The 65,033-nt window shown below is 39.0% G+C and overlaps 1 protein-coding gene across 6 annotated transcripts; it reads right to left on the reverse strand.

Moving 5' to 3' along the window:
* LOC109714487 (kinesin-like protein KIN-UA) lies at nucleotides 19,130-48,658 on the reverse strand. Of its 6 annotated transcripts, none has more exons than XM_020239134.1 (20): nucleotides 48,481-48,658; nucleotides 42,331-42,431; nucleotides 42,035-42,157; nucleotides 41,291-41,476; nucleotides 39,905-40,126; nucleotides 39,639-39,792; nucleotides 35,190-35,339; nucleotides 34,751-34,839; nucleotides 28,139-28,351; nucleotides 27,689-27,823; nucleotides 25,483-25,662; nucleotides 24,941-25,048; nucleotides 24,720-24,848; nucleotides 24,482-24,617; nucleotides 24,288-24,380; nucleotides 21,681-21,806; nucleotides 21,064-21,189; nucleotides 20,457-20,600; nucleotides 19,939-20,067; nucleotides 19,130-19,496 (listed from the first exon to the last, which is right to left on the reverse strand). In XM_020239134.1, exons 4-20 carry the CDS (start codon nucleotides 41,444-41,446, stop codon nucleotides 19,354-19,356), a joined length of 2,433 nt encoding a protein of 810 aa, XP_020094723.1. In that variant the 5' UTR covers nucleotides 41,447-41,476; nucleotides 42,035-42,157; nucleotides 42,331-42,431; nucleotides 48,481-48,658; the 3' UTR covers nucleotides 19,130-19,353. The 6 variants fall into 6 exon arrangements, 5 of the variants coding, with proteins under 5 accessions (XP_020094723.1, XP_020094722.1, XP_020094721.1 ...); XM_020239133.1 differs by having other exon boundaries at nucleotides 24,941-25,054; nucleotides 25,483-25,659; nucleotides 48,481-48,657; XM_020239132.1 differs by having other exon boundaries at nucleotides 24,941-25,054; nucleotides 48,481-48,657.

The following is a 65,033-nucleotide window of genomic DNA, read 5'->3' on the forward strand; positions in this document are numbered from 1 at the left end:
ATTGCTTATCATATACATATTGAGCCTTGCACCCGTATTATTCCCGTATTTACTCTACTTGGTTGTTTCCATGTTTAGTATCTTATGTAGGAGTAGAGTAGATTTCATCAGCATATGATATCTGCGACCTGGTTGGTCGATTCTCCTGTGTTGTATCTAGGACCTTGTTGGTCGATTTTCCTATCCTATACTTGTGACCTTGTTGGTCGAGTTTCATATCCTGTACTTGTGACCTGTTTGGTCGGGTTGTTACATTTAGTATCTAGCAAGACAAGTATCACATCACCTGGTGTGGGAGTATATAAGTTTGATTGGATTAGACATAATAACTGGGCTTAGGCATTTTGGGCCAGTGGTTGGGCCTAACGAGTTATTGTTACTAGTGGGCTGGGTCATTACATTTGGTATCAGAGCCGGTTCACCGGCTGGACATGTGTGGCGAGTCTCGGCTGAGCCAGGGTTTGGATAACGGGCTAGCGAGACGAGTTTCACATTGCCTGATGATCTTAGGCTGTGTGTATGATTGGACTGACGAGGATGTCAGGGCCTTAACGGGGAGAGTCTGTGACACCCCAATAATCCCACATCGGATGGGAATGGGGTTGTCATTGGGTTTATAAGAGACTTAAACACTAGTAATAATAACTGGGCTTAAGCATTTTGGGCTGGTGGTTGGGCCCAACGAGTTATTGTTTTTAGTGGGCTAGGTCGTTACACTTATCAAATTATTTATAGTTAGATAATTTATTAATTAACAGTACTCATGATTAATTGATTAATGATTAATTAATCTCGTAATTAATTTATTAATTAACATTTATGATTATCTAATAATATTCATGATAAATTAGTTAATTAATTTATTAAATATCATTCACTTAATATTTTGATATTAATTAATTATATAAAATATTATTATTTAACTACTATAATCAGTTTTATTCTTATTATTCCTATCTAACTATCCAAACACTATTTTTCTTATTCTTGAAAATAACCTACTTTTCATCCAAATGTAAAATTGACTTTATTCCTGCTTATCCCCAAAGTTGTACCTATCCCAGGAATAACCAAAAAAAATTTATTCTCGAACCAAACGATGCCTTGGAGTTTAAGCACTTTGAGTATTTTCTTCTTTTTATTTATATATAACTCTCCCTTAATTATGCAATCTCTTATTTGAAAGAAAATTTGACAAGCTTTAGTCTATTAGCAAATTTTCATTCATCAAATTCAACACGCACAACCGAGATAGGTTAAGTGCCTAAAGATTACACATGATTACTCAAATTTGATGAGTAAAAGAATTAAGATATCCTATAATAAATTATCTTCATAAATAATAAATATGAAGTAAAATCGATAATTAGTATGAAATTAATTCGAAATGAATGTATGTAAATTATCGATGTTCAATGCACTATTTAATGTTTAATCATCGAATGATTCTCAAAAAAAATTCGAAGCACATATAATGCAATGATCAAAAGATATGCAATAAAACCGAGTATAGCAAAAACATAAAGTCAAACACAAATAGGCTTAAGACAGGGAAAGATATCACCTTTTCGAATCCAAACTTGTCGAATTATTGGTTGTCTTGATTTTTTGATGTTAGGTACCGCTTGTTTTGACTTCCGATCAACCTTTGGTCTCCACGTTGCATTCGGTTTAGTGTGAACTACTTGTTGTGGCTTTGGCTTCCGGTTGATTCGAGGTACTCGACTTAATTGATGTTGTTGTTGAATCCGAGGGGGTTGTCGAGTATTGGAAGGTGCCAATAGACGTTTAGAAGATGTCGGTTGATATTTCTTTTCCTTTTTATGGCATGTCTTCTTGATGTGTCATTTGATTCCACATCTATTGCAAACCTTCTCCTTTAAAGATGTTGAGACTTTAAATGTTGACTTTTAATCCTTCTCAACGTATGTCATTTCATATCCAAGTCCAAACTTGTTCGTTTGACCCAATCCGAGCATATGGTCCAACTTCTTCGATCCGGAAGAAAATTTTTGAATGTCAGATTTGAGTTGACGAACTTGATTGGTCAAGACTTGGTTGGATGCATGAGTTTCTTTGAATTGTTGCTCAAAAAAACCAACCTTGTCGTTAATTCCAATTCGACGAGCTTCTCTTGGAGGACCGAATTGTTCATCAAAATCGATTCCCTTTCCTCCTCAAGAGCTTTGCTTGAAGTCTTCAAAATCTTGTTCTTATCTTCAAGTTCCAACAATCTCTTCCTCGACTTCTTATTATGCTTAGCCATCTTCTTTGATTCAATAAGAAGTTGATGGTAAGCCTTGGTGAGATCTTCTTCATTCGATGTTTCATGCAAAACCAAAGAAGCAGAGTCAGATAAAACAGAAAATAAACAAATAACAGATGACGGAGGTAAAGAAGTATTTGTAAACAAAACAACAGTGTCATTCTTTTCTTCGTTACTTGAGCTCGATTCATCAGAGGTAGAATCGTCCCAAGTTCTTGCTTGCAAAGCCTTCTTTTTGTATAATTTTTTTAGTGGGACAATTCGTGGAAATATGGCCGTAACCTTTACATTTGAAACATTGGATTTTCCTTTCAAAAATATCTTTTTCTTTAGAAAGTTTTGCAAGTTTCTTTTCTTTTAATTTTGAACTTGAAGAATCTTTAGAAGAAGATTTTTGTTTCGAAGATGAAGCTTTGTTGGACTTGTTCTTCCGGAAGTTCCGACGAAACTTCTTCGTTAGGAGCGCTATTTGATGTTCGAAGTCGGCAATAGAAATGTCTCCATCAGAATTCGAGTCCACGTCTTCCTCCTTTGTCAATTTGAGTGCAATATCTGAAACTTTGGAAGACAAGTTGGAAGAAGATTGATTAGTAGGAAAAGCCATTTCATATGTTTGCAAAGTGCCTACTAATTCTTCTACTTTCATTTCGTCCGAATGTTTGATAGTTTCTATTGCCGCAACCTTCGGACGAAATCTTTTGAGAAGAGTTCGAAGGATTTTTCTTACAACCTTAGATTTCGGGATTTTTTTCTCCCAAGTTCACACATGTATTAACTACATCTTGAAGTCGAGTATAGTACTCGGTAAAGGTCTTATTTTCCTCCATAAAAATTGAATCATATTTGCTCATTAACATTTGTAATTTTTGGACATTTATCAAGCTAGTTCCTTCATGCGTAACTTGAAGAGTATCCCAAATTTCTTTCACGGTTTCACATGCCGAAACTCATGAAAATTCAGTTTGAGATAAAGCATTAATTCCCTTTCCGTTGTAAGAGGATAAATCTTTCTCTTCCTTACTCCATTTATCCCGTGATTTTGGCTTTTCAACATTTTCGACCTTTTCGGTAGGATGTTTCCATCCAAGTTCAACGGATTGCCAAACCCGCTCGTCAATGGATATTAGAAAAGCTCTCATACGAACTTTCCAATAGGCATAACTTGTGCCATCAAAAAGCGGAGGTGGGTTAATGTTACTACCTTCACCCATGATTGTCACGCCCCGAGCCCGATACTTTGGCCGGTTCGTGAGCGTCGAACAGACGCCGAACGGACAGAGCCTCCCCCGTCCGTCCAAGGCTTAACAACAAGTATCAATAGATTATAAAGTTTGCATAAGCGGAAGCATGCACAATGGCTTGCACGAGGGCAAGCAATAGCCAATAGTGAAAATAAATAACTACACTTACGAAATCAATTACAATTTTACATCATTTCTTCTTTTACATCGCATTCCTCCAAAATATAACATTGATATTAAATAAACTCTTTTCCATCATTCATTTCCTTTCATTTAACAACTATAATCATTGAAATATAAAAGATGATATACCAAAAGGGTATGGAACTAAGAAATAAAACATCTCGGGCAGTCTCTACCTAGTGCACGATGCCCTTACCACGGTCGTCTGCCGGCTCGCTCGGTCTCGGCTTTGTGGAAATAGGGGTGTGAAAACTACAACAAAGTTTCCAGTGGGTTCGGCAACCAACCACGCCGACTATCCCACTAGGTCTAATCAGGCATAATAGAATAGAAGAAAGAAAGTAACCAATTAACAAATGCAACTAATATGCCTGAACAATATAAAATGCGATGCTCGATATAATGCTCATGATGAATGCAGGATCACAATTTCTTTACCAAATCTCTTGGCTAATCCGTAGGTTTCGCCCCCAACAAACTCACCAACCCAAAATCCTATTAACCGGGGAGATACCCGTTACAATCCGATAGGACCGTCCTCTGGGGAGATACCCGCTACGACCCAGTGATGCCGACTCCGGAGCACATCGCCCGAGGGAGAGCTACCACCCTTGAGCAAGGACTAAAGGTGAGTACGATCAATCCTACATTGAGGATTCCAAGTTCAATCCATTTCTTAACTTTAAGGAAGACCATGCTCAATGACCCTTAACTCTAAGATTGAAATGTCATAATATCTCAATCATTCTTTTATTTGCATTCTTTACCATCACTTGTATCATATACACTACTAAGTTCTTGTACTCATGTCACACTTATTTTCTAAGTGCTATATTTTTATTCTCATGCCAGATGCCACACTTGTTTTCTAAGTGTTCTAGACTCATCAACGTCACTTACTATATCTATGTCCATGTGTCACTTTTGTTCACTAACCCATCTAGGTTCTTGTCACTTGTCATGCATAAATAGGGTTTACAATCCTCACATTCTTACAAGTATTTCATACGAAATTAAATTCACAATCATGCCATAAAAGCTCACAATTAACCCTACTATGCAACATGCTCAATATATACATATATGTTCAAACATGACACTTTAGACATAAAGAGATTTTCGAGGTCCTTGGAATGCACCACCCACCTCGAGTGGTCGTGTAGGTGTAGAATATGATGACTCCCAAACTTTACGAAAGCCGATTTCGCGTCCTGTAACCAAAATAGTGTCGTATTAGGCCTTTTGTACATGAACCATACTTAAACATTTTCGTAACGTGGAACGGAGTTGTCCAACGCGTCAAGGACACTCCCAATTAGGTTTCTACGAGGTCAATTCGCCCTCGAGAAATCCTAGGACAAAAACCCCAAATTTGGTGCTCTAACCAAACCTATTGCTAAACCCTAGGTTTTGATCTCTATAACAAGTAAAAGAGAGCTTGTCTAACCTCTAGAAGCTCATTTAGAACCATCCCAACCATCTCTAGGGCTTAGAATGCAAACCCTAGAAATTCCCCATTAGAGCACCATGAAGAAAACTAGAGTTCAACGGTGTTCAAGGCTCTACTACTCTTCTAAAGCCTCTAAAGAGACCAAAACTCTAAAACCTAAGGTTAAAATTCAAACCCTAGAGCTCTATATGCTAAAAACTTACCCTGACCCAAGTTCTAGCAAGCTCCTTCTTGTTGGAGAGCTTCTAGAACCACCAAACCTCCAAAATCGACCTTCTCCAAGCTTTTCCCCACCTTCTCCTTGCCTTGGAGCTTGGGTTCTAGAGAGAGAAAGAAGGGGAGTGAGTTGGGGAGGTGAAAATGGCTGTGGGAGTGAAGGGTGTAGGGTTATATCATGTTGTAATAATTACAACAAGGCCCCTCCACTTTATTTCCAATGCACTGCCCATACTGGGCATTTTTCGCAATGAGGGACCGGTCTCCCCGACCTGGGACCGGTCCCCGAGAGCTTCTCCCGCGGACTGCACAGGCTGTGCGCGATGCAATCGGTCTCCCTCAATGGGACCGGTCTCTGAGGGACCGGTCTCTCTTCGCAAGGACCGGTTCCCGATAGCTGATTTTGCAGGACTTAGCCGATTTCTCAGCCATCTCGTTGCCTACGCGTTCCGGGACCGGTCTCTCCCACCAGGGACCGGTCCCCGAGAGCACAAAACCTGCAGTTTGCATATTTTGATTTCCAAAGATCTCGAAGATCCCCTGTAATGCATTTTTGCATTATTAGACGCCTTCGGCCTCTCCAAAGTGTACCAACCTCACACTTTGGCCAATTTAACCAAGGTTCGAATTTAATTATCGAGGTTTCGGTATGTTACATTCTCCACCCCTTAAATTTAGTTTCGTCCGCGAAACTTACTTAATTTAGACTTAAACTCATACCTCAATTCAGCTCGTTAAAGAGGTGAGGATGATGCTCCCGCATTGCTCTCTCGACTTCCCAAGTAGCTTCCCGATCATCGTGATTGCACCAATGAATCTTAACATACGGGATCTCTCGTTTTCGTAGTCTTCTTACTTCTCGGTCGATGATGTATGCCGGGAACTCTTCATAGGTCATGTCCTCTTGGATCTTGGACGGTTCAAACGACAGGATATGCTCGGGGTCATGAACGTACTTGCGGAGATTCGATACATGGAACACGTCGTGTACTCCCGCAAGCCTCGGTGGTAATGCTATCTTATATGCCACCGCGCCGACTCGCTCCAATACCTCAAACGGTCCAAGGTACCGGGGACTTAGCTTTCCACGGAGCCCAAACCATCTAATTCCCTGCATCGGCGATACTTTTAGAAAGACATGGTCGCCAACTGCGAACTCTATGTCTTTTCTCCGTTTGTCGGCATAGCTCTTTTGCCGGGATTGCGTTGTAGCCAGCCGTTGGTGGGCGAGGCAAACCTTCTCCTCCGCCTCCCGCACTACATCGGGGTCGAGAGCCGCTCTCTCGCCCACATCGCTCAAATGGATTGGAGAGCGACACTTCTTTCCATAAAGGGCCTCGAATAGCGCCATCGCGATACTTTCTTGATAACTATTATTGTACGCGAACTCCGCCATCAGTAGATGATCGTGCCAACCGCCCTTGTAGTCCAATACACACGCTTGGAGCATATCCTCAAGTATTTGTATCGTCCTTTCCGATTGACCATCACTTTGAGGATGAAATGCCGTGCTAAAGTCGAGCCATGTGCCTAAGGCCTCCTGTAGGCTCCTCCAAAAGTAAGATGTGAACCTCGGGTCCCGATCTGATACAATAGACACCGGTACCCCGTGAAGTCTCACAACCTCGTCGATATACAGTTGAGCCAACTTGCCCCCCGACCAAGTAATATGAATCGGTAGGAAATGTGCCGACTTCATCAACCGGTCTACTATCACCCAAATTGTATCATGTCCACCTTGAGATCGAGGCAACCCAGTCACGAAGTCAATTGCGATATTTTCCTATTTCCAAACAGGTATAGGTAAACTTTGCAACTTTCCGACCGAAAACCGCTGCTCCGCTTTTACTTGTTGGCAAGTAAGACATTGCGCAACAAACTCCCCAATGTCTTTCTTCATGCCCGGTCACCAATAATGCAATTTTAAATCTTGGTACATTTTGGTGCCGCCCGGGTGTATACTATAAGGAGATTGATGCGCTTCTTGCATAATCGCCCTACGGATGTCCTTGTTCTTAGGCACACACCAACGGTTTCTAAACCGAAGTGCGCCGTCGATCCCAATGCCAAAATCATCGGCACTACCACTCTCAACTTCTCTGTGCACCTTTTGGAGATACTCATCGGAAGCTTGCAACTCCTTGATCCTCTCCAACAAGGTCGGTTGTACCACCAACGCGGCAAGTGTAGCCGGCACTCCCGGCGCTACTACTTCCAATCCAAGCCGTTGCATCTCCTTTTGTAACAACGGTTAGGGTGTAATTGCCGAAGCCAAATTTTCTCCCGATGTTTTACTAAGTGCATCGGCCACGACATTGGCTTTTCCCGGGTGGTAAAGTATAGTGATGTCATAATCTTTCAACAACTCTAACCACCGCCGTTGTCGCATATTTAATTCCTTCTGGGTGAACAAGTATTTAAGGCTCTTGTGATCCGTGTAGATCTCACAATGTTTCCCGCATAGGTAATACATTCATAATTTTAGGGCGAAAATAACCGCCGCTAGCTCCAGATCGTGGATCAGGTAGTTCTTCTCATAAGTCTTCAATTGGCGTGAAGCATAAGCTATAACCCGCCCATTTTGCATCAAGACACACCCGAGTCCAATGTAGGAAGCATCACTATAAACCACAAAGGTCTCCCTCGGCGTCGGTAGAGCAAGCACCGGGGTCGTGGTCAATCTTTCTTTTAATTCCTCGAAGCTCCGCTCGCATTCGGGGCTCCAAACATACTTCACCCCTCTGTGCGTAAGGCGCGTTAGTGGAGTAGTTATTTTAGCAAATCTCTCAACGAACCGCCGGTAATAACCCGCTAGCCCAAGGAAACTGCGGACCTCCGATACGCTTATCGGGCGAGGCCAATCTCTAATTGCCTCAACTTTCTTCGGGTCCACCGAGATATACCATCGCACGAAATTACATGACCAAGGAAAGTGACCTCCGATAGCCAAAAGTCACATTTCTTCAACTTGGCATACAACTTCTCTTTTCGGAGTATTTCCAACATGGTCCTCAAGTGCTCCTCGTGTTCTTCCTCGGTCCGAGAATATACCAATACGTCGTCAATGAATACCACGACGCACCGGTCCAATAGCGGATGGAATACCCTATTCATTAAGTCCATGAATGCTGCCGGGGCGTTAATGAGCCCAAACGGCATCACCGTGAATTCGTAATGGCCATACCGCGTACGGTACGCCGTCTTATGCACATCCTCGGGCCGTATCTTCAACTGATGATACCCCGATTGAAGATCAATCTTTGAATATACCCTTGACCCCTGCAACTAATCGAATAAGTCGTCAATCCTCGGCAACGGGTACTTATTCTTTATCGTCACTTTGTTCAACTCGCGATAACCTACGCAGAGTCGAAGTGTGCCTTCCTTTTTCTTAACGAATAGCACCGGAGCTCCCCAGGGTGATGCGCTGGGCCTCACAAAGCCTTTGTCGAGTAAGTCTTGCAACTGTGCCTTGAGCTCCTTTAGCTCCGCCGGTGCCATTCTATACAGAGCCTTCGAAATTGGAGCCGCCCCGAGTACCAAGTCAATAACAAACTCGATCTCCCGGTTCGGTGGCAAACCCGGTAACTCCGCCGAAAATACATCCGGAAACTCACACGCCACCCGAATACCACTAAGTTTCGAGTGCTCCTTCGGGGCTTCTACCACTGTCGCCAAATAGGCTTCACAACCACCCTTTATCATCTTCCTCGCCCGTGTCGCCAACACGGTCGCCGCGAAGAGCGAGCTTTTAGACGCCTGATACACTAGCTTCTCTCGATTAGGCTCACGAAATGTGATCACCATACTTTCGCAATCTATCACGGCATAATACTTGAAGAGCCAGTTGGTCCCCAAGATCACGTCGAAACCCTACATTCAATTCAACACCAACAGATCGATCGGCATGACCCATTCACCTATCTGCACTAGGCACGCTACACACTCTTCGTGAACATGGAAAGTATGCTCGACCGAATTCACCGTCCAATAATCATAATGATGTACAATCTTAATGCCATGAGTCCTAGCGAATGATGCATCTATGAATGAATACGATACACCAGTGTCGAATAAAGCTCTAGCTCTAGTGCCTCTGATCGAGATAATACCTGCCACGATATCGTCGGGGACAAAAATTGGCTCCTCCTCCACCTGAGTGGCAAAAACCCGTCCACTCGGTGCTCTCGATGCCTCCGGCTGACGCGATGAAGATGAGCGTCCAGCCGACATAGCCGGCGGTAACCCCGCCTGCTATCTCGGGGTATAAGGAACTAATGTCGAGGTCGGTGCAGATTGACCCCAGCTAGGGCACTCTCGTGACACATGCCCAGGTTGGCCACACTTGAAGCATTTTCCCTCCTGCTGCAGGCATGACGGCGGTTGATAGTTACTGCCGCAAATAACACAACGGGATGGCCTCCAACCCCTCGACTGCTGTCGGGGATACCGAAGGGGTTTCTTAGCATTTGGCCGGCCCCCGGTACCACCCGCTATCCGCTTCTTGCTCTTCTCTTTTGCCTCCGCTGCGGACTCGCGCTCCTCGCGCTCGTGGGCATAACCATGCTCCGCCCACAAAGCCCTAGCAAAGACCTCCGCAAAGGTCGTGAGCTTAAGGGTTTGCACGGCCCTATGAATCCCCGGCCGCAATCCTCGTAGGAACCAGTTCGCTCGGTCCCGGTCATCCCTGACAACATCCGGGACGCAGTCAATGAGGTGGGAGAACTCCTGCTCGTAGTCCGCCACGGAGCGATCCCCTTGCCTCAGCTTGCGGAATTTCTCTTGCAACTTTTGCTTCACCGTGTCGGGAAAGTAATTGGCGAACACTGCCCTTCGGAACTCCTCCCACAACATAGGCGGATGATCGGGTCATCGATCCCGCCTAACACGCTTCCACCACACTTTCGCCGCCTTCTCAAGGCAATGTATGGCGAGGTACATCTTGTCCTTCTCCAAGGTGTTAAGATCTTCAAAAAGTGTTTCCATGGAGTCAATCCAAGACTCCACCACCGCCGGTTCCACCACTCCCCCTTCGAAGGTAGGTGGGTTGAACTTCTGGAACTGAATGAGAGCTGCCAACGCGCGCTCCCGCTCCGTCTCCTCCGCCGCACTATCGGGGTTTGAGGTCCCCGATCCTGCCGGCACCATCGTAACTGGCACGGCCGCCGCGGCCACAGCCTCGGCTGCACTCGGCACCACTGCAGGAGGCGCAGGGTACACAGCCTCCAGGGGTGCCGCCGCCACCGCCGCCTGCTGCCGCTCCAAGGCCTCTTGGAGCCTCTGGATTTGCTCCCCTTGGCACTGAACGGATTCTGCTGGGGTTGAACGGATTTCGCCTGCTGCCGCACTACGCGAATAAGCGCGGCCATCTGCTCCCGAAGCTCCCAGTCGCCACCTGCTCCGGGTTGCACGGGAGCCGTACTTGACTCCTCGGCCATAGACCTCGTCCGCAGTCGACCACGAGGCAACTTAGGTCGTCCACGAGGTGTCATTGCTTCATGAAACGAAGCAACTCACGTTAGTTACTTAGACAACATACTCGATTACACCCAATCCGGCGAAAGCATATAAGTGTATTCATTTTCATTCCAAAGCGTCATGTCGTCGGCCGCCGATCACAACACAAGGAAAAGAAAATAAATAACAACTTAAGTTTAGTCTCTAACCACATTAGAGACATAATTACATCGACCCAATCCATGCCTTCGCTATAACTTATTAAGTGTCACTCACGTTTCCTAGATCCTTAAGGTTTTCCATTCCTAACGGTCTCTAGGTCCATCCTATGCTTTCATTTTTTGGCTCTTTATGCTCTGATACCATCTTATCTGTCACGCCCCGAGCCCGATCCTTTTGGCCGGTTTGAGAGCGTCGAACAGACGCCGAAAGGACAGAGCCTCCCCCGTCCGCCCAAGGCTTAACAACAAATATCAATAGAGTATAAAGTTTGCATAAGCGGAAGCATACACAATGACTTGCACGAGGTCAAGCAATAGCCAATAGTAAAATTAAATAACTACACTTAGGAAATCAATTACAATTTTGCATCATTTCTTTTTTTACATCTCATTCCTCCAAAATATAACATTGATATTAAATTAACTCTTTTACATCATTCATGTCCTTTCATTTAACAACTATAATCATCGAAATATAAAAGATGATATATCAAAAGGGTATGCAACTAAGAAATAAAACATCTCGGGCGGTCTCTACCTAGGGCGCGATGCCCTTACCGCGGTCGTCTGCCGGCTCGCTCGGTCCCGGCTCTGTGGAAATAGAGGTGTGAGAACTACAACAAAGTTTTCAGTGGGTTCGGCAACCAACCACGCCGACTATCCCACTAGGTCTAATCAGGCATAATAGGATAAACGAAAGAAAGTAACCAACTAACGAATGCAACTAATATGGCTGAACAATATAAAATGCGATGCTCGATATAATGCTCATGATGAATGCAGGATCACAATTTCTTTATCGAATCTCTTGGCTAACCCGTAGGTTTCGCCCTCAACAAACTCACCAACCCAAAATTCTATTAACCGGAGAGATACTCGCTACAACCCGATAGGACTGTCCTCTGAGGAGATACCCGCTACGACCCAGTAATGTCAACTCCGGAGCACATCGCCCGAGGGGAAGCTACCACCCTCGAGCAAGGACTAAAGGTGAGTACGATCAATCCTACATTGAGGATTCCAAGTTTAATCCATTCCTTAACTTTAAGAAAGACCATGCTCAATAACCCTTAACTCTAAGGTTGAAATGTCATAATATCTCAATCATTCTTTTCTTTGCATTCTTTACCATCACTTGTGTCACATACACTACTAAGTTCTTGTAGTCATGCCACACTTTTTTTCTAAGTGCTATGTTCTTGTTCTCATACCAGATGCCACACTTATTTTCTAAGTGTTCTAGACTCATCAATGTCACTCACTAGATCTATGTCCATGTGTCACTTTTGTTCACTAACCTATCTATAAATAGGGTTTACAATCCGCACATTCTTACAAGTATTTCATACGAAATTAAATTCACAATCATGCCATAAAAGCTCATAATTAACCCTACTATGCAATATGCTCAATATATACATATATGTTCAAACATGACACTTTAGACATAAAGGAATTTTCGAGGTCCTTGGAATGCATCACCCACCTCAAGTGGTTGTGTAGGTGTAGAATATGACGACTCCCGAACTTTACGAAGCCGATTCCGCGTCCTATAACCAAAATAATGCCGTATTAGACCTTTTGTACATGAACCATACTTAAACATTTTCGTAATGTCGAACGGAGTTGTCCAACGCGTCGAGGACACCCCCAATTAGGTTTCTACGAGATCAATTCGCCCTCGAAAACTCCTAGGGCAAAAGCCCCAAATTTGGTGCCCTAACCAAACCCATTGCTAAACCCTAGGTTTTGATCTCTACAACAAGCAAAAGAAGAGCTTGTCTAACCTCTAGAAGTTCATTTAGAACCATCCCTGTCATCTCTAGGACTTAGAATGCAAACCCTAGAAATCCCCCATTAGAGCACCATGAAGAAAACTAGAGTTTCATGGTGTTCAAGGCTCTACTACTCTTCTAAAGCCTCTAAAGAGACCAAAACTCCAAAACCTAAGGTTACAATCCAAACCCTAGAGCTCTATATGCTAAAAACTTACCTTGGCCCAAGTTCTAGCAAGCTCATTCTTGTTGGAGAGCTTCCAGAACCACCAAACCTCCAAAATCGACCTTCTCCAAGCTTTTCCCCACCTTCTCCTTGCCTTGGAGCTTGGGTTCTAGAGAGAGAAAGAAAGGGAGTGAATTGGGAAGGTGAAAATGGCTGTGGGAGTGAAGGGTGTAGGGTTATATCATGTTGTAACAATTACAACAAGGCCCCTCCACTTTATTTCCAGTGCACTGTCCAGACTGGGCATTTTTCGCAGTGAGGGACCGGTCTCCCCGACCTGGGACCAGTCCCCGAGAGCTTCTCCCACGGACTGCACAGGCTGCGCGCGATGCAACCGGTCTCCCTCTGGGGGACCGGTCTCTGGGGGACCGGTCTCTCTTCGCAGGGACCGATTCCCGAGAGCTGATTTTTCAGGACTTAGCCGATTTCTCAGCCATCTCGCTGCCTACGCGTTCGGGAACCAGTCTCTCCCACTAGGGACCGGTCCCCGAGAGCACAAAACCTGCAGTTTGCAGATTTTGATTTCCAAAGCTCTTGAAGATCCCCTGTAATGCATTTTTGCATTATTAGATGCCTTCGGCCTCTCCAAAGTGTACCAACCTCGCACTTTGGCCAATTTGACCAAGGTTCGAATTTTATTACCGAGGTTTCGGTATGTTACAATAATCAAAGTTAAAAATGTAGATCCTGCTCTGATACCACTTGTTGGTTATGGAAACCCTAGAATCTATCTAGATACTATCAAACACCTAGAGGGGGGTGAATAGGTGTATAGCCCAAAATAGCAAATCTCAATGCGATAAAAAATAAGTGCAAAAAATAAAATAGCACATTGAGATTTATGTGGAAAAACTCCAATTTGGAGAAAAACCCACGGGACTAACACGTGATAACAACCCACTAAGAAATAAAAGATTACAAGGTGATTACCGAATCCACGGACCCAAACCTCTCTTTTATCTTCTTCAGATCTCGCGCACGCTGTCGGGTTGTCCACGCCCCACGTCTGACTCCACGAACGCTACGTCCCAAATCCACGAAAGGTCCACACTTCGAATCCACAAAGCTTCGACTCGTCGAATCCACGACGCTGACTAGAATCCACGGGCACACTCCGTCCAGAGCAAGAACAATACGGTCAATAATGATTTATTGTTTAGAATATCATTAAAGATCTGTGGGAATAATCTCTAAGCAATTCTCAAATTGATTCTAGAAAACATCACGAATTAAGGCATCAAGAATCAATTTGCGAGAAACTTGTTGTAGACGATGAGGAAAACGGCTAAGTACAAGCTTCTAGGGTTTTGAATAGATAATGTAGGCTTCACATATTTTAGAGACACCTCCACATCTTATTTATAAGTTTAGAAGACATTAGAAATAGATTAGGATTGAAAAACTATATTTGGAAGCCATTAGAAATAAATTATGATTGAAAAAAAAAATCATATTTGGAAACCGTAAAACCATATTTGGAAAACGCACGTCGGGTTTAGGGTCCGAACCTTCCAGTAGGGTCCAGATCTTGAAGGTCCGAATCCTCCTTGCATAACAGGAAAACCGACGTACGGGATCCGGACCCTGGAGCCAAGGTCCGGACCTTCGCTCCATATCAACCAGAGAGGCTTACGAGATCCGGACCTTTCTTTTAGGGTCCGGATCCTGGAACTTGAAAATTTCAGTTTTGAATTTTTATCAATTTATACCTATTCTAATATCTTCCATGTAGTGTCCCTAGGGTTTAGTTGACGGAATGACTATAGTATCAGCGATTGGTCGACACATCTAAAGAGTGTCGGACTGAGTCGAAGTTGTTTCTGCACGAAATGGATGCAGAAATGGAATTGGCACTCAAATAAGCAAAACTGGAGTTTTGCCAATTTAGGGTGCTCAGAAATGGGTTTAGGGCGCCTAGATCTTGAGTGCTGTTTTATATTAGATGTTGCAGCCATTTCGAACCCTATTTAGGCCACCCGAAAATTGGATCCGAAAATTTACATCGTGAATATCGATTATGTTGACACGTGGGTGTGGTAGGTGAGATCCGCCGGAACCGAGTAGCGGAGTAGCAGACCGTCGGACGGAGGAACCGAGATACTGTTTGTGCAGGCTGGAAGTTCTGGGCGCCCAGATCTTGAGTTTTTCTGCAACAGTGTAGGTTAGCAGTTTTTGTTCCTGGGGTTTATTGGACCATTCTAACTCCCTATAAATAGATTGTATTCGACCCCAGTAAGCTATTTTCAACCCCTCTTCACAGTGAACCCTTAATTTGCATTTCAACCCCTCTAAACTTCCCAAATTACTCAAATTCCACAATTTGAAGCTAGAGGACTGCAGTTTCAGCAGATTTCCAGCAGCGAGCTTCGGCGTTTTGGCTCGTGTGCGACGTAGGAGACTCCGTTTGCCACGAAATTTGGTTTGTTGGTTAGAAGACTTCCCAAAGATTTTGTGGCACCCTATTTGACAAAAATTGATTGAGATTTGCATAGTCAATTTCGTGTTTTACTGAGCTGCTGGTGTTTTGGTCCTGAAATTGAGTTTTCTTTGATTATTTATGAACCAATTCTTGGAGAAAGCTGGATTTTCGACCAGAGAAAGTTGCTCCACCTTTTCCTACTAGTTTTGAGGGTATTCTTCACCAGAATTGTGGATTTGAAAATTTATAGGTAAGTTTTGACATTATAGTTGGTGGATTTAAACTTAAGTGCTGAAATTGCGAGGGTGTTGATGCAATTTTGATGTTTTTGTGTTTTGATCTTTGGAGGATGTTGGGTTGTGGACCAGAGGGTGATACTCCATCATAGTTCACTGGTTTTGGACCTTTTCTTACCTGATTTGGAGATCAGAAGTTGAAGTCGACATTGAGATTGATGTGAATTTGAGCTTTTGTGCTGAATTTTGGGTTATTGATGGATTTTGATGTTTAAATCCTTAGAGAGGCTTGTTGCTGGTTGTGGCTGAGCTTGGCAGGGATTTCGGCGACTCCTCACTACCGTGAATTAGCGTTTGAGGTGGGTCAAAGTGATACTTATCGAATTTTCGCAGATTTCCTCCTAAGTACTATTGCTAGCATGTATTAGTGGACTTTTGCATATCATGTTTCATTGCTCAATTCATTAATTGATTGTATTTCTAAAATCTGAATTGGAGCTTAGAATATTACTTAAATAATACATGTTGAACTTAAATTTGACTTAGGAGAATATCAATTTTAACAAAGTAAAGACACCCCACCTATATTTAATTTGAAATAATTTCTCCGATTTTAAATTTTAGTTAAAAATTAATTTATAAAATAACTATCAAAACTTTTAAGTTTGATTGAATTTTAAACAAAATTATTAAAATAATTTAACTGTATAAATACTAAAAGTTAAAAAAAATTAATAAAAAAGGTTATTCTTTATAATATACGTGTATATATATAAGACTACTTTATAAATTTTTGTTTATATTTCTTTAATTATAAGTTTTTTTAATTTTAAAATTAAATAATTATATATATTTTAATCGACTATAGTGGAGTGCGTATATATTATTTTATGCATTAATGCGGTGTGTCGCGACGCTCCAACGGATCCTACGTTTAGCATTTTCTTCGTGAAATGACACTTATCAACGTTACCTAGGGCTTGGATTTGACACCTAAAGCTTCGAGATATGTTGTAGCTAAAGTCATCTTGTATGCATATTTTATTCATCATAAAAAGATAATTTGGAATTTTTTTAAGAGCGAGAAATATAGTATACTGTATACTATTTATTTTCGTTTATTTTTTTAAAATATAAAGTTAACTATAAATGTGTAGCAACTAAGTTTAGAATATCCAATATATTTAACAATATCAAGTTGCGCAATTGTGAAGTAGGAAACTCTACTGCAGATTCAAATTTATTCTAAACTTAAAATTTATATTTTTCTCCAAGGTTTAGGTTTATTTCTTCTAGATTTACTAGATTGAGTTTAAAACATACTCTACTATACAGATTCATTCAATATGTTTCATAAAACCCCACAGCCCAAATTTATTCTCACATAGTCTAGATTTATTCGATGATCCAGATTTACTCTCTCAACTTCACGGTCCAAAGTCATACTTTGCGGTATTCTGTCCAAGCTTTTTGAACTTATTCTACTGAAACTCTATACTTCATATTTACTTTAAATTCGAAATTTAAATTGCACGGTCCATAGCTGTAATTTTCACAAGGTTTAAAGTACAGATTTATCTTGTTTAGATGTATTCAATTTATTCAATTAAATTACACAGTCCTGCAGGATTATTGTAAAAGTAATGTTAGATGTGACTCGAAATTGATAATCAACTTCAATTCGGAACTTCAACTCGCTGATAGTTTCGCGGTGCGACATTTAAAAATAAATTTGTGAAGAAAAAACAAATTAAATAATTAAATTTTTAACAAATTAAATAATTAAATTTTTAATAAGCTATTTAACCATAAATAATTAATTAATTAATTAACTATTTAAATAATAGATAATGACTTAAATATATGTTTTTATATTTAACACACCCTAATACTGCCCCTCACATCCAGACTCGAGACTTTTCGCCAGATCTATGATGTGGGCTTGAATTAAATGAAAAAAAATTAATAATGCTAGGAGTCTGATGATCTCTCTTGTTCTAATATTATATTAAATAATACGAAACAACCGTACGTTGTATTATAAAAGATTAAGCTACTAGAGAACTGTGTTTAAATTTTTTTTATATTAACATGCAATGCACTAGGCATATGCTTTGCTTACGCAGAATACTAAATTAAAATCATAATTCATTGGAACAAAAAAAGAAAAAACCAAAAAAAAAGTACTATTCAAAACTGAGAATCTAACAAACGTCCTTATCGGCCATCACTATTGTTTTTAGTAAGAACAATTTTACTTTAGGTTGCGAACTTTGATTTCCGCACATTTCATACAGTGTTAAGTCACTTGTAATTGTATACGTACTGATGTTTATTTTTGACAAGGAAAGATGAACTAACAATTATCCCTCCCCGGTTGGTGCGTCCAAACTCGCGCTCGCGAAGGAATCTTTTTTAATAGATAACCAAAGAATAAGACGCCTAGCTCCTGTGATAAGGATGGGTCCAACTAAATTAGCCATTTACAGGAAAAACATTAAAGTCGCCACCTTCGGGAAGTACCTGTTTCATCGCATGCATTGACTCGACGGATTAGAAAACGACTCGAGTGCCTGAAATTTCTCGTCAAAAGAAGTTTGGTAGATTGATTGCCAAGTAGGAAAAGGAACAAATGGCGAGGTGTGCTGTTGTTGCTGCTTATTTCTTAATTAATAATTAACTAGGACTCCAAAGCGGGGTGGTCCCTCTTTGACGCTGAAATGAAAGAGGCATTTAGCAAACGACATGTGTGGAGTTAGTTGTTTGTATTAATTGCGTAAAGAAATCTTGGAGCGATCCGAACCGAAGTTCATTGAATTGACCGGGTAGGAAAAAAAGGGGACTATTTTTTTTTATCCATGATTTTTGTATGGCGCGCGCAATGATTCTGCGCGGATTAACGGCGGTTTTAGCTGCCATCACAATCTTGCTGGTTGGTAGATTTGCGAGCTGCCTGCTAATAAGCATCACAAAATCTGGAGACTTGCATCATTAATCACAGCTGCAGGTGGTCAAGTTTTGGTTGGTTGAACCCGATAGAGTGCGGTGATGGATTTGGGCTCAGATCAATTTAAATTGTTGTACCCTTTTTGTGTTGGAAACTTTCAAGTTTCTAATCTGATTCCAAGGTTTTCTGCTTGAAAAGTAAACATTAACAAATCTGTGCTTTTTGCAGAGGTGCATTCGATTCATTGGATACGATCAAATAGAGTCTGTAAATAGTGGACAGATTTAATAAACCTATGTGTTAGTATCAAAATCAGATTTGTTAATAGCATCCACCTTTCCGCTTCGCGCTTATCAAAGGACGATTAGGTCAACCAACCATGTTTTAACAGTAAACTCAAAAGAAGTTTTTATCCTCTCATGTTTCACCAAGATTCAGACGTGGAACAATAAATCACATAGATAAGCCGCCAAAGTAGTGTGAGCAATAGAGGAGAGCAAAAAAGAATTGATTTCATGTTTGTATATATTTGTATTAGTTCTTTCTCTTCATTCAAATACATCATGCGCTATAGGCCATGCTATAAGTTTCGAATGGTCATCAATCCTTTCCCCACAGTTAATGCAAAAGATGGGGTTTTTTTTTTTTTTTTCGAATGGAAAAAATATGGATGATATACTACATGGATATATTAGAAGGTAAAATAACTCAAAAGCTCATTGGATCCCTGACAAGAATAATGGATTTGAATTTAAGGCCTTTTTGGCGAGGTTGCGGATATCTTCTCGTGAAGATTCCTGCAATATTCGAACTAGTTCCTTGATCCCTCCAGTTGATATGATTTCGCGTGCATTTTCTTCTGCACAAATGGAGAACAACTGGAACATTAGCATAGTATGATGTGGAAATATGGAAGTGTGTGGAGAGAAGAATACTTTAGAAAATGTGCCAAAATAATAAAAGATATCTTGAATTCAGTCAGTAAAAATGGAGTGATTAAGAAGATAGTGGAACCAGAGTTTACAAAAGTAAATGGAGTTCCATAGTAAAGAAAAAACAGTGGAAATCAACTTTTGATCCAACAGGAAAATTGAGGCAAGTAGCATATCAAATGACAAGGATATGAATAGGTAAGAAAATGTTATGACTATCCAACTGGGCTACATGTGTAACCTTTTTGCTGCATTAGAAGCTATAATGACCATCTACTTTTCAAGATGAGACAGTGAAACAAGATCTATATCTTTCTAATGCAACGAACAAAGATCAGTAGTCATTAAGTTCAGAAAGAGGGGATTTACCATTTTGAGCTAAATGACAAAAAGCGAGCTCAATGTGCCGCCTAGTCGAAGCTGAAAATGTCGTAGAGTTAGCAACCATCCAGTTAAGAGCATTTTCTTCGATAAGAAGAGACCTCCCTTTTCTGTGCCCTGTAGAATCATGTATTTGCACTGTTATAAGCTTAGTGTGAAGTAAACAGATGAGAAAACAGGAATATATTATCAATATGCAATATCACGAACTTTTCAATGGAATCTTACTCGAAAAGGAATCATCTTATAACAATTAAGAGCAGTTTCTCAAAAAAAAAAAAAAAAAAAAAAAAAGAAAGAAAGAAATTGTTGTTCTCATAGCAATCACTACAAGATGTGCTTCAATAATTGAAGTTACGAACTCGAACATTTAATTTATATAATACATTCAGAATTTGTAGTTTAGCACAGACTGAATATTCATTATTCAACAGTTAGAGTAATACAGACTGAACAGTTATTAAAAAGTAGAAGTAAACAGAAAAACTAAAGCAAAATGATTGAACCTTGGCTGATTGCTCGTGATTCACATTTTGCGAAGTTTGCTATCCCTCTAGCTATTTGAGCTATGACATCATTATGCCCACTTCTGACCATTCCTAGAAGTGCTTTGATGCCGCCATCCTCTTTCAGCATCACATGTAACTTTTCTACAAGAATACAATATTTAGTATATTAGAAGATACAGATGTATTGCAATATTAAATAATCTTCTGATTAATATACAACTTTTCAGAAGAATAGGCTGGTGTTTGAAATAATTAAATAGGCAGACAAACATGCAGAGAGGTGCACACCCAGAGAGAGAGAGAGAGAGATTAGAGAGAGAGAGAGAGAGAGAGAGCAAGATGAAAGATAAGCTAGTACATTTATCACATCTGACAGCTATAAAATTTGGAGGAAAAAAAAGTACTTGTTGCATTTTATTACGAATGTGATTATTTAACTATATAGAGAAAATAAAAACTGAACAAATTCCTATAGAAAGATCCACTAGACTCCCTTCTACCAGAAAAAAAAGATAAAATGATGAAAAGCGAGCAAGAGCGGTCTAAACATAAATATCTGTGAAAAAGAGCAGTAAATAAAGAAACAAAATGGAGATAGGATTACCATTTCCACATAAATTAGCAATTGCTCCAGCAACCATCCGAAGAGTCTGAGGATCATCAGTTTTAGATGCTACATTTGCTAAAAGGCGAGCACCTCCTCTGTTCATTATCAGTCCTTGATTCGACCCTAGAAGATCAAAAGCGTAATTTCAAAATACAATGCAGAAAAAGCATATGATGGGTAGAATGTACAATCTCAAATGAACCATCATACCTTCTATGTCTAATTCTGAAGATTAAAGTTCCTTTGTTCAATGATTAAATATTTAAACCAGTAAAATAATAATGACATAACAGTATTGGCAATTTCAACTCTTATGTAATATATTAAAATAATCGATGTAACTGCTAGAATCTAACAAAAGTTGCTGCAGTATTTGGATATAAAAAGACAAAACAACTCAATGAAGTCAGTGATGGTTATGCGCAGTAATCTTTACTAAATAGAATCATGATACGAATTTCCCAATTAACACCTTTCAATATTAAATATTACAAGTTCATTTACTGAATTAATATGAGTTTCCAAGATTTCCCAAGTGCTACAAAATGTACATCGAATCCTCTGGTATAATTTGCACAAAATGTATATTGAATCCTCTGTTATAATTTGCATACCATTCATTGCCAAGTTAGCTATAGCGCCTGCAGTCACTCGGTGGATTGTAGTATTTTCTGATGTTTCTAGAAGCAAAAGAAGTGCATCAAGACCTCCTTCCTCGACAATCCTTTCCTGATTTATATCTGCAAGAAAGAAGAATGCCATAAACCCAAAAAGCGACACTTTACAAAGAACTTTCTGCTAGTTAACTACAGTACAAAAAACATATGTTGTTATTTAGGGTCCTTCCATCCTCATGGTTTAAGTCTGTTGTTTGAATGTCAGAGGGTTAAATGACCCCTAAAAAGAAGTTCGGTTGAATTTGTAGTGTCAAAATTTCGTAATGTCATACTCTGTCTTCAAAAAACTATAGTTACATCGGTTTCGCGCTCCTTCACAATTTTTGTAGCCCTTGGTTTGACAAATGCCATTCTCTCTTGGTAAATGGGGCCTCAAGAAGGATCGTTACTTGCTAGAGTTCTCGTATATTCTCTTGTAGTCAACTGATAACTCGAACCTCCTCTCTCACGCTCCTCTTGGCCAACAACACAACCAAGAACCACTTCTTAGAAATGTCTACGGGCCTTCTTCCTGGGACGGCAAGGAGGAATTCTGTCTAGTCGCTCATAGATATTTGCAAGGGCAGATAGATTATATGCGGAGATTTCAATGCCACAAGGAACCAAGAAGAAAGAACAGAAAAGAAAACAATTGGTGCTCAAAAGCTATGGAAATATTTGCCAACCTCATAAATGACCTTGAAATGATAGATCAGTCGATGACAAACCAAGCCTACACCTAGACAAACATGCAGCACTACCCTACACTTGCAAAGTTGGATAGAATCCTCATGTCAACTAAATGGGAACTAAACTACCCCCTCACTAAAGTACCGCCAAGCCGCAAATCACGTCTAACCACTCCCCTATCATTCTATCAACTGGAAACAAAGCCAGGCTCCATATTTTCCAATTTGCAAAAGTTTGGTCACCAGGGAGGATTTTATACAAAGTGTACCAAACTGGCGGCAAGAAGTTCAACCTAAAGACTCAACTATATATTAAACTTTATCACAAAGCTAAGACATTGTCAGAGCAGAATAAAAGAATAATGTAAGACCAAGTTCTATAGCATCTCGAAAACCAAAAAGAATATGGCTGACGAAATTCAGAAAATTGATGTCCGAGAAGAACAATAATATGACACAAAGTAACGACCAGAAAGGTCATTCTCAAACAGAAAGTAAATGCTATTATCAAAGAAAAGAAGATTCTATAGAATGTTAGAGTGAAGCAACGGTGGCTACTTTCATGTGATGGCAACACAAAGTACTTTCATTCGATGGTGAATGCTAGAAATAGGAACAATGCAACTGACACGATTGAGGAGAACGGTAGATGACTAACCAACAAGGAAGATAAGCAGGATTACTTCTTCCAAAATTTAAGCACATCTTCGCAAAACAAGAGCAAGAAACAACTACTCATGGAGACCGGAGTAGACTCTTTCTAAACCAAAAAAGTAACTACTCTTGACCAACTGACACTGCCCTTCTCGCTAGCAGAAATCAAGAAAGCAACCTTTCAGCTCAGCGTAAACAAGGCAACGGGGCTCATGATTAAGGACAGCTGGGGAAAGAGGGGCTGGAGATGACACTGTTCTCAGAGGGTATGAAATTTGCAACCCGAAGAAAAGGGAAAGGATTCAGGAGCTTAAGGACCTTCTCTCCAGCAAACAACTGTCTAACAGCCTAGACACAATCGTGGACAGCTAAACAACAATTCATCGTAAGCTTGCTTTAGAACTTCCTCTCTAATAGAGGGATAAGAGATCTCACAACTAAATAAATCTGTATTTTTTATAATCCTAGTCAAGGTCAAAATCTTCCAATGGCTAACACTGAAAAGGAGTCTAACCGCCAACTATTTGCAAAAGCAAGGATAGGCTGGCGAACAACTTTGTGTTCTTTGCGCAAACAATTCAGAGACTTGTGGCCATCTCTTCTCTTCCTACATTTACTTCAACTACATACTTTTCCATCTAAATGACACTTTGCCCATAACCTAGCACTTGGTAGGAGTCTGAGAGCTATGGGAAAATATATCTACTCAAGAAAACTAAGACAAAGAAGAGAATGACCGCATTATGCTTGCTGCTATAACCTCTAGCCTCCTCTTTTTTCTTGTTTTCTTTCTTTTCTTCGTTCTCTACATCTTGTCTTTATTTTGTTCTGTTGTTTCTTTTGTTGTTGTTGTCTTCTTTTCGAGGTCCTAGTAGCCTCCCTTTTGCAGCCAAGTTCAATTTCTAAATGAAGAAGCGAGTAGCGAACCATCTAAAAAAAAAAAAACTATGATACAAAACAGTATCTGTGAAATTAGAGTACAAAGTGAAACATTCTAAAAAGTTTGGAGACATGTAATTTACCCAAAAAGAAAACAGAATAAATCACTAAAAGTGTCGGCTGTACCACCATGCAAATATCTTCATCACAATAAATAGTTAAATATAAAATGAAAAAAAATAGAAGACTTAAAGGACAAATCTATCAATATTCACTACGGCATAAAATGATAGTTATGTATGTCGCACAAGAAAGAGAGAAATAGGCTATGCAATTTTCATACCTTCAGCAGCAAGATTAGCAACCACTTTCACAGCATGGATTTGGACGTCCAAGTCTTCAGATCTTAACAATGCTAAAATATTTGAAAGCCCAACTGAAAGCAAATTACCAAATAAAAATGTATATCAGAAAAAATAGAACCCGCAATGAAGAACTAAAAAAGGAATATAAATCAAGCATAAAGAGGCAAAAGACCTTCTTCAAATATCTTTGATATAGTATCCCTTTGACCAGATATTGTCTCCCTTGTTTTGATTGGCCTAGGCATATAGACTGCATCACCACCACCTAAACTTGATGCAGATCTGATCATACCGTATGTCCCTCTAGACTGTCAAAGTTGTAAATATTTAGAAAACCAGCCTTGCTAAAAGAAAACAAAATACATGAACAAGGTCACAAAAAATATGATTATTCAAAAAAAGCCAAGAACCTCAAGATCGGCATTGTTTTCACTAAGAGCTTTTTTCAACTTGAGAACTTCATCTTCAAGACTCTTCCGGTATCGTGCTTCATAAAGCACTTTCTCTTGCACAGATTTAAGCTCTTCATATATCAACGCCTGATAACCTCAAAGGGGAGGAATGACAAAATGTTAAATCCAAGCAACTTCATTTAGAATACATTTGACTGTGTGGGAGTTCCATTTTGCACCTTTTCTGATAATAGTTCATCATTTGTTTGTTGTAACAACTTGATTTGGCTTGTTGATTCTTCCTTCAATCTTGACAGTTCCTTTTTTATATCTTTGGCTATATTTTCCTGCATCTGAAGTAGCTTTATCTCTGAAAATTATTTTTTTCGGGGAAATATAATGTAATTTATGATTTGTTAAAGGAGAATCAATTTAACAATATTTTTGTGGTTTTTCTCTAATTAGATGAAATGCAGCAGGATTTGTGATGACAAGGGTCCATTAGTAGGATGAGGAATGATATAACTCTGAGAAAAGAATAAACCAAGAAAGATTTTAGAGATACAAGGACAGGAAGTTCCCAAGATCAAGCAACAAGAAACATATGAGTTATTTTTACATAGAAATTAAATAACCAAGGAATGCTAGATGCCATGGGACAGCACAGGAGCATAAAAAAAGAAACAAAGATATTCCAATATGGACTTCAGATGCATGAAATATCTGCTAGTGGCGGCCAAAAAAATAACAAATAACATGCGCTTATCCATTAGTGCTATACCTGAAGCAACCTTTGAGCCTCACTGAGGTGCTGCTTTGTTTCATTTAGTTGCTTCTCTAAACTTGCAGAACGAGATTGCTCATCTTCAAGTTGCTTTAGTAACTCAACAATCTTTTGCTCATGCATCTTAGTGGTATCCGCAAGAACCTTCTGATACAAGGAGTTTTCAAGCTGTTGCTGCTACTAACAACAAAACCAAAAATTAGAATTCTTATCTAGAGATTGACAAGAATCAAGTATAATCTTAAGGAGAATCTAGATAGAGACTGATATCTAATGCACAGTATGACTATATATGTACCCCACTTACAGGTCAATTACAGTAAATACATGGTGTTTCTGTAATTATTTTTAAGCTTATAATTCTAAAGCTTGACTGAGCAGCATGAATTTCATATTCAACATTGGTCGTCAACAAGAAATAGTTATATGACCAAAAAGAATGCCGATAATAGCATTAGCATCTCACACTTGCAACTGTTATGTAAATTTGAGTCATTTTACAACACAAACGAGTAATAGAAAACAAATTTAGGACAGTATTTATTGAGATGAATTCCTACATTTTGGTAACAGAAAAGCTAACATACTAATTAACATCCTTGGATATTAAAATTTGAAGTCAAGTACAAAAGAATAGGTAAACAAGGATTCAAACACTCTTATAGTAAGTATCTCGTCCACACAATCTAACAGAGGACAAAAACTAACTTTGACTTAAACTTCTGCCATAAACTAAACCCAAAAAATTTGAAAAGAAAGCAATATTTTTTCAGAGCACGTGGGTGGAAATGGAGACCATGTGCACAAATCACTCAACAAGGTCGGAACTTGAACTTGGAAGTGAAACTTACACAAAGTCAAAGGGTGCAGACGTGCAGTATTAAGTGGAATTTAGTATTACAAATTCTAGTTATGGCTTAGATGATATTCTATTATGTGGTCATTGGGCGAAATATTATTAAGATGATTTCCTACATTTTGGTAACAGAAAAGCTAACATACTAATCAACATCCTTGGATATTAACAATTGAAGTCAAATACAAAAGAACTGAATAGGTAAACAAGGATTCATACATTCTTATTGTAAGATATTATCTTGCCTACATAATAACTGATGACAAAACCTACCTTTGACTTAAATTTCTTCCATAAACTTCACCCAAAAAATTTGAAAAGAAAAGTAGTTTTTTAGAGTATGTGGGTGGAAATAGAGACCATGTGCACAAATCACTCAACAAGGTCGGAACTTGAATTTATGAAACTTGCACAAAATCAAAGGGTATAGTATTACATGGAATTTAGAATTACAAATTCTAATTATGGCTTAGATGATATTCTATTATGTGTAATATTACATGGCCATTGGCCAAACTATTATGATATATTAACTATGAAATCTTGGCCATGTAATTAGACTTTTTCTTTACTCGTTGAATGGACAAATATAGGTTCATTAAATTACATTCACTGAGTGATATGTTATGGAAGTAGTAAAACAACTGAATATTCTGAGAACAGACATAATTATTAGATATCAACATATGGAACATCATTGTTACATATCAAGACTTCCCCATCATGAAATAAGGAAAAAAAAAAAGAATAATTAACAAGCAAGAAGGCCCTGATGAGTGAATTAGGTAAATATATTATATCCTATTACCCATAAATCAACCATCTAGATGTTGAAAAAGATGCACTTTGGCAAGAGTCCTGCCCAGGGATTACTATGGCTTTAGTTGTATGTTGGAAGTTGCACCTTGTTGAATACAGTTTTAAGCTTACATAAGCATATATTTAACACAACTACATCTTTGACTAAAATTGTGCATTTCAGGCAATGAACTCTGCCAAAACAAGTAATATCATATCTTTTCTTCAAACTTCCAGATCAATCATCATCTTTCCCTCCCTCCCAAGTATCAAAATATGTTCTGCTTCAATAATATTCGTCCACTTTTACTTCAATTCAGTAATCTACTGTAAACTTCAACATAACTATTAACGATAAACTAATGAACACACACAAGGTATAAAGAAAAAAATAATACTTAAAAGAGTCAAGCAGTCCATTTCAAAGATTCACCTAAATAATAAATTACAACAATAGTTAACTCATCCAAAGCAACATCGAGGGTACCAATTCAAAATGAGAAACACTTTAGAAGATAAAATAAATGTCGAGGAAGTAGTTGAGATTACCTCATTATGCTTCACAGACGTTTCTAACTGAATAATGTTTTCAGACATTCGATCTTTTGAAGCTTTCTCAGTGTTTAAATCTTCTTTCAATTTTTTAATCTCCAACTCTAGATGACTCTTTTCTTTCTCCAAATTCTGGATATCAGAAAATTGTACATTGTAAAAGTAAGTAAAAAAGAAATCAGAAAAGACAGATAAGAATAAAATGCAGTCTAAGAAGCACAAGTAATGAATTTCCACCACTTACGGGAAACCAAAGTATTTTCGAAACTTTTTGTCCAATAACAGTTGCAAAATGGAGTGACACGTAATTATAACATGAGCACCAAGAATAAATTTTATAACACATTCGAAGAAAGAAACATAGAGCAAAATGGAAAAGTATTTACTAGAAAATGCTGTGAGATATCCATAAGTCTAAATACGTTACTTTGAGATGATGAAGAATACCTCAGACTTCACAGCAAAGTTCCTTTCGATTTCAGCTAGGGTTGCTTCATATTCTTTTAGTTCTTTTTCCATGTGCACTTTCTCATTAACTCTAAGTTTTTGCTGTCTATCCAATTCTGATGTAAGATAATCGACCTGGTACTCAAGTTTCCTGTACAGAGTCTCATAATCAACTTCCTCCTTCAGCTTTACAGTGTTCACTATTTTCATTGCCTGAAATCATCAAAAACTACAAAAGAGATAATCCAACAGGAATTGCAACTGATAGACCAAATTATTCAGGAATCTAATTGAGTTCAAGAAACACAGATAAAATTAAGGAAAAAAAGAAAATATTATGCTATCTGTTGTCACAAATTCTCAGACAACAGCAAAGCAGTCAAGGATTTCCAAAGTAAAATTGCTTATAGCATAGAACTACGATGGGGAGATTTAATCCACTTACAGTTAGGATATCAAATAGGCAAGCCAACAGGAAACTAGGTTACGTGGCATGGACGTGGGACATAAGACAATACCAATGTTCCAAAATGCGGTATGCGGTTTTCATGCTGTTCCGCACAACATAGCGCATATGCGGTATATGGGTACATACACGGACGCATATGCGATCCAGCTATTAAAATATTAAAAAATATTTAAAGGTATTAAATATATATATATATATATATAGAATGAGGCTACTATACTATCTATAGTACCGGAGCTCTGGTACTATAGTCTTGTTTTCGATTGTAGGGTGTTCAAATTAACGATCCACACTGTTAAATATAATCTAGGGTATATGAAGTTCTTAGGAATAAAATTTTAGCTTTTTTCAACATCGTTTATTTAGTAAATAAATTATGTCAAAATGGACGGTGGAAATTGAACAATCTTTAAAATTTGAGCATAGGACTTTTAAATTCAAGATCAAGAATGTTGACCTTGATCTAGATAGTTTAAAGTATTTTTTATCAAAATTTGAAGAAATTTAGAATCTTCTACACCATTATACTCCAAACTCGCCGTAGTAGCCATTGAAAATTGACAATTTTGAAATGGTTTGATCATAAAGTAAATTATGTCGAAAAAATATAAAATTTTATTTCTAACAACTTTAAATATCCTAGATCAGTTTTAACGATGTGGATCGTTGATTTGAATACCCTAAGATTGAAAACGAGACTATAGTACCAGAGCCCCGGTACTATAGATAGTATAGGAGATTAGCTCTATATATATATATATATATATATATATAGAGAGAGAGAGAGAGAGAGAGAGAGAGAGAGAGAGAGAGAGAGAGTTGAGCTAGAATGCTATCGGTAGCAAACGGGCTCCGTTGCCACCCATTTGTTTTCGATGATGGAGCTTGCAAATCGACGAACGGCACCATTGAACATGATCTATACCACTTGAAGTGTTTAGAAATCAAATTTCATATATTTTCGATATTGTTCTCTTATCCATCGAGTGGACACAAAAATGAATGCCTGAAAATGAATATTCTTTAAAAAATGATGATAGGAGTCTTGTAGTCAAGATCAAGAGTATAGATCTTGTTTTAAATAGTTAAAAGAATTTTCTAACAAAAATTCAATTGATTTGGATATCTTTACGCCGTTAAACGAGGCTCATATCGACCATTAAAATTACAAATTTTGAAACCCTTTGATCATTAAGCAAATGATGTCGAAAAGATTTGAAATTTGATTTCTAAACACTTCAAGTAGTATAGAACATGTTCAATGGTGCCAATCGTCGAGTTAGAGGCTCAATCATCGAAAACAAATGGGTGGCAACGGAACCCGTTTGCTATCGATAGTATTCTAGCTCAACTCTATATATATATATATATATATATATATANCCTCTTATCCATCGAGTGGACACAAAAATAAATGCCTGAAAATGAATATTCTTTAAAAAATGATGATAGGAGTCTTGTAATCAAGATCAAGAGTATAGATCTTGTTTTAAATAGTTTAAAGAATTTTCTAACAAAAATTCAATTGATTTGGATATCTTTACGCCGTTAAACGAGAAAACGGCTCATATCGACCATTAAAATTACAAATTTTGAAACCCTTTGATCATTAGGCAAATGATGTCGAAAAGATTTAAAATTTGATTTCTAAACACTTCAAGTAGTATAGATCATGTTCAACGGTGCCGATCGTCGATTTAGAGGCTCAATCATCGAAAACAAATGGGTGGCAACGGAAATCGTTTGCTATCGATAGTATTCTAGCTCAACTCTCTCTCTCTCTCTCTCTATATATATATATATATAAATGTTTCCTAACAAGGTTTGAGTACAGCTACTCAATGTTGCGAAACCCGAAATTGCACCATTGCAATTTCCAAGAGTTGGAGGGCTATTTGGCATATTGTAGCAGCCTATTTATACCCTCTTTCTCCCCTCTCTTCACTGTGTATGCAGCAAGCTTGGAAGAAATGTGAGCTCTTCTCATTTCATCTTCTTCTTCCTCTTTTCTTCTTCCATTTTCTCCTATTCTTATAGTCATCTTCTTCCTTCTGCCTTCTCCATGGGACTTGGAGCACTTTGAGCTAAATGTAGAGCAACAGGCTTTGAAGGGAGTTGTTTGGAGCTTCCAATCCTCAACTTTAACACTTGAGCTTGATTTTAGAGTTTGGATTAAGGTTAGTAATCTCACTAGACTCTCTAATTAGTAGAAATTGAGAATACTAGGTGATATTTCTAGTTTTGGAAAAACTGGGTTTATTTTGGGAATTTTCAAATGCCGGCCTTTAAGATAAAATTGATTCATTTAGAACACCCATGTAGGTTGGAATTGAAGCCCCAACACCTTGATTTGCTGGATTAGCAAGGATTTCTTGCTTTGAAGTACTTACCACTCATTTTTTCCTTATGATTTTTGAGGAATTTGAGATGATGTTATTAGGTGGTTGTAACCCTAGGAAAATTCTTATAGGACTAGAAGAGAAGAGAGGACAACTTGTTTGGAGGAAACAAAAAGATTTTGGCAACTATCCGATAACCGAAATTTGTGAACTTCCTCTATGTCTTCTACTCTTTTGATAGTTCTGGTTCTTGTTCTAGCATGTTGATTGAAATATTTGTGGATAGTTTAGCATGAATTCTTATCATTCTATGCATGCATTTTATTGTACATGAGCTTCATTGATAGTAGAACCAAGGATTTAAGTGCCACACGGCACGGACATGTATCGCATGTGCCGTACCGTGCACTTATAGAAGGGGCTCGTGGTATGTAGTCTATAGCCGAGGGTTATCATATCGCGATACATGTGCAATACCTTGCAAGATTGTGGTACGTGAGATGTGCCATGGTACGTGCCACAATGTATCGCTAATTTGTTCTTTCCCGATTGTTATTCCCTTCTCTCCGTTTTCTTTAATTTAGTTATCTACCGACTCTAATCTTCTCTATTCTAGAATCTAATCTTAATCCAATCTAGAATTACCTAATCTAATCTTAGAATCTACTACAACATATATTTAAATTTATCTATTCTAATTTATAATTACGATACATAACCAAATCTAATCTAGAATTATCTATTAGAATATTAAATATAATAGAATATAACTAATTAGATTTGATTTACGTAATTCCCAATTACCTAAATTAATCTAACCTAGTTTAAAAATTCTAATCTAAAGTTACCCTATTTAATCTAATATAGAATCTAATCTAATCTATTCTGTATTTAAGTTTCCTAATCTGATTTAGTTTAATCTAATCTTAAGTCCATAATTACTTAAGTTGTTCTATTCCAATCTAGAATTTGTAAATTAGCATAAATATAAAATAATTTTGATTTAGTGTCATTAGATATATTAGAATATATAGTTGATTATAGTAGATTATATAGCTAATTTAATTTGACAATACCAGCAATATTTATATCAAAATTATCAAATAAATCTTGTATCTGCAGATGACAATATGCCATCGCAACGATTAATGTGGAACTAAGCAGTCATCTCTATGTAAATATGTAAATTTAAATAATTATTGTATTAGTGAATTTTATTATTGTATTTTAATTTCTATTCTTTATAAGTATAATTAATATCTACATATAAAAAAGCTTATCACTATATTAAGGCAAGTGTAGTAAGCTATACATAGCTAATATTCATAATTATTTTAATAAATCTTTCAAAAATAATATTATAAGTGTATATTGGGACTAAAAAAATTAAAATAAGCTAATGCCAAAACATGCCACTAGGAGGTCATGCGTATCCATCGGCACACTTGCATGCTGCATGTTGGCACGAAGGCGTGCCAATGCTGTATCATGCCAGGCAACAAACCACACACCCTCGTGCTAGGACACTTTAATCCTTAAGTAGAACCATTCATTTGGTTGAGACATGAGTAGTTTTTCTATACATGTTATAGTTGAGTTGAGATCTATGTTCCTTTTTATAGTTGATACATGATCATGATACTTACTATTATTTCTCCTTGAAAGCAAGTTGACACAAAAGAAAGGAAAGTGTAATTGTATGTGTCCAAAGGGTCGAATATTAAAATTCTATGCCTTTAGACATGATGTATGACACCAAAGCTTGCAAGAGCCAACTATGCTCACTCACATATGCCTAAGAGGGTCACTCCCTCCAAGCCAAGGCCCTCCGAAGATATAGCCATGTGACACCATGCCCGCCCATGCTTGATTGAGTGCCGATTAAGCCATCGTAGGGGAGGCTCATCTCTAGGGTGATGCTGACTACTACAAGACCATGAGGCACGGTGCAAGCTAGGACTTCACTTTATGTAAGTCCTCGAGAGATTGGATACAATTTGGTAAAACTCGATAATTGAACATCAGTACATAGTTGATGCATTAATAGTGGTTGAGTATTCATGTTAGTTACTTCACTTACTTAGAAGTGTGATAGTAGTTTATCTACAGTTTCAGATCAACTCTTTTATTTTAATTGTTTATATTCAGCAGCTATATCAGTCATGCCTCAGTTGACCTAGTGGAGTAATACGCCCCTTTCGGTGGTGGTACCCATTGGAAACTATATTTAATAGTTCCCACCTCTATTGGTTGATTGTTTTTATTTCAGAGCCCTCTAGCACAGAAGAGGCCCAAGATCGCAGCAAGGCCATCAGTCTAGCTAGAGCCTCCCAACTGTGACTATGTAAAGGTGAACCTGATATATCTTTTATTTTGGGATCTATGCATATGAGAGATGGCTATGTTTCTATTTTAGATAGATCACTTGTGAGATCTCTATGTATGGATTGCATTACATTTTGAGATGTTCTCCGTAAAGATTATGTATGTGGAGGTTATTTACATGTTGGAGTTATATGGATATAAATCCATGTATCTATGTGAGAGTCGTATGCAAATATTAAAACTAGTTTTAACTTTATGTATTATGCTCTGATCACCTTGTGTAGGATGTATATATATCATCTTGGTGGATATCATGGATTGTAAACACCATGTGTGTACCAGGGGGTGTCCTTGTGCACACGGCGGGTTTGTGCACATGCCCGAATAGGCTTCCGCTAGAGCCTCGAGGCATGACAAGAGAGATAACTAGATTATACTTATATGAAGATAATTACATTTATATGTATTATTATTAACTAAACTTGTATGAAAATAGATTTGTATATTTATAATCTTTAACCAAACAATCTCATTCAAGATTGCTTTTTAACCCCACCTTAAAAAAACATCACAAATGCGGCCACATATGGGCGGCATATGTGGGGCCGCCTGCTGCATGTGCAGTCGGACTGCATATACGGCCAAATGGGCTGTTTTTGGAACATTGGACAATACAACTCAAACACGACAACTTGGCAACTTCAAAAGAAGTTAGAAAACAAACAGGGCCAAGACAAAAGCAAACAAAATGTAAATTTTTAGTATAATCAAGCAACAGTCCTTTCAACACTGTTGATTTCTACAACCACTTAAAGCCTAGATAATAAATTTTCCAAACATAAGACTAACTATACATAAGCCTTGTAGACTTAGTAGATAAGATATATCGGATTAGATTTTGATCTTTAAGTTTCTATTCAGATAAAAAAAAATATTAAAGTACTAAACACTAAATAATAATTGTTGTATATGAAATAAAACCAATATCAGCATATTATTAAACTGAAAGCATATTGTGATATTAAAAGTTATCTATTCAATTTAACTGTGGATTGATCTGCACTAGTTGGACAAAATCGATAAAAATAGCAAAGCAATTTCTCAACGATATTTTATTGAAACAGATTGCTTTAAAAGTTGGAAGATCAAGCAGAAGAATGGAGACTCTTAGACGAAGTGCCTGCTTACTTATTCCAAATATTAAGAGTGATAAAAACATTGGATAGGATTGACTTATCTTGCATCCAAGAGAGGAAGTGAGGAACATCTCACAGTAATAAAACATCTAAAGTGGTACTATAACAAATCTAGTTTACCCTAAAAAATGGCAATTTTATTAAGCTAATTTGAAATTTTGGAATTTAAGTAGTAATGGAAACAAAAAGTCATCTTTTAAATAATCAAGAACAAAAGCAAGGAGCTAATTCTTGGACTCCTAGAGAGACAATATGTCAATTATTTGTTATCAAAGTGACTTACCCTCTGACTGAACATAATTGTGCTGGAAGTTTCAGAATAGTGCCGTGCAGACGGACCAATTGTAATTATAAGAGAAGTCCTTGCAGTGCCTGCACAGTTAGAAAAACTTTATATAATTGTTCGTTGTACAATAAGAGAAATTAAAAAGAAAACTGCAGCAAAATGTGTGTTCTACTCATCTCAGTGCCACTTCCTGAACAAGAGAATGAAACTTATCAACCTTCATCAGGTAAATAAAAACACCTTTGGTAAACAAAACTCTAGAGAGATTTCTAATTCCTAGAAGGGAATAAAACATAGTAGATAGAGAGTACTCTAGAAAAACCAGTAATAAAAACACTCATGGCACAGGAAAGAGGATCTTGCCATCACATATATGTCACAGCAGTGGACAAAATAAGGCCATATGGAAAAGAAAGAAAGAGCAAAAGAGAAGCACCTCCAAATGAATCACGAAGAAGCCTAGTAAGCTTGGAATCTCGCGTTGGTATATGGGGACTATTCTCAGCCAATGCATTAATACACTTTCCTAGAGATGTAAGAGACAGATTGATAAATTTTGCCTCTTCAAGCATGTGGCCTTCACTGCCTGCAAATTGAGACAAATATTATCAAGGTGATTGGAAAAAAATAATAAATGTAACAACATAATGAAATTGCAATAGAAAAAACAATGAGCCACATATGATTGGTTTCTTAGAAGATATTTACAGAGAATTCAGCGAATCCTTATAGAACTTAGGATTTTTTCTTTCTGAAATAATACGAGAACCAAAGGTTCTTGTCATGTCATCTATAGATATATTAAAAGTTGGGTTTTACTGTAGCCACGTGTCGATTTCTCAGGGCCCCGCTCCTTCCATCCCTTCGCGAGCGCGCGAGGAGTGCGGGTTGCACGCACGCGGCAACACAAGCGGGCGCGGGCGCGCGAGGGGTGCGAGGGGGTGCCGGGCGCGGGTCGCGCACACGTGGCAGCACGGGCGGGCCCGGGCGCGAGCGGGCGCCAGCCGCGGGTCGCGCACACATGGCAGAGTGGTGGGCGCGGCGCGGACGGGCTGCTCGAGCGGGCGCCAGCGGCGCGGGTCGTGCGCGACTCTCTCTCCCCCCCTTTCTCTCTCTTCCCCTCTCCCTCTCCCCCCATGGGCGGACACGCGAGAGCGCGAGGCGAGTTCGGGCAGGCGGGGCTGGCGCGGCGCGGGTGGGCGACTCGACCGGGCCCCCCTTCTCTCTCTCTCCATCTCTCTCTTTCTCTCCCCCCACAGGCGGGAGCCGGCGCGGGCGCGAGGCGGGCGCGGCGCAGGTGGGCGGCTCGAGCGCCCCCCGTCTTTCACTCCCCCCACGGGCGGACGCCAGCACGGGCACGTGAGGTGGGCGCGGCGCGGGTGGGCGGCTCGAGCGGCCCCCCTCTCTGTCTCTCTCTCTCTCCTCCCACTGGCGAGCGCCTACGCGGGCACGTGAGGTGGGCGCGGCGCGGGTGGGCGGCTCGAGCGGCCCCCCTCTCTGTCTCTCTCTCTCTCCTCCCACTGGCGAGCGCCTACGCGGGCACGTGAGGTGGGCGCGGCGCGGGTGGGCGGCTCGAGCGGCCCCCCTCTCTGTCTCTCTCTCTCTCCTCCCACTGGCGAGCGCCTACGCGGGCACGTGAGGTGGGCGCGGCGCGGGTGGGCGGCTCGTGCGGCCCCCCTCTTTCTCTTCCCTCTCTCTCTCTCTCTCTCTCTCTCTCTAAATTTAAAATGTAAAATTTTAATATTTAAGTTTAAAAACTTTACATTTCAAACTTAAATTTAAAATTAAATTTTTAAAATTTAAAATTTTTTTACTTAAAATTAAATTTAAATTTAAAATATAAACTGTTGAAGTTTAAAATTTAACTTTTAAAATTTGCAATTGAAATTTTAATATTTGAAATTTAATATTTGAATTTTTTAATTCAATTTATAATTTAATATTTAAAATAATGAAATTTGAAATTTAAAAGTTAAAACTTAAAATTTAAAAATTTTATATTTTATCTTAATTACTAAAACTAAATTTTAAAATATCCAAAATTTAATATTTAAAATTTTTAAATCTAATTTATAATTTAATTTTTAAAATATTGCAATTTGAAATTTAAAATTTAAAACTTAAAATTTAAAAATTTTATATTTTATCTTAATTACTAAAACCAAATTAACTAAATTTTACAATTTTACATTTTTAAACTTTAAATTTTCAAACTTTGAATTTTAAAATTTAAAATATAAAATCTAATATTTGAAACCTAAAATTTTAAATTTGATATTTGATATTTAAAAGTTAAAAATAATATTTAAAATCTAAGTCTGGAAGATATTTATTTGAAATTCATCANTTTTTAAATCCAATTTATAATTTAATTTTTAAAATATTGCAATTTGAAATTTAAAATTTAAAACTTAAAATTTTAAAATTTTATATTTTATCTTAATTACTAAAACTAAATTAACTAAATTTTACAATTTTACATTTTTAAACTTTAAATTTTCAAACTTTGAATTTTAAAATTTAAAATATAAAATCTAATATTTGAAACCTAAAATTTTAAATTTGATATTTGATATTTAAAAGTTAAAAATAATATTTAAAATCTAAGTCTGGAAGATATTTATTTGAAATTCATCAATTTTGAATTTTAAATCTGAATAATAGTTTAAAATTCAACTATAAAATCAAATTTTAAATTTAAATTTTAAATCAAAAATCAAACTGAGATTTAGGTTGCCGATGTTGATCCGCCGCGAAGCGCGGGCCCTAAACTAGTTTCATTAAAAAGGTAAGAAAATGGTACAAAAGATAAAAAAGATATACAAATAAAGGTAAATTTTAAAAATTTAAATTAAGTTTAAAATTAGAAGTGCGCCTGTGGGCTACTCTCTTGTGTTCACTCGGTATCAGCAAGAACTAAGTTACTTCTGTATTTCTATAAGTTTCCAAGTAATAAAGGATGGCTTTTGTTGAAAGTCCTATACCAAACATTGGCAGTTTCTGCAATGAAATTGCCAAGCTGATTTTGATTCCTGCATTTGTTTCTAAAAATGCGATTGTTCCACTCCTTCCATAGCTCCCAGCAGTAGCAAATGAAGAGAGCATCCTATTTCGATCGATTATCTTTGTCCATTGTGTTCCTTGTCGCCTTTCAGATTGAATCAATATTATTTTCCCACGGTTGTTGTAGTGTGGTCATGGGGCATTTGCTTATTGTACAACAGGTTATCCATACTCAATAGCGAAGGTGCATCCAATGAATAGGTGCGTAGTGGTTTCTGCGTCTGCTAAACATAGCATGCAAACTTAGGGTTGCAGCCAATTTCTTTTCGCCAAATTCTCTGTTGTTAGAATCTTGTTGCGATAAAGAAACCACATAAAGACTTTAGTTCTCGGAGTGGTGCAGCTTTGCCAGACAAATTTAGAGGTGTCATCAATGATACCTCCAAAAGAGAGAATTTTGTAACATGAAGTGACTGAGTGTATAGTACTTGACTTCCATCTCCAAAGTTCTCTATCGTGTTCGTTATTGGGCGCCATATGATTTAAGTGTGTATATAACTCCTCTAATTCATCATGAGCTTGTAGTGTTAGAAGACCAAAGAAGTTCACACACCATTTCTTAGAAAAGAAGTTAAAAGCCTTATGAACTATCATGTTCTTCTTGAGAGTAGCATCAAAGAGGTTGGGAAATCTCTTGTTGAAAGTTTGCTCGTCGGCCCATCTCAAAGAAGTTAAAGGCCTCATGAAATTTGTTACCATCCCCTAACTTCTAGCAGGTCGAACACGCAAAGAAGTCTTGCATTTCACAGATGGCCCGCCAAAAAGGAGAAGCAAAGCTGCAGCTCGAACAGGTTGTATAGCATGGGATTCTTCTTCGGTAGTAGAGTTTTGAGACTAGTTTGACCCATGGCAGCTCGCTATAGGAGAAGAAATGCCACCACCACTTGGATAAGAATGCTAGGTTTTGTGTCTTAATGTTCTTAATTCCAAGTCCACCGAACTCCTTTGGTTCGCACGCAGTTTTCCAGTTAACCAAACAATGCCCATCACTAATATCTTTCTTTCCTTTCCAAAAGAACCCTCTTCTTATCTTTGCAATCTGGTGAATGACCCAAGCTGGTAGCTTGTAGAAGCTCATGAAGTAGGATGGTATAGTAGAGAGGACTGAGTTATTGGAACTTAGGATTGATCTTGAGAGTTTCGGAGTTCAGGCTAAACTTTTTTACTAAATGTCTGAAGAAACAGCATGTATTTAAATTGAACCGATGGAAACTAATTCACCCATGCACTCCTTGATTAATGTACTAATAATATAAGACCATTAAGATATAAGTCCAGTTAAAGTCCACTATAATGGTTTCATTTTAATATGTATTCAAGTTGATGCTGGCACTATATATCATGCTTGTTCAGTTTCTCAAGATTTGATCCCAAAAATGTGAATTAAGTAAGATCTAAAGTTAAAGGTTGATACGGGAAGAATTGCCTAGTCACTCTCTAACCTTCAGACTACTAATGAATAAGGTCCTTACACATAATAAATAAAAAATGGAAATTTGGCTTAGATTACTGTGGATTTAAATTCAATGCACTAAGAGGCTAGCGTTCAAGACAAATACAAAAAAATTAAGATCAGAAGCCATGTAGCAGTTTTCTAAAATATTTCTATCTTTACTGATCTATGACGATAAGCAGATACAATCGAACAGAAAGAATAGTTGGGGTGACAATTTCCAGAAATTTCTGTACAAAGTAATAGCATGAGCAGCATTGAGTAGGTATTGTGAATGTTCTTAAATGTACACACCATAATATCATTAATGGATTGAGACATATATTTCATTTTATTGACAAGCATCTAAAGTATAAAAGAAAGGCATACCAGATTTGTCAATTCTTTCTGATCCTGCAAGGTCAACTATCAGTAACTTGCTTTTCAAAAGAAGCGGTATGTGACGAGAAGATGACTCATCTGAAATAGCCACAGAAGAAGTGTCATTTTCCTCTTTCTCTTTCAAAGATCTTTGGATGTGAACCTGCGCAGTGTGAAGCACTATAAGATAATAAATATAACATAGATGAAAATGTCATAAAAGACTGGGAATATGTTTGAAACAGAACAAAAACAGTAAGCAACCCGATACGCACCACCAACATAGCATGACTTCGTGATGATTCAGTATTGAGCTTAGTATTTGCAGCATGGCGATTTGCCTCGCCAATTTGCAGCAGCTCCACAAAATGGTCGAGATTCCTTATGTCAACTACTGCAGCACCGGGGAGGGACACCTCACCAGTCTTTGGATCCTCAACGATAGGAATATTAGTCTTTTCAGGTGCCAGTAGATCTTGTAATGATTCTAAATACAACTAATTAAAAAACAAAAATCAGCCATTTATTTCATATATAGTGAACAAAAAATAATCCATACAGGATAATACAGTATGCAAATAGTCTATTCGATGAGGCATAGCATGTAAGCATTCTATTTTTCTCTTCATTAGATTCCTTTTTTCAGTTTCAAAATCACCTTCTTCTTCATATTCAGAGTAAATCTAATTGTAATATTTAAGTGCAAGGCTTAAGACGATTTTAATTTCCTTTCATAGCAATGTTACCACATGGTACTGACCACTGACTTTTATAAAACTTCTCAGTACTCTCAAATTCCAATGTACTGATTATCATGTCTTCTTTAACTGTTAAATTTTCATTATTGTGATTCAAAGGTGTAATGATATTTTCAAAAGAGAAAATATAAAATCAAAGGTTTAAACAAGTTACAAGTCACGCAAGAACATGCAAACCGAAATTTCAATGTCATATGCAACATGCTACAGTTTTTCATGAGATCAAAGAACAATGTGCATTTTAAATACAACTATATAAGCAAGAACGAAATGAGAAAAAGATTGCATCACATTATACTACTGAATGATTTCTCTGAAAAGTGATGCATACACCCACATATGCACCCGAAATGCAGATGTGGTGGCATCATTGCCCTGCATAGGTCGCATCTGCATATGGTTCAAGTGACAATGTAATGAGCATATGAGTAAGCAGCCTGCTATCATATAATTTAACTGTATACACAATCAATTAAACTTGACATACAAACCTCCATAGTTTTGTTTTTACTGTCTCATGCTGAAATCAGTTATTGCTTAATAAATTACTTGAAACTTGGCATTTTCTTTAAAGCATACAATGCCCAGCAACATAGAAGTATTTCTTAGGATTTTCATAATTTTTCTATCTATTTTATTGTTGTCAAAAATTTTTACACTTACTATGTTTTGTTCATTTTTATTGTATCTCATAAGGACCACATATATGCTCGAATGTGCACCTACCTTGCACAAAAGCGCAATGAAGTACATTGGCCGCCCGCAAGCCTCTTATGCTTTAAGACAATGTCATAAATTAACCGCTAACTGAAGTGATTATGCCTTCTACTAGAAACCAAAAGTAAATGACACCCAAACAAACAGAAAATAAGTATAGTAGTCTGAGAATTATATCTACAAAACCTGCAAATAGGATATCGCCACGCTATCAGACCGAGAAGAGGTACTAGCAAGGATATCTTCCAAAGCTCTCACCATTATACCACGTTCTGAAGGGTCGTCTTTCCCAAGTCGACCAACTGTATAAGTTTTTCCAGTACCTGTTTGACCGTAAGCCATCACTGTTCCATTATACCCATCTAACACACTCTGCAAAAGTACGTCAAGATAGATATATGTTCAAGAATGAAATAAATCAAGGTCCAATATAAAAAATGCTCAGCACCATCGAAAATAAATGACTTAGCATTCAAACATTGTCTAGATGCAGGGCACCATTGGGGTACACTACAAGCTTTCAGCACTTGCACCTCCTGTACGAGCCAACCAGTATCTTGTTTTGTACTGAATTTCAGATTCCTATATCTGTTAAGTTAATTAATTTTAAGACCATGGATACCTGACAATTGATGATGTTGCCTATGTATACACTTTTGGAAACTATGTTTCTATTTTGGATCTGGTTCTTAACCAGGATAAAATTCTGCAACAGTATGGCAGGTTGGGGTAACGTTTCAGTGGTTTCAGATCAGAAATTCTAAAACTGAAAATTAATTAAATAAAAAAAGAAAAGAGTAACGGAAAATAAAAACTTTGGAAATTGTAGTTGAAATTTTGCATGCAACTTCCATTTGCACCACACATGTTCTACAATGTTGGCAAATATTGTATGCAATAAAAATGAAGCATCAAAATTTTGCCACTTGCCTCCACTACAGGTTTCGCAACAACTTCATACACCCGCCGCTGAGAAGCGCTTTCAGTGAAAACTTCATCAAATTTGTAGGACTCGGAATTCCAGTTATTTTTCCTTAATATGAGTCTCTTAAGCTGCAGATCACAAATTCAACGAATTGAATCAGTTACAAATTTCCAGCATGTTACGAATAGGTCAAAAGCTTCCGGGATTTAACTAATAGTAATATTTAAACCTCAGGATAAAATTAATATCAATAATAAAGTAAGAATAAAAAGGAGAAATTTCAAGAGTTCAACTAGGTGACCTCAGGCTGCAATTCAACACAGCTGGCGAAGTCTGAATCATTAGGGAAATCCTCAGCATTCCTAGGCCGAAGTCTAACTGCAACTCTAACTCTGCCAGCATCTGTTGAAAGAAGACAATTTTATCAATTTCTTGTTAATATAAGGAATAGATGAGATGATGTTCAGTGATAGCAGAAAAGTACAGGTGAACATGAGAATGTATAACCTAGAAACAAATTGAAGAAATATTTTTCTAGAAAGAAAACGAATTGAAAAGGCCATCAGCATATATACGGGATGATATGTATATTTTCAGTAAACCAGCATAACAAGAACTTCATGCCTAATATATGGTTGGCCATCGAAATTAAAGTGTCATTAGCATGCCAGTAAGATAATGCTCCAACAGAAGCTCGCTAAAAATTAAGCCTTTTGAGATATTGTTTGATTCTGTTTCTTAAGATTAAGTAAGAAAGATACAGCTATAGGTATAAACATGTAGTGTATTCTCATAAATATGGTGATTTATGCACTTCATAGCCAAGCCTAATACATTTGGCAAGACTCTACATTGAAAAATTGTATATCATGGTGACAAACCTACCCACAATTAAGAGACAGGCCATTTATGATCCTTGTCTTCGAACTCTGATATTCATGGAGTAAATATATTGTATATCATGTTTGGAACTTGGAAGTGAGCATTTTCTATTCCTAGAGCTAAACAGTCCATTTTGTACTTTTGAAATATTATTTCAAGCCATACATTGTGTTTCTGATGGTGATTAGTACCTCATAAAAATATGATGCTTTAATGAACATTCAAAAGGTATTCTTATGTTGGGAATAAGAATCAGCTGGATGAGACATCTAATAAGAGACTGCACAACCGATTATAATATGAGAATTATAAAAGTGACTCAACTTAGAGGAGATCTTATTCCAATGTACAAAGAAGCCAAAAAATGTACGGCAGAGTTAGAATGTTAGATTGAGAAAGAAGATGAAGAAGAAGAGAAAGGAAAATGGAAGAGACAAAAGATTGATAAAGGATTAGAGTGCTTAATAAATTTTCCACATGAATAGACCTAGGAATAGCCATGCTATTCATTTTCAAGAAAAGTCATCTGTCACACATTGTGTAATCGGCGACTAGTTCCAACTCTTGAACTAATAACTTGATAATATTATATAGGCAATTAGTCCCATCAATTTCAAAGCAACAAAAGATATTTATATATCATGTCTTTCAAACTTGATAATCTTTAGCCAGGATTCTTAACTAATAAAATAATTGGGTTAATTACTCACAAAAAGAAGTTCCATATGTCATCTTCAGCTCTGATTCAATAACTAGACTTGACATTCAATTTCATTCTAAATATCTTAACTTTGTATCATAATCAATTATTTGGTATTTCCACCTCGGTAAGGTCAAATGATTAATATGGCCTCAATAGACTTACAAACTATATGTGTAACACCCCAATAGTCTCACATCAGGTGGAAAAATGATTTTGATTGGATTATATGAGGCCTTGCATGCTAGTTGTAATAACTAGGCTTAAGCATTTTGGATTGGTGGTTCGGGCCCAACAAGTTATTATTGCTAGCGGATTAGGTCGTTACAATTGGTATCGAAGCCAGGTTACCAGCCAGAAGTGTGAGAGCTAAGTGTTATGCGGGACAAAGTGTTACACCAACGGCTTTGGTGAGAAGCACCTCTTGAGCCGGTAGAAGCCACCTCTAGAATCTCACATTTCCTGATAATTCTGGTCTATATGTTTGTGATCTGGATTTGGACCTGATGAGTATATCAGGGTCTAAACGGAGAGAGTTTGTAACACCCCAATAGTCCCGCATTGATTCTGATTAGAACATATGAAGCCTCCATGCTAGTAATAATAATTTGGCTTAAGAATTTTGGGCTGGTGGGCTTATGTATTTTGAAATTTGGACTTTTTGTAATTTGTATTAGTAGAGAGGCTCGATTGCATTTTGTACATATTAACCATAATTAACTTTTGGCCGTCTCTCTCTTTTGGTCTACTGCATCTCTTTTTTATCTCTCTCCCACCATGTGCCATGTGCACTTCTCCCTCTCATGCGCGCCCGCGGGCTCGGACTCTCGATCTTTCCTCGTCCTCTATCATTGTTACTGTCGTCGTTGGCCGCCATCGTGCTTCTTGATCATTATGGGCACTATTTTCATTCACCATCAATGGCACTTTGATCCCTATCTTTTTCTTCTTCGTGTTTGAAAGGTTCCGTTAATAGTTTGATATTTGGCAAAAAAAAAATAAGTGCAGCCTATATACTATATTCTATAGATAAAGGATCAAATTGATAGAGAAAGCACCGTAAAGATCAATTAGCGAGCTATTGAGTTGATTTCATTAATGGAAATTGTTTGATGTAGTGAGTGCTCTAGTTGTTTGCCGTTCAAGAATTCTTGTTTAGGCAGTTCATATCATCCATACATACTGTTTTGATTTAAGATTTCAATTCTTCCATATTTCAGCAGTAGCATATCGTTCCATGGAGCTAAGGTCCAAAATATGGAATAAACAAGTGTTTCCACGGCTCTACCACCCAGTCAATCCTATTCCACTTCGGGCAGAAAAAATAGAGAGCTCCCCGTTCCTAGTTCTCCTGTAACTGGATTCTCTGGAACCATGGGATACTGTAGTTCCAGGATTGGATTTCATATTCGAAAAGAGGGCTCAGCGGGACTAACTTGTCATATTCGAAAAGAGGGCTCAGCGGGACTAACTTGTTTCGACCTAGGATAATAAGCTCATGAGCTTGGTCTTACTTCACTTCAATTCATTGAATGATAAATGACTACAAGTGAAGGAGATACACGATTTAAATAATGGAAAATCTAATATTTCACAATTGTATCTAGAATAACTGGAAAGGTGGAAACAAGACCAGATATAATTTGATCGTTATGAGCCAATCCAAAATCATTGTAGAACGGACCAATTATTACACTCTTGCTCCCATCAGGATAAATCTGACCCCGGGGACAGACAGACCGGCAAAATAGCAGTAGCCACAAATATGATTCTCAATCAAAGAGAGGAAAATGTAATATGTGTTTATGTAGCTATCGGTCAAAAAGCATCTTCTGTGGCTCAGATAGTGACTACTTTCTAGGATCGAAGGGCCATGGAATTCGGATAAACCCATTGTACAATATGGGAATACGCTTGTGAATGGGGACACATTATTATGATTTCCTTGTTCCTGAAAATATTATATCTCCTAGACGTCATGGATCCTCAGGGTCCCAAATGAATTGGCTTATTCGAAAAAAGCCTTATTCTTTGGAAGATCTATCTCGTGTCTGGTACTGCATAGTTCCACTATGCAAGAACAAGTCAAGATTTCCCTGATACTCGATGTCAAATCAAAAAAAAAATGGAGGCGAAAGATACCACAACAATGTTTAGTAAAATATTTTTCTGAAATTTTATAATCTATTATGAAACTTAGTGCCTGGATAAATATTTTAAATTATAATATCTCTTGGTATTCTGCTATACTAATGTTGGCCATGTCAACATATACTCTGTTATAGAAGCTAGCTTCAACTCTGTATTGCGCCTCCAGATGTCTGCGCCTACTAGCACCTCTGTTCTATTTGCATTGTTGACGTTTCTGCTCTGTATATGCACTTTTGAGTGCCTTTGTTCTATATTTGCCCCTACGGGTGCCTCTGCACCCTGCCAACGAGTCACTTTGTTTAGTTAGTTACCGGAGACTTGTTTTGAATCTCGTCTATTTTCAAAAAGAAAGCACTGTTATTTTATAATCTTTATATTTGATATGGGTTTGACAATTCTGATAATCTCTATTTTTTGAATTTTTGTGAAAGAAAAATCAGTCGCTTAAACTGCATATCTATATAAAAGTTTTACCTGAGAGCATTTAGTTATTTTTATGTGCTTAATTCGACTAATGTGGTGTATCGTTGATTACCAAGGTTTCGTGATTGTTTTGCTGGGGGAAAGGGGTAGGATCGAGTGAACGCTTGCCATAGTTTGTCATTCGAGTTACTTTTTGTTATTTTTGTCTTTGCGTAGTTAGGTATATGTTGGTTACTAGGTTTTCTGAATTATCGAGATTTATTCATTTTTGTTTTGTTCCCTTCTTCATACCGCGTAATTAGCGATTTTTTGTGATTATCTTGCTGCCTATTTCTTTATTGGGTTCTGTAGCCTTGCATATTTGCTATTCTAGTAGGTATGCAGCGTCTATTACGCCTTGGATTTGGTGGAAGCCAATTGTAACGAGACGACCAGCTAGCAATAATAACTCGTTGGGCCTAAACCATCATCCCAAAATGCTTAAATCCAATTATTATTACAAGCATGGAGGCCTCATATATTCTAATCAAAATCATTTTTTCATCCGATGTAGGACTATTGGGGTGTTACAAAATGCATCAGTTGTTGGCTGAATTACAACCTTAGTCCTACAAATAAGAAGATTGGGTTGGGCATTAGCATGACATAACTAGAAAAGACCAGGAACAAGCCAAACCCCAACTGAACGTGGATTTGGTGATTGTTCATATATTACATTTAAAATCTAGATAGCTTTAGATTCCTACACTATGTGAAGCTTGATGAGAAATTGAAACGCTACCAAACTAGCGTAAACTGAATCAGATTGCACTAAGCCTATAACCTGGCACAAGCAAGTCTATGTCTAACGCCAACGTTGTAAACTGAATCAAATTGCTATAAATGGCACAAGCAAGACTAAGTCTAACGCCCAACATACTTTCAATAGTTTCTCAATGTCATACATAAGATATAAATTTAACAATCTATTTAATATGTTCCACTTTCTCGACATATGAATTTAGCTATTTCAATGTCTCAATTACTAATATAAAATTTTATGATTAGGAAATTTCTTTGATTCAGTATCAAGAATGAGTGAATCAGCCTCTGCCACTTCTAATTTCTCGTTCTGTTATTTTCATTATTTAGTTTGTCATTTGGTTCTTTTCATTCTTACTTCCTATCAAAATATTGTTTGTATGACTTTTTCTGCATTTTTTGCCCATTTTATATATCCTCTACCATTACTTTATCATGTCTCCTCTATGTAGTCTTCAATCATGCAAATATGATAAGATGATATGATCATCACTCAAAAAGAGATCAAAAAATGGAATAGAAAAAATAAAGAAGAAAAAGAGTGCAAAAGAACCTACTCCCACAAGGTAATTTAGGAATTAAATTGATACTCACACGAGCCATTTTCAAGCCTTGGTAGTTTTGAATGGAAAAAAAAAAAAAAAAGCAAAATTTTTGCAAGAAAATTTATCAAGTCTGCACCTCAAATAGCAACATTCATCATGCTACCAGACTGTTTTTTTTTTTTTTCTAAATACTGTTAGTTACTCCTTCGAAGTGTTGCCATCCAATTACAAAATCTTAACTACTCCATTGCTACTTATAAAATTTTAAAAATTAGTGCCACATTTTTCTTTATACAACCACATTTTTATAACCACCCCCAATTACAAAAATGCTAACCTTTTGAACCTACTATTAACTTCCAATACCGAGCCCAAACCACTTGCATCTCTAACATCTTCAAATATACTTCATGAGAATAATACATTACTGCGTCATCTACCGCGTCACCTTTCCTTATGCCTAGTAAAAGCAAGTATCTTCCAAGCCAAATTTGTAGCACAATCCTTCTTTTCCCTTACCAACCTTCTTCACACAAATTATATCTCAAACAACATAAAATTTCTCGTAAATTAAACCATATACCATTCAAAAGTTGCACAGAGTCAGACACTTCTTTGTAAATCAACTATTATACTCTAGCAACTAGATATGAAACAGCAGGGAGCATGTTGAGCGAGTCTAGGAGCGCGGAAAGATTCCAATCTAGCTCTCTCCGCTTCGATACCATGCGAAATAACCATTTTTCTCTAAATTATTTAATATTTAAACTGCTAGAGTAAGGTGTTGCTGATATTTCATCTCCAACATTCTTCACACCAAAACAATACCTTTGAATATCACAGTTAAAATAGCTAGTCCATTATATTATTATAATATTATATCATAACCATGTGAAAACCAAAATATTTATCAAGAAGTAGATAAAAGAGAAGGGGCAGAGAAGAGGACCAGCATTGTCGGAGCCGGCGGACGACCTGACGGGCGCTTGGGAGGGGCCGACTTGGTGCGGACGGACGGGCCCCCGCTGCCGGCCCGGCCCGTCGGGATCTGCCGCTCCGACCGCAGCGACGCCCTCCCGCTGCCGGCATTCGACGCCATTCGGCCAAGAAAATGGGAGAGGAGAGAGAGAAACAGAGAGCACCTAAACCTTATTCTTTCCCTCTCTCTCTGCTCAGATCCTAATTTGGAAACGGAGGGGGGGGGTGAGGAAGAGGGAGGAAATAATGGCAATGCGTTGAGGCCGGCACGATGATCATCACCGTCACCCTTGCTGCCGTTTTTAATTCATTTTTGTTTATTTATTATTACTATTACTGGGGGTCCTGGGGAGGGGAATAGTAACAGAGGGGAAAAGTTTCAGAAGGGGAACGCGTTCCCGCTTTCCCTTCTCCATCAGGGGCGGCCCTCGTCTGGGTTTTTTTGCAAATTATTTTTAAAACTAATACTAGCAAATTTATATTTACAAAACTGGCCCTACCCTGCCACGCAAGCGCCACGTCAGCGCCACGCGTTCGGGTTGGGGCGGTAGTTAAGTTAAACACGATAAACTATCCACCGTATCTAAATACGGTGAATGGTTCACCGTGTTTAGATAGTATATATTTTTTGCAATATAAATATTGAAAAGAGGAATAGGGAGTAGGGATGTCAATAGGTATAGATATCTGAAATATTATCCGAACCCAAACCCGAATAAATTATATATATACATAATTTATTTTTATTTATTTATACAATATATAAAATATTTAATAATTTTTATTTCTTAGATCTTCATCTAACGGTATAGATTTTTAAAACCCGTTGGATTCAGTTTCGGGTTTCGAGTTTTTGGTCGGATATGGATATGGGTATGAATTTTTAAAATCCGTCGGGTTCAGATCTGGGTTTGGGTTTTAATTTGATTTTCGGGTTCGGGTTCGGGTTCGAATTTTTAAAAAAGAGAAGAAAATGAATACAAATAAGAAATACGGTTAACCATTCACTGTGTTTGAACACGGTGAATGGTTCATCGTGTTCAACTTAACACACTCGCCCCGGCCCTGCCCGCGTGGCGCTGACGTGGCACCTGCGTGGCAGACCCAGGGCTATTTTTATATATTAAATTTTGATAGGATTATTTTTTAAATAAAAATTGTCAGGGGGCTAAATGCAAAAAAAGCCCCCCCTCGTCTCCTTTGAAACGGCACTAGTACGATCACAGCCGTTCGTTTTTAGGTGTCACTTGTCGCGGCGCGAGGTCTTTCCCAGGCCCACTCGGGCGCTGCCGGCCTGTTGTTTTTGCTTTTTGAGTAGTCACAATATTAAAATTCTTCTATTAATTTAATTTAGAATTTGAAATGTTATTTTTGGATCTCACAATCTCACTTCAACTTCTATCACAATACCGACCATTCCTAATGCAAGTAGCAAAAAATTTGGTGATTCATACTCAAGGTCTGAAGTTCGAATTGATTCACATTTCCAACTAAAGCACCGTTTGGATACCTCTTAAAATGTAGCATAGTTAAATTATATCTCACCGGTAGGAAAATTATTCTGTGAAGCGTTTGGAAGAAAAAAAAATAACATAATTTTTTGAGTATATTTAAACTATACTTCAAAAAATAGAGTAAAATTATAATGCACTCTAACCAAAGAGAAAGAATTCCACCATTCTTGGGCTCTCTTATCCTAAATATATGTCAAGTTCTAAATTTTAAATTTCAACATAAAATTTGAAATTTCAATCTAGATTTTAAAATTTATAATTAAATTTATAGTAAAATTTTTAATTTCAAATTATAAATATTGAATTTTAAATTTTAAATATCAAGATTATAAATTTTATAATTTCAAAATTTAAATGTCAAATTTTAAATTTCAAACTTTCTAATTTCATAATTATAAATTTTAATTTTTGAATATCAAATTTTAAATTTTAGTTTTCAAATAATAAATTTCAAATTTTAAATTTTAAATCTTTTAGTTCTATAATTTCAAATTTTAATTTTTAATTTTTAATTTTAAAATTTTGAATTTCATTTTAAATTTTAATTTTCAAATTTTAAATTTTATATTTCATATTTCAAATATTAAATTTTAAATTTTAAATTTTAAATTTAAATTTAAATTTTAAATTTTAAATTTCAAATTTTAAAAATTAAATTTAGATTTTTCTATTTCAAATTTTCAATTTTTAAATTACAAATTTGAAATTTTAAAATTTCATATTTCACATTTCACATTTCACATTTCACATTTCACATTTCGAATTTTAAATTTTAAATTTTCATTAAAATTTTAAATTTTAAATTTTTTAAAAAAAATTTAGAGAAATTTGGTGAAATTGCGCAATGCATATCCAAACAGTGTAAAAATTGAATCCGTGAATTTTTTTAGAGTTACAGGATTTCCTATTTCATCTAGACTAAAAATACAGTTTATAAATTACATGAAAATTTTTTACTGTGCATCCAAACAGGCACTAAGTGTTTATTTCTAAAAGAAATAAACGAAGTGGATAGTATATTACCTTTCTCTAAAAAAAAAAAAAAAAAATTCTATCACAGTAAAATCTCAAGAGATTTCTATTTGCTAAATTCATTACTAAAAAAATAGCGAAGGAGAAGAAGAATGGCCAGCCTAAAATGAGTTTTATAAAGTATTTTCCGAACCAAAGGGCTCTTTGATTCCTCAGGAAAAATATAGAGAAAAACAAAAAATCAATTTTCTACATGATTGGTTGGATCCAAGGACAACTGGATTCCTTGAAAAGCTTTTTTTTCATATTGTTGTGCTATGAACCGAATGCGAGGCGATACTAACCGGATCACGTCATTGACGAAGTCAGGTGCTCCCTCGAAATCTAGATCAGCTCCTAAATTGTCCCTCGAATGCACCACTATTGACTCAAGTGACTCGGTTGAGGAAGGATCAAATAGATCCTTATGGGTATATAAAATAATAAAAATAAATACATACCAAAATTACGATCATAAATAAAATTATGATAACCCACATAGCGCTATAGAGAAGAAATTCTTTATCAATCTGCGGAAGCAATAAGTCCGGTTATAACCTAAACGTCAACAACCGAACTTAGATAATTTAGTTTTTCCTTCTTTCTCAGACACTCTCTCGTATGGTATGGAACTGATGGTAGTTCTTCATCAGAATCCGTATGAGAAGGTGGAAGGACCAACACCCCTTTATGTAGAGTCCAGATTGACTTTCCATCAAAGTCTGACTAAGATTTTATTTAATTTAAATAGATAGGAAAGGGATAAGATATACTATATCAAGTAGTTCTATATCTATTAGGATTGACCTTTATATATAGTAAATCCAAATTAATTATGATTAATTGGGCCACAATTTTGAAAATCCTAACAATTTCCCACTTAGCTCAAATTAATCATATTTCTTGAACGAATTTTCTAGACCCCAAATTTTATTGTGCATTATTAAAAACTTTATGGTCAAATATCTTAAAACTCACTTGATTTTTAGCTCAAACTAAAAGACTACAATAATAGAAACTTTAGCGGTCCACCTCTTCTTTTTTTTCTTCTTTTTTTTTTTTGAGAGAGAGATAGGTAGCGTGCTACCCGCTTCGTTTATTTTATTTAGAAATAAACTTAGCTGGAAATGTGAATCAACTAGGATTCAAACTTGGGACATCGGGTACCAACCACCAAGTCCTTTGCCACTTGCTCTAGGGACGGTCGGTGCGGTCCACCTCTTTATATTGAAATTTTCATTCTATAATTACCATATCATCTTCATCTCCTAGCCAAGTACTTTATATAGCACAATTTATATGAATGAACTTAAACTATATGTCCATTTGTTAACAGATAAAACTTTATATCTATCAAATGGTTCAACACAACTGTATTAAAACTTTAACTTTATTAAAAGAAGATAGAATATTATAATCTTATACATCAAAAGAACTAATCAAACTCATACTTCTAACATATATGTATATGACCCAAGTGCTAGCCCCTTGGTCATTGGGTCTGTAATCATATACTTATGTTGGTGCCGAAATTCCCCGACCCTGGACCTAGTCAACGATCCTCCTCTGGGAGCACGTCGGGATGCGAAACGGCTGCGAATAGTGACCCTCGAAGTTTGCGCCCTTCGACAGATCAAGCGATTCGGCTGACGAGGGATCGGATCAGCCGGGTTCGAAAACTCTTTTCACTCTCCGGTTCGGCTGGATGAGCCGAATATGCGGGGAAAGACGGAAATTAAGCCGGGAGATGAGCCGAATGGCTAGCACAACACAAAATTTGGTCGGCCCGAATAGCCGAACGTGACTTTCTATTGAATAGGGAATGGAAGAGCACAGGAACAGGGAAGTGATGCCCGTGGGGCAAACAGACTCTAAATATATTCTACAAGGGAGTGATGCCCATGGGACAGACAGACTCCAAATATCGAAGTTACAAGAACTACTCCTAAGAAAAACAGTAAATGCGAGGAAGAAAGATGCAGGAAAATAAAAATGGTCTTTTGTGCGCAGGGGCGAAGACCCCTTTTTGGGGTATTATTTCCCTATTTATAGATAGCCTCCTTGGTCAGTTATTGTTCTTTACACGATCGGCCACTATCTCCTCATATTCCGGACCACTTCTAGCCGATCGGAACCATATGTAACTGCTTGCGGTTATCGTAACTTCTTTCAATTGGTGCGACACCCTTTTTCGGTGCTCCTGGATACACGACCGAATGGACGCTTTTGAAGGGAATATTCGCACCTAAATCTCATCCGCGCCTAATTAGCTCAACAACTTAGTACTAATGTATTCAAATTTAGTGTCCAAGTGTTTTACACCCGCTATAGTTTCGTTGTTATTGGCAAAGAAAACCATAGTTGAACTATCATAGAAAATCTTTATTAGACAAGCAATGGAGCCCACAATTCTTAAGTCTGTGATAAAATTCCTAAGCCAAATAACTTGTGATTGGTCTCGTAACATGCAATATACTCTATAGCATGGTCGAAGGAGCAATAACACTTTGTTTGCTGCTATTCCATGATATTGCTCCACCAGTAAGCAAAAAAATATACCAAGTTGTAGACTTTCTGGTATCTGGGCATCCAGCAAAATCGGAGTCCGAGTACTTGATCAGCTCCAAGTGATCTGATCTTTTGTGTATTAGTATATGATCCAAAGTTCTCTTCAAATACCACATAACTTCTTAGCAACCTTCCAATGCTCCATGCCTAGATTACTTTGATGCCTACCAAGTAATCCAACGGCAAAAGCAATACACGGAAGTGTGCACGTTTGTGCACACATAAGAGTACCAACTGCAAAACTATAAGGTATGTTTTTCATCTGTTCAATTTCTAATTGATTCTTGGGATACTGAAAAGCATTAAGCTTATCCTCTTTCTCGATAGGAGCAACACTGGGCTTGCAATTATACATTTCAAAATTTTTCAAAACTTTCTTTATGTAGTCCTTTTGAGATAGACTGATTATGCCCATTTCTTTTAATTTCAATACCAAGAACATATGAGACCTCACCTAAATCTTTTATTTCAAAACTTTGGAAAAGAAATTCTTTAGTGTTATGAGCAACTCAATTTTCATCTTATCTATCCAAACGCTATTTTTCTTATTCTCGGGAACAACTCAATTTTTATCCAAATGCAAAATTGGTTTAGTTCTTGCTTATACTTGAATTTATATTTATCCCTGAAATAGACAGTTCTTGCTTATACCTGAACCAAACGAAGCCCTAGAGTTCCATTTGGTTTAATTTATAAACCTACTTACATCCTACGGGTGTAACTCCTATAGGTAACTCAACAAGATCCCACACCTCATTATGGTTCATAGATTCAATCTTATCTTTCATGACACTGTACGATTCCGTAGAATTACTACTATTTAGGGCTTCGAAAAAATTAAGAGGATCATCTAAATTCCGGTGATTTTCATAAAGATAGACAATAGAATAACTGGATACATCCGGTCTTCTCTATCTTGAGGATCTTCTTAAATCTATCTGATTATCCACATGTATATCTTGATGCGGATTATCCACTTATATATCTTGATGTGAATTATCAATGATAGGTTCATGATCACTTTGTGGTTCCAAAACAACTTATTATTCTACTGGAACAGGAACCATCAGATCGTGAGGGACAATAGTAGGTCTGTCCTATACAGAATCTGAATGCTCTTGAAGTTTCTCAAATTCAATGAATCGAGGTTCAGAGCTCCAACTAATTGTAACATCCTGAATAAATCGTATTGTTTTAGTTTATGTAATCTTTATAAAAAGTGATGGACAGTAAAACTTATACTCTTTGAACCTTTCTGAATAATCAATAAAATATCATGATATGGTTTGAGGGTTCCATTTCTTTATTTGTGAGTCATACAATTTGGCTTCAGCTTGACAACCCCATATATGAAAATGTCTTAAACTGGATTTCCTATCTGTCAAAGCTCAAAAGGAGTCTTAGTAGCAGCCTCAGTAGGGACCCGATTAAGTATATATATATATATATGGTAGTTTTGAGTGCTTCACCTCACAATGATATCGAAAGAGTAGAATTACTGATCATACTCTTAAGCATATCAATAAATGTGCGATTCTTTCTTTCAGCAACACCATTCTGATCAGGTGTCCCTGGCATTGTGTACTGTGGAACAATTCCGCACTGCTCCAGAAACTTAGCAAAAGGCCCAAAGATTTGGCCTTTATCTATTTGTCTACCAAAAATTCACCACCTCTATCTGATCTGACTACGTTTATCCTTTTCTCGAGTTGATTCTCTAATTCAACCTTATATGCCTTAAAGGCATCTAATATTTCAGACTTCTTTTTTAGCAAGTTGTAACGACCCAGCCCACTAGCAACAATAAGTCGTTGGGCCCAACCATCGGCCCAAAATGCTTAAGCTCAGTTATTATTACTAGTGTCTAAGTCTCTTATATACCCAATCACATCCCCATTCCTATCCGATGTGGGATTATTGGGGTGTGACAGACTCCCCCTGTTAAGGCCCTGACGTCCTCGTCAGTCCAATCACACACAGAGCCTAAAATCACCAGACGATGTGAGATTTGTCTCGCTAGCCTTTGTCATTCCGACCCTAACTTAGCCTGTCAATTACCGACCCTGGCTTTGTCTGTCACTCCGACCCTGGCTCAGCCAAGACTCATCTCACACTTCCGGCTAGTGAACTGGCTCTGATACTACTTTAATCTGTCACGCCTCGGGGTCCTTTTTTGGATTTAAAATCGATGCGGAAGTGCCCAAATTTTTTTTTTTTAAAAAAAGGCTTTTTTTGCAAATGGCCCTCTGAAAAAATTTTATTTTAAAAATAGTCCTGTCAAAATTTAATTTGCAAAAATGGCCCTGACCCTGCCACGCAGGCGCTACGTCAGCGCCACGTAGGTAGGGCTGGGGCTAGTGTGTTACGTTGAACACGGTGAACCATTCACCGTGTTTCATCACCGTGTTTGAACACGGTGAATGATTCACCGTGTTTCATATTTATATTTCTTTTCTTCTCTTTTAGGGATGTCAATGGGTCGTGTTTGGATCTCCGAACCCGGCGGGTTTTAAAAATCCATACCCATATAACTTTAATATATGGATATGGGTATGGATTTTTAAACTCGCAGGGCTCGGATTTGTGTTCGGGTTTTAATTTGATTTTCGGATTTGATTTCGGGTTTTTAAAAACCTGATCCAAACCCGACCCGTTGACATCCCTAAAAGAGAAGAAAAGGAATATAAATATGAAACACGGTAAATCATTCACCGTGTTTGAATATGGTGAATGGTTCACCATGTTCAACTTAACACATTGGCCCCAGCCCTGCCCGCGTGGCGCTGACGTGGCGCCTGCGTGGCAGGGCCAGGACTATTTTTGCAAATTAAATTTTAACAGGACGATTTTTAAAATAAAAATTTGCTAGGAGGCTAAATTGAAAAAAAGCCCTTAAAAAAATCTTGACCCCAGAGGATGTCAGATCCACTACAAATACAGCAAAATCCAATGTTCACATGGACAGAGTCTTCCCTATATTTGCACGACGTCGCACAAGTACAATATACAACCACACCGTATGAATATTCACATACAATCACCATTCACATACATCATTCACATCCATCACAGTTTATTATAAATCCACATCTATGAGTTTAAAATGTTTCCTACGAGGAAACTTATTTTGAAATACTGAGAATCATGAAAACTAGAAAAACTCTTTTTAAAACTGTTTCGCACACGAAAACCTTTTCCTTTAAAAACACGCTACCACGAGGGGTGGAAAACTGTTTTCATTTTATCAGAAAACCATAAGTACTTTATTACATTCATAAAACCACATAAATCAAGATAAAGTAAACCTCTGAACCATAATGTCTAAGTCAATTATTTGAGAAGGCAAGTTAAGAAATTTAAACCAAATCGACGGGTCGGTAGCTATATCGATCGCTAAATGCGCGCCTCACGAACCGTCTTGACTCGGACTCGCAACGTCACCTGAAAGAGGGGTGGGGGGTGAGAATATGTACATATGTTTCCCCTCCCAGTGGGTACCGCAAGCCGACGATGGTAAGGGGTATTCACCAGTCAAGGAGGATAACTACAAGTATAGATAATGGTAATACAGTAGCAATGATAAATAAGGAAACGATATATATATGAATCACTACCGCTGCTGTATGCATGCATCAACCGGACGAGAAGTCTAAAAATACCGAATTAGAAACCTGCCATATCGGTCTGCAGACCTTAGGCCTGTGCTACTGCCTGTACGTGTGTAGCGCATGTCTTCCTACTATGTGTTGGCCTAGTGGCCCTAATCTTTTATTAGATTTTGATGATAACAAATAATTACGATTATTGGACTAATCTTTTATCTTGAGTTTTATGTTTTAGATCTCTCTATCTTCAAAAAGGACTCAAGATGGGCAATTTTCTAGTACCAAGCCTCACCACTTGAAGCTATACCTGCTTTCTTTGTCAAAAAGACAAACTCACTCTCTCTATTCTTAACTTGATGCTTTATGATTAGAGTGAGAAATTTTGAGCTAAGTTCAAACTATTCATCTTATCACCTTATAGATCACTTAAACAAATTTCTAACTTTCGATTAAGTGCATAGGATTTTTAAATATTCAAAAACCGCTCAAATTCCGTGTTCTGTCAAGCTGCGATTTCTGGACCCTATTCTGGGCACCCTAAAGTGGATCCGAATCTTATGAGACTTTGGATCCTGCCTGTTTGCTGTTCGAGTGGTCCAGAAACTTCTTTACCGGATCTGGTCGCCCGAATTTAAGTTTAGGGCGACCGAAAGCGTTTGACTTGACAGGTTGCGTATCAGCCCAAAAAGTTCTGACGCAAGCGGCGCGCGCGTTGAAAATCTGGGCACCCACATCTTCTGGAAGCCCAAAAATGATCCCGAATCCAAGAAAATCCGGCTGTCAGAAAAAGTTGTCCCTTGAGAAAAGCAAAGTCTTGAAGCTTGAAAGAAGAAGGTGTTGGTGTGAAGGCTTGGTGCTTGCCCGCAAAAGCATCATCTAGTGGAGATCCAACATTCTCTAGTGTTGAGAAGTTGGCGGGGACGTAGGCAAAGTACTGAACCTCGAAACAAATTGATCGTGTGCTTTTCGAGTTTGCATTTCTTTTATTTGCATCGGGTTTTTAATTTGCTTGATTATTTGGATTTTTATTTTAGAAAACTAATTCACCCCCCCTCTTAGGTTGCCATTTTGATCCTCACAATATAGTGTGGGTGCTAGTCTCAACACATAGTATGCAAGGTAATAAAAGGAAAGGGGTGGAGAGGATGTCATCGAGCGTGCATCACTGTACCAACTTCATGTCGAGGTACCCACCTGTACGTGTGTAGCGCATGTCTTCCTACTATGGAATAATGTCAACCGGACCTACGGAGGGTCCACCGGGTTAGAATGCAACCCATATATATATATACAAAGCTAACTCACAATCCCACATCTAAACCCACGGGAATCGGTTTCCCAAAACCAATTATCGTAACTCGCCGGAAGTTCCGAAAGTTGCACCGGGACTCTGCCGGGACCCACGGAGTGTCTCGGAACTCACTGACTCGTGCCACGAGTCACCCGCTGCCACCCAACACTATAATTAAGGTGTCTTGGCAGCAAACACAAAGCTCACATCGAAGTGATTATCGTCGGATAACCGTTCCGATCCGGGTTCCCGGAAGTGTCAATTTCGACACCGGAATCCACCGTCGCTCACCCGTCGTCTCCGAACCATCGAAACGACACAAGTTACTAGCCAATAAGGCTCAGCAACGAAGCAAATTATAGTGAGGCACCGTCGGAAGAGATCCGAACCGAAATCGCGTTCCGTCGGCGAATTTCACCGAAAAATGCACCGAAAATCAATATTCGATTTCTATAAAGGTCTCGGACCTTGGACAACCAGTCCAGAGGTCACTCGCTGCCCGCACACACTACCCACAGTAGCCACGAAGCGTACATTTGCATATAAGTCCTTGTAATCGCAAAAAATCATATTATTTTATGTGGTTTTTGGGGTTTTATGGCCCGACAACGCAAACCGAGGACTTTCGAGCCTGGCCGAGACACACACTAATAGGTCTCGACATGCCGGAGGCCGTGCTCATGATTCGGAGCATGGCCGTCCACTGTGGAGAGAGCGGGAGCGACACGAAAACCTACGAACTGTTCGTACAGTGCCTAAAAAGCGCTTAATTCATAAACCGGGGGCTCGCTGATCCCAAAGGAGGTGAGCACGATGATCGGTATAGGTCAGGGGTCGTTGTGCTCACTTTCGGGAGGGTCGGGGTGCCCTCGGATCGCCGGAATAGCGATCCGAACCCGCTTCTGTGCGCAAAAAGCATTAATTAGACTCATCGGAGCTAGGTGGAGTACGGGTTGGCCGGCAACGGCCGGACGGCGAGCGCGCCGGCAGGAGGTGGGTGCGGTCAGTTAGTGGCGCCAGGGCTCGCGCTGGCCAACGGCGGGAGGCGGCCGAAGGCATAGCGGAGCGGATCAAGCCCGCACGGCTTGGCTCGGGCTCACGGTGCAGCGGCGATCGGGCGGCGGCCGGGGGAGCTCCGGGGCGACGGCGACAGGTCGCCGAAGGCCGGGGGAAGGCGGCGCGGCCGATCCTAGGTGGCGACGGCGCGCAAGGACAACACGGACCAAGTCTCGGCCCGCGCTACACAGGGACGGCCGCAGGGAGCTAGGGTGGCGGCGACAGCCTGCAGGGACGGCGGCGACGGTGACAGCCTGCAGGGACGGCGGCGACGGCGACAGCCTGCAGGGACGGCGGCGACGGCAGGTAGAAGGTTGCCAGAGGTCGAGGGAGGGTGGCGCGGCCAGTTCCAAGCAACGGCAGCTCGCGGGCCACGAGCTAGCTCAAGCTCGGCACAAGCTGACTTAGCCTGGCCGCAGGGCCCCCCAGGTGGTGACGACGGCGCACGGGGACGGCGGGGACTAGCTGGGGAGTTGCCGGAGGTTGGGCCACGGCCGAAGGAGGAAGCCCAGGGTGTGAGGATCCTTCCCGGTGGTCCACAGCAAGGTGAGGGTACTTGGTGGAGAAGACAATGGAGGAGAGGTAATGCGGCTCCTTTCCAGCGGCCGGAGGCACTCGACGGAGGCCGGGATGCGGGCGGCGAGGGCAGGGGAGAGAGGTGGAGGTGGCTGGGGGCGCAACTGAAGGAGCTAAGCTTCTAGGGTTAGGGTTTCTTACATAAAACCCTAAGTGCCCTATATAAATAAGCTGGCCAAATTACAGTTTAGTCCTCCATAGATGAATATTTTTAGCCAAGCCCCTCACAGTGCGTGTATTTTGCGTATACGCACTTCGACGTTCAAAATCGTGCAAAACGACACATAAAAGATGGAGCTTTTCGTGAATTTTCCGTTTTGCCAATTTCGACCCCTCAGCGAACATTTTGCGATTCCCGGAGATCCGTACGTCGGATTTTCGATCGGATTGCACCAGCGCGTTCAACACGACCAGGGCATCAAAACTACTTTTTTTCACCAGATTTGGTCGCCGATTTGTGACGAAACTCATCCTCTTTGAAGTCCCCCATTTAGATACATATATATCTATAAACCAAAATTCAAATTCAAATTTTGAATTTCGAATTTCATTTTATTCAAATCTCAGATATTACATCATTCCCCCCTTACAAGAAGTTTCGTCCCCAAAACTTAATCAAGTATCCCCCGCAAACAACTGCGGATATCGCTCTCGCAAAGAAGACTCAAGCTCCCAAGTAGCCTCGCATTCCTCGTGATTTTCCCACTGAACCTTTACATACGGAATGCTCCTATTCCGCAATTGCTTCACCTCACGTGCCAATATCCACAAAGGAGTCTCATCGTAACTCAGATCCTCCCGCAGCTATATAGACGTCAGGTTGATGACGTGGGACAAATCTGGGATATACTTCTGAAGCATAGACATGTGAAAGATGTTGTGCACCTGGGCGAGACTCGGAGGAAGAGCCAATCTGTCGCCACCGGACCAACGCGCTCCAGGATCTCAAACGGTCCAACGAACCACGGACTAAGCTTGTTTAGCAAACCGAACCGCTTGATCCCCCTGGATGGCAATACCTTGAGTAGCACATGCTCCCCGTGTAAGGGGATCGGTGCGCCTCGGATAGGACATCTTTCCTTAGCTCTGAATCACTAGGCACGCACCACCTGCCTCTAAAACGAAGAGATCCATCGGTATGAATAGAGAAGTCCCCGTCCTTGCCCTCTTCGATCTCTGCCCGCACCTTCTGCAAGTGTGGGTCACTCTGCTGCCTAAGCAAAATCCGCTCAGTCAATGTAGGCTGTACCACCAGGGTCATCAATTCAGCCATAGCCTCGGTGGGAACAACCTTTATCTCGTGATCGACTAGCACAGTTGTACATCGACGAGATCGTTCGACTCCATGGTGTGCCGGTGTCCATCGTTTTAGATCGATCGGGACACTCGTTGCATATCCTAGTTTTGGAGGAGCTTACAGCAGGCCATGGGTTCGAAGCTGAACTTCAGCACGGCTTTCCATCCCTACAGTGACGGTCAGTCAGAGCGAGTCATTCAGATTCTTGAGGACATGCTGCGTGCATGCATCCTGGATTACGGTGATGGATAGTTCCGGTATCTACTTCTGGTGGAGTTCGCCTATAATAACAGCTACCGGGCGAGCATCGGGATGGCATCGCACGAGGCTTTGTATGGGCATCGATGTCAGTCTCCTGTATGTTGGGACGACGTCGGAGAACGCCGGGTGATTGGGTCAGACTTGGTGGAGGATGCGGAGGCGAAAATCCACATTGCTAGAGAGCGGCATTTGACTGCACAGAGTCAACAGAGGAGCTACGCGGATCAGCAGAGGCATGACACAAGTAGAGATAGCTATATTGAGAGTAGTCATCAATAAATGTGACAAAATATTTATGGCCAATAATTGAGAGAGGAAGAGGTCCGCATATATCAGCATGAGTCAACTCTAATATTCCATCACATCTTTTAGCACTTTTAGAGGATATTTTGGTCCGCTTTCCCTTTATGCAATCCACACACATTCCAAAGTCAAAGAAGTTGAGATCATCTAAAATGCCTTCTCTAATTAACCTTTGGATTCTTTGTTTCGAGATATGTCCCAACCTCTTATGTCATAACATGGATGATCTTTCACTATTAATGTCACATTTTGATCCAATATTTTCATTCATGGTAAGAAAGATTTCACTATATGAATGATCTAAAGATACTTTATATAGATAATTTTTCAAAATACCAGAGCCAACTATCTGAGATTTGTAGTATACAGAAATTTTTTTTTTAATAAAACTGAAACTATATCCTAATCCAACAAGTTTCGAAATAGAAATTAAATTCTTAAAAAAATTTGGAACATAAAATGCCTCAAATAAATCCAAAATATGTCCAGTAGAAAGAACAAATCTAAATGTTCCTACAAATTTTACTTTAGTTGGATTTCCTTGAGCTATCTTTACTTGGGTTTCTATGGTTTTGAAACCCCTTCATGGAATTTGCCACGTTGTCACGGGTCGATCGTTGGGACTCGACCGTGACACCTTTGGGGGCCATATTTGGTAGGCACTTGGGTTGACGAAGTTATGGAGTTGCGGAGTTGAGGCGTTCCGTCAGGTGGGAGTCGCTGTCAAGTCAACGGAGGCAATTCCCTAGCAATGGCCCGTGCCATGACATGAAAATAGGTGCCGCATGCGGGGTTTGAAAACATACCCCTCGGTGAGCACCTTTGTACCCCCGGGGTGCCAAAGGGGTGGATGCCTCGTTGGGTATATAAAAGAGGGGTGGACACTTCGTAAGTGGCCCCGACTCCCCCGTCGACCCATAGGACATAGGCCGTCCCTTGGCTAGCGGAGTGGCCAAGCCTAGCGTTCTGTGTGACCGGGTATTGGACGGTTGAAGGGATACGGGCCTAGGGTAATGTCGGAGACGCGAGAGGTCGACGACATTACGGAGCGGGGAATACCGGGAGGCTTTCCTCCTAAGTTCGCTTGCGCTACCTTATGCCGGCTTGGATCTCTGTAGTGGAGCGTACGAGCGGATGAGGGATAGTCTAGCGACGGATGGTCCTTTGTAAAGGACAAGGCTCGCGAAGGCAAGGGTTCCGAGCGGGGATTCCTGGGGCGCGACGCCCACGAAGGCCTAAAGAGGTGGGACTCAATAGGAACGCTAAAGGGAGGCACGCCGGGGGAGAATTCGTATGACGGGAGGTCTACGAGACTCGAGAGGCGGAACCCAAAGAGGCAAGCGATATCAATATCCTATAGTGAACCTTGATAGACTGGACTAATGGTGTGAACGGCCAGGCGTGACTGAGCCAAGGATGGGGCCAGTGGCTAGTGATGCGGAGTGAGGCCGGTTCGTTTGTATGGGGCCTTATAAGGCGAACCATGGGAGTTAAGGGCGCGGAGCGCCATGGCGAAGTGAGGGTCGAGTGGACGGTCGAGAAGCACGGTGTGGACTTGTGGGTTCCCTTGCCGGGAGTGTTGGGACACGAGAGCCGTACGGGTTGAATGCGAAGCACGGAAGTGTGAAGCATGGGCGTGCGGGGTGTCACGCTAAGTCGCTGGCATTGGGAGACAGGCGAGCTATGGTGCACACTTGAGTGGCTTTTCGGAGGTAAGCCGTTGGACCGAGCAAGTAGGCCACGTAGGCGGTATGGCCATGGACGTTGTCAGGCGCATGAGGCACGACGGTGAGAAACTTATGGTTATGAGTGCCCTTCGTGGCATGTGATGTTGTGAAGCCCGGACGTGGACGCTAGAAGTGTGCGGATTAAGTCACGGGAGCGAAACGCGTGGGAGGCGAGACGCTTGGCTAGACTCATAATGAAACAAGTTGGGGGAGAACTTGTAATGTCCTTGGGCTGGCGACGAAGGCAGCAAGGCATTCGGTTACGAAGCACTCTCGAGGAGAGATCGATTGGCAAAACAGGATGCACCTAGCTTGGTGGCCAACCTCGGATTGGGGTTGCTCGTTGGGAACTCGAGGAGCCCGACGAGGGGTTCAATTACAGGCGANGAGGGGTCGGGCTGTAAGTCTCGCAGAGGAGCGAGCTTGGCAAAATGCTTGAATTGGTATTCCGCTGTTAAGTTTGGGAGACCGGCACTTAGGTGCCGCGCGGGGATTTTCAAGGCGAAAAAGCTAACTCGTGACAAGTTGGCGGTCCCTTCGGATTGGGTCGGTGGTGACTGTTCTTCAGCTAGTGATGCATATGTACACAGAGAGCATGACATGAGTAGTAATAGTGTAGTAGCATAGTAGCTGTAGAGTTTTTCCAGCTTATCATATTGTTCTTTTACATACCAGCTATACTGCTAGTCTCGTAGATTTAGTGGGTAGGCCGTTGGGGTCGGTGACGGTACCGATTGAGGACTGCTTTATTTTACAGTAGTTCTCACACCCATTTTTGTCACTTTTTCTTACAGAGCCATCGGTTGCTGCCAAGGATTTAAGTGCCATGGCACGGAGTCGTGCCGGAAACTTACCTGCACGATACGGCACGGTGCATGCCGAGCCGTGCCGAGTGGTGCCGGTCAAAAAAATTCTTGTGTGCCAACACATAATAGCATGAAATATTTATTTTCTTTAGCAACAAAATATTCTAACTATTTATTATGTCTTTTAATCATATCTTTTGAATTTTATTGAGAAAATTACTTAGTAATTTAAAGAATAGAGGATTTTGAGCTGTGCCATCAGCACGGGGTCTGTATCATGCCGGTATCTTGTTGGCATGGTATGGCACGGTGGATATGGCCCATGCCGACAGACACTTAAAACCTTGGTTGCTGCTGCTATTTTTGATCAAGATAAGGGAGTCGTGAGCTAGATTCTTGTCTACCCTAGTCGTTGAGCTAGAGGAATACCAATTTGGAGACAGTAATTGTTTATAGTCATGTACATATAGTAGTATTTTGTTTCATCTGTTGAGAGTTGTGAGGCGTTG

This window comes from Ananas comosus, linkage group 8 (assembly GCF_001540865.1).
Source record: "Ananas comosus cultivar F153 linkage group 8, ASM154086v1, whole genome shotgun sequence".
Taxonomy (NCBI): domain Eukaryota; kingdom Viridiplantae; phylum Streptophyta; class Magnoliopsida; order Poales; family Bromeliaceae; genus Ananas; species Ananas comosus.

Excerpts from the sequence above, each read along its gene's own strand:
- LOC109714487 (XM_020239132.1), bottom strand. The coding sequence starts at position 41,446 with ATGGCTTACGGTCAAACAGGTACTGGAAAAACTTATACAGTTGGTCGA. Across the intron at positions 24,618-24,719 it reads AAAACAATGCCGATCTTGAG|TCTAGAGGGACATACGGTAT; the intron begins GTTCTTGGCTTT and ends CAACTTTGACAG. Across the intron at positions 20,068-20,456 it reads ATCACGAGCAATCAGCCAAG|GGCACAGAAAAGGGAGGTCT; the intron begins GTTCAATCATTT and ends ATGATTCTACAG.